The sequence below is a fragment of the Diorhabda carinulata genome, chromosome 4 (genome assembly GCF_026250575.1).
Source record: "Diorhabda carinulata isolate Delta chromosome 4, icDioCari1.1, whole genome shotgun sequence".
Lineage (NCBI taxonomy): Eukaryota > Metazoa > Arthropoda > Insecta > Coleoptera > Chrysomelidae > Diorhabda > Diorhabda carinulata.
The window spans coordinates 11,747,739-11,806,327 of record NC_079463.1 but is presented as its reverse complement, the minus strand read 5'-3'; the positions used below and the strand labels follow the sequence as shown (position 1 = coordinate 11,806,327).

General features: G+C 32.5%; 2 protein-coding genes across 2 annotated transcripts; one reads left to right on the top strand and one right to left on the bottom strand.

Moving 5' to 3' along the window:
- The first annotated feature begins 583 nt into the window (after positions 1-583).
- On the top strand, positions 584-10,003 carry LOC130893354 (lysyl oxidase homolog 3). The gene is made up of 7 exons (XM_057799369.1): positions 584-997; positions 4,774-4,923; positions 5,106-5,277; positions 5,361-5,518; positions 8,077-8,256; positions 8,576-8,828; positions 9,417-10,003. Exons 1-7 carry the CDS (start codon positions 817-819, stop codon positions 9,790-9,792), a joined length of 1,470 nt encoding a protein of 489 aa, XP_057655352.1. The 5' UTR covers positions 584-816; the 3' UTR covers positions 9,793-10,003.
- Positions 10,004-11,743: 1,740 nt separating this feature from the next.
- Positions 11,744-47,708, bottom strand: LOC130893353 (G protein-coupled receptor kinase 2). The gene is made up of 9 exons (XM_057799368.1): positions 47,246-47,708; positions 47,096-47,191; positions 32,875-33,098; positions 27,464-27,706; positions 20,960-21,265; positions 19,293-19,434; positions 17,157-17,512; positions 15,741-16,004; positions 11,744-15,129 (listed from the first exon to the last, which is right to left on the bottom strand). Exons 1-9 carry the CDS (start codon positions 47,295-47,297, stop codon positions 15,055-15,057), a joined length of 1,758 nt encoding a protein of 585 aa, XP_057655351.1. The 5' UTR covers positions 47,298-47,708; the 3' UTR covers positions 11,744-15,054.
- Positions 47,709-58,589: the final 10,881 nt, after the last annotated feature.

Here is a 58,589-nt window from a genome sequence, read left to right as displayed (position 1 = left end):
ATGTAAATCAGTATTCGTCTTGGCATATAGACAGAAAACTAGTTGTTTTTGCTTTAATTAGAAAAAAAATTAGTAGGTTTCTACAGCATCAAATTTAGGTTTATTTTCAATTTCCATTCTATAATATTTAATTGTGACTGCCAGTTTAATAACACACTAGTACTAGCAGTAGTGCTGACTGTTTGTTTTTGTTGGGTTTTCATGGAAGTTCCTCACTCTGAAGAGATCTAACTTAATCGAAACCGGTCGTAGTAAATGCGAGTCACGACAAAAAAAATCGTTTTTTGAGAGATGTAATTCACTATTCGTCATGGCCTATAGACAGAAAAGTAATTGTTTTTTTTTTGGTTATAGTTTTTGTTGATTTGGGACTGGACCGAGGAACAAAACCTATTTTTCAATAGACAAAACATTTTTATGGATCTATAGTGTTTTGAAATATGTTTTGTAGAGATAGAAGAATGAATTTTTCTAGTTTACAAATATCGATATAGTGCACTCGAAATAATTAATATTCACTTCATAATATCAATAAATATTCCACGAGGACCTTGATATATTTAAATAGAGAACAAATGATGACATAATATTATTCATTTAACAGATAATAACATCGAATTTCATTACATAAGTTCCTAATTACTTACCAAACCCCTATAAATAATTAGTATTAAAGGTCATCAAGATGATCTTATAATGATTTAAGAAACAAAAAATTAGTTTCACACATGTTTTAGTGAACTAGTTCACGATTTATCTACAAACTGTATGCAATAGATAATTTAATTTTTATTAAACAGCATTCCAATTACCAGTATGTGGTTACAAAAATTGGTAATTTGTTTTTTGATAATAAGCATTGTTGAAATAATTGTTTTGTGTGATACACCGCCAGAGATAAAACTCCAACGGGCACAACTAATCAAAAAACATCTCAAGAGGCTTAAAAAAGTCGACGGTGCTATTAAATTAGTAGGAGGTGCCGGGGAATTTGAAGGTATGGTACCAAGTACATCGTATTTTAATGTAAATACAAAAATCATAATAATAATCACAAATAATGTATTCTGTGTGATTAAAACGTAATATATTAAAATAGTTGCATGTTCCAAAAAAGTTACAAACATGTATATAAATTTTTCATTTTGGTAAATTGTTTTCATTTTAGGTCTCTTTTATTAGAAAATTAGTGGTGAAAATTGACTTTTCGACCTAAATATATTTGGAAAAAGACCGAAATAAGTCGAATAGTTAATTTTCACAACTACTTTCCTGATAAAAGAGACCTAACATCATCATTTATCAAGAGAACTAAGTAAAAAGGTTTGCTAGAAGAAAAAGGTTAAAGAAAGTTAGAAATGTTCTTCAAAATACTTTTAAATGTTTGGAAACCACCATTTTACAACTTAAAAATCATTTTAAATGAATAACTGTGATAAAAAATCAGTTTTTGGAAATACAGTGATTTGGATTTCAAGATGTATTGAATTCAGAAACTATATTTCTGTGCTATTGGTCAAAATATATTTTGGTGAAGACCAAAATAAGTCGAAAAGTTAATTTTCACCACTAATTTTCTATTAAAAGAAACCTAAAATCATCATTTATCAAGAGAACTATATAAAAAGGTCTATAAGAAAAATGTTAAAGAAACTTAGAAATGTTCTTCAAGATACTTTTAAACTGTTTCAAAGCTACCATTTTACATTCATTAAAAAACTAGTTGTGGTCATTATAATAATAAATTTACATTATATCGAGAAAATTAAGGCTGTATTCCATTGGTAAAGCAACAAAAAAAATAAATAAATAAAAAGGAAAAACACCAAATAAATTGACTATAGCAAATTATGTATCATTTTCAATTCGATCACAAGAATATGCCGGGACATATTGCTCTCAACCTCAGCATATAACAAGCGAATTTGCGGTAATGGTAATATTTTCTGTCCTGACAAGACCAAATCCAGAGCTGTAGTGCGTGCCTTCTTTGTAAAAATAGCAGCCTAGCTCTTTTCTGCATTACACTCAATCAGATTGAGTCTACCTCACTACAGACTCCATGACAATGGCTGCGACTGAAGCAATCGGTCAGTAGTTGTTAGGAACTGTCTTTTTATTCTTTTATTTTTATGTGGATTGAACCTGAGCAAGTTTCTAATCTACAAGGAGCAGATCTCTTTTATATGTTTGGGAGAAGAGTCTGTCTAGCGGACTTGTTACTTCAGCTGCACATTTCATTGATATGATTGGAGGGGGCCAGTGGCTTTAATGATGTCCAAGCCTAGAAGGCATCGATAAACCAAATCTAGGTGGCAGTTTTCCCAGCGAATCAAGAGTTTAATTTGAAGCAAATATGCGACCAGTCCTCTTTTTCTTTTGCGGTTAAATTTTCTCCAGGCCATGGTGAAATTTTCGACTTACAAAAGTTTCTGCTGACCGCTTTTGTTCCAGACCAAAAATACCTTTATCCGTTAGGGCAATTGAGAAGTTTGTTTTTCACACTCTCATTATATCGTTCTTTGCTAGCATCTTGCAGGTATTTTTCGAGACAAGAAAGTTTGTACGATTTTCGGTACTAGGAGCGCCATTTGGGATAAGCAGTATTTTCCTAATTGACTGCTTTAGTGCAGTTTCTATCAAGTTATGGATTGTTGTCTGCGAAGCCCATGAAGGAGTAAGGAATATAGGCTTCCATACCTGTCAAGATTACTTCGGAAAGGTCATTGGAATTGAAGCAAACATAAAAAGAAGTGCTTTAGATGTTTCGATTTGGTTGATCTATGAAAAACTTTACGTGGTCTAGGTGGACCCTAGTTTCACACGTTGATGTAATTAGTTTGTGATCTGATGTTCCGAGTGATGCAAATCAGGATCTGTTAGAAACAGGTCTAAGAAGCTAGCAAAGTAATTATCTCGATCGGGGACTCTGGTGGATTTTTGTTAAGTTGGGACAGTTCATGACTATTGGCAAAATCTTCAGTTTCCCGCCCTCCATCGCCAGTTCTGTTGAAAAATTTCAACCAACCGACATGATGAACATTTATATTATGAAACTCTCTGCGTGTGGATGGTTTCATTGCAGGTAATCGATTTTACGGGCAAGATTTGAAAATAACTGCCTGTAAAGGATATAGCTAATAAACAAACGTGGTCAGGAGTATTTGGGTAGAAAAGCAGACAGCCTTGTCAAAAAACGACTCCATATCTTGGACTGGAACCCTACTATGGCATAAGAATCGGATGGAGTCTTACTGGAAAATACTCAAGTTCTAAGAGTATCCAAAAGATTCAAACCACAAATCATGGGTCAATAAAAATCTACCAAGGCTCGAAATACATCTATCTAGTATGCAGATGTCTCTAAGTTAGCACGGGGAGCTAAATTGGGATCATACCACTAAAAAAATTACTATTTTTTCAAGCAGAGTTGATAACAATAAACATATGTGCTCATTAGATAGTACATTTACATTCTCTCCTATAGCCAAGCGGCCATAAAGTTTCTCAAAGTTATTGAGTGCACTTCTAAGCTATCCTGAGAGAAAAAAACAAACTATAGAGCGTACCTGACAATTAGAAAGCAGGTAGCCTTACCAAAAAGGGGTAACGACTTCATATTTTAGACTAGAATCCTATTGTGGTCTCATTAGAAGTTACATCAATAACGAAGGAAAGGATTGTTAAAGAACTAGATGGAGAAACACTTCAGGTCTAAGAGAATCCAAAGGATTCAGAACAACATCAGCTAGAAATTCAAGGAACTACTAGAGTCAGGTTCATATGGAGCCTTACTGGAAAACACTCCAAGCCAAAGAGAATCCAAAAGATTCATAACCACATCAGCTAGAAGTTCAAAGAAATTCTGAAAATGTTCAGAAACGACATTAAATTGGTGGCTGTTCATCTGAAAGGTCAGGATCAGTTGCAGTTTTACTGGTGAAAATACTCCAGACCTAAGAGAATCCAAAATATTGATAACCATACTTGGTAAGAAGATCAAGGAACCTCTGGAGATCTTGGATGATTACAGAAGATTCTACTAGCAAGTCATGGAAAATGCGCGAATCCTCTACCCATTTCGCTAAAGGCTTAAGTACTAACACCTAGGAAGGTAGGACACAAGAGCCCCCAAAAAAAAATAGCCTCCTTCGGGACGAGTGTATGTAGTTTGGAAGCAGTACAATAAGATGTAGAGTCTTGTACAAAATATCTTCCAGGTTTAAGTGCAGAGTGGATGTAAAGCCAAAATGACACCTCAAAACAATCTCCAACGGGTATCGCTGAAAGGTCTGTATAGTAAGCAAAATAATTTTTTGTTTTATTCAAATTCTGAGGTCTCAAAATTTTGAATGAAGACGTCGAGTCCTGAATTGCGTGTTTACGTTGTATCCAGAGTATACAAGGTGAACCTTTGAGGTTGTAGAGTAGTTCCATTTTGTTTTTGCTAGAGCCGGAATACGAGGTTTCTTCAACTGCAGATGTACAGCATTTATATTCGTGTTAAGATCTGATATATTGCAGAAAAGATATTTTTGCCTGATATACCCTCTAGATCAGCCTCGAACCTAAGATCCGAATGGGAGGCTATTTTCGTTCTAGATTATCTAGATCGTGCTATTAATATTATTATTATTATCATTCTGTAAAAAATTAAGTTTTAATAAGTTCAAAGTGGTTTATTCTATTGAAAGGCACTTAATGGATGTGTAGATATTCTAAATTACAGACCCATACTGTATAAATATGTATTTAAATAATATAATTGTATAGGGAACGTGGAAATTCTTCATGACGGTACGTGGGGCGCGATATGTGACGATGAATGGGACGTAACCGAAGCGAAAATTATTTGTAAACAGCTTGGATATTCCGGAGAAAATGCTGTACCGACAGCAAATTCTTATTTTGGTCCAGCTAAAAGTAAGTAAAAAAATTTCTTCAAGCTTCTACTTTTTAAATTGATTAAAAAAACTTAATAACGAATCATATATTATTAATAATACATTATATATAGTGTGTCGCATTCAAATTATTTGAAAATATATGGAAACGGTACTTATATAAATAATAAATTTAGACCTTCGTTTTGATGTTAATTGAAGGAAAATTCTGGATGGACAATGTATATTGTGATAACACGGATACTGAAATAACCAATTGTCGATTTGATGGATGGGGACAGCACGATTGTACCCCTACTGAAGCCGCTGGTGTTATATGTGAGAAACCCGAAGATATATTGAAGAAACAAGCTCCAAGACATACAAGCAACATGTAAATATTCAGTTTACTTATTTTTTAAATACTGTGTGATTCTGGATATTTTGTTTTGGTTTGTTGAGTTTGGAACTTTGTAGGATCCGATTACCGAAAAATATGAAAGTGAGATTGACCAATGGTAGAGTGAAAACTGAAGGAAGGGTGGAAATTAAAATTCAAGATGAATGGGAGGTAGTTTGTGGAGACGGTTGGTCTTTACTTGAATCTTTAGTCGTTTGCAAGACTTTGGATATGGGTGAGTTTGTTATTTGGTATCCTCTACTGTATTTTAACTTTTTTTGTTATCTCTTCATTTATCTTTCTTCTGACTACATTATTTGTTATTATTATACATTGTATCCATAAAATAACTTTAATATTTTGATTTTTGTAAGATTTTCAAAAAAAATGTTGAATTAAAGTTTTTTAATCTGTATAAGTTGAGTACTGAATAATAACTTATTAATATATAGCTAAGGAAATTTATGTGGGAAAATCAAATATTTCAAAAGTTTTAAGGACATTTTTCAAGCTTTAGGGCCATTTTTTCAAAAAAGGAACGGAAATTGTTGACACAAATAAAAAAGAGCAACAAAAAATGATGAAATTTGAAGAAGATATGGGAAACTATATCAAAGAAATTTAATCAAAGACCTTCGAATGATTATGGTGTACTTCAACTGTTGTGAAAAAGGCTTTTGGAAGTTGATTAGAAGACAAGAACTCAGGAAATTATGGCAAAATTGTTAGCATCAATTGTTTCGAAAGTTTTGGGAAAATTTTGGAAGAAATGGGAAATTACTTTAAATAAACACAAGCAAAGACCTTCGATGGATTTTGGAGGACTATGGTATTCTTCAACTGTAGTGAAATGGCTTCTAGAAGTTGATTATAAGCCAATAACTCAGAAAATTTAATCACAAATAGAGAATAGCTACAAGAACGGATGGAATTTTAAGAAGAAATGAGAAACTAAATAAAAAAATACCAAGCAAAGACCTTTGACTGATTTTGAAGTATTATGGTGTACTTCAACTGTAGTGAACAGGCTTCTGGAAGTTGATTAGTTGCCAAGAACTTATGAAAAGATAGCAAAATGGTTAGCATCAATTGTTTTAAGAGCTTTGGGAAAATTTCAACCTTCAGGTCCATTGTTTCGTAAAAGAAAAAGGAAAATGTGAACACAAATAGAGAATAGCAACAACAACTGATCAAATTTCAAGAAGATTCCAGAAAGAAAAGCAAAGACCTTCGAAAGGTTTCGATGGATTATGGTGTTGAATTATTGACTGACTATGAATTAATATCGATTTTTAGCCATAAAACACATTTATTTGTACAGGGATAACAATAAAGTGTTGTTAGATAGAGTAAAAGTGATACTTTTGGAGTTTTTTGATAACAAATGTCACTGGGAGTTAAATTCCTTCTGAAAGCAATGTCAAATACATTGAAGTATTACACTTCAACATGACTTGACCCATGACTAAATTACACAGGGTGGTCACATCAATATGTTTATAGTAAATAATAAACAAAAGCTGAGCTTTATAAGGATGAAAACATTTGATGAAGTTGGATCGTTGTAATACAGTTTTTCTCGTGGATTTTCTAGAAAACTATGAGTAATTTTTTATCTTTTGTGTAACTGTCTTCATTCAGTCACTTTCAGGACCATTTTTCTTTGATTTTAGCGCGGATTCATGAAATATTGTTATGTTTATTTAAATATTTATTTGCTATTTTATTTATTTAATTTACATTTAAGATGTGGTATATTTACACCTCTTTTTGGCAATTTTATAGTATCACAGTCTCCTTGTTGTTTTCACTCCAGAAAACTGAAAGTTCATCCGATTTAATGAATTTTGTTGTTTAAAATTTTTGTTTTTATAGTGAAAAAAAATTACGGGGATAAAAAATTGATACTTATATTAGCTTTAATGATTAAAATATTCATGTAAAATCACTAAATCACATAAAATTGTTGATAACTTTTTTATAAGTAATTGAATAAAGTTTTAATATTTCTTTTTCTCAAAAAAAAATGAACAAATTAAACAAAAATGTTGAATATTGTTCAAGTTTGAGTTTATATTACTTTTAGTGTCTTAAATGTTCATGGAAATGTTATAAGTGATCAAATAGTTTTTATATGTTTTTTTCTTGATGTATACAAAAAAATGAAGATATTAAAAAAATTATACAAAAATGTTCATTTTTTTAAATTCTCTACATTTTAATCAAAGTAGAATTAAAAAAACATTCTTAAGTTTTTATTAGTTTTAGTGCCTTAAATGTTTATGGAAACTCGCTTATTCGTTATCAAATTAGATTTTTTCAATATTTCATCTTAATCTTTACAAAAAGAAAGAATATATTGAAAAAAATGTACAAAAATGTTGATTTTTCATTTTTTTAACCTCAAAATTAATTTTTTCTAATATTTGTAAATTTTCAGATTAGGTTTGCTTTTAGTATGATCTAATTATATTTATAAATGTTATTATATAAAATTATTTAAAAAAATGAATTTTCAAAAACTTTAGTCTACAAAAAATAAATAGATGAACCTTTTCGTACGATTTTTTTCAAATTTTCTTTTTTTTGTAGATTAAGAAAAAATAATTATATCAACGTTTAAAGGATTTTCAATAAAATTATAAACGATTATAAATGCTTTTACGATAACATTTAACTCATAAAATCAAACGAAAGTTTCATATTTCACAAACCCATAAAGAGTTTGATAAAAAAATCGAAATCTAGTGCAAAAAACGAGGGGACAACGATAGTTTTGTTTTTAATTTCTAGGTTTTGCAAGTGACGCTATGCAAACCAATTACTTTGGAGGAAATCTAACCAAACAAAGTTTAGCTAACATAAAATGTATAGGAAATGAAAAATCCTTGAAGGAATGTATGTATGACGAGCATTCCGTTGGACAATGTGAAAGTACTGATGTCGCAGCTGTTTCTTGTACCCAAACATTAGGTAAGAAATATTTCCGTACACTGTAACCTGTTTTTTCTTCCTCTAGGTTGTCACTAAACCTCTTTCGTGGTCAATTTTTACTCTAACCCTTGCTGCTTTTTTGACATTTTTTAGTAAATTCTATTTCCCAACTTTCCTCTGGGATTGCGTTTATAACCAACCAATTCGTTTTTGAATATTTTTGTCTCCAAATACATTCCGAACATTCTAGAATACCCTAGAACGTTCGCAAACTGCGTAAACATAAAAGTAAAAATCAATTATTGGTGAAAGAAGATCTAACTAACTTCGTTACAATATAAAATATCCCTTATTTCAGCGGATTTATCTATCGACCACTATGAGCTCATGAGATCTGCCCATTTAGAAGACAGGCAAATGTTTTATCTCCAATGCGCCATGGAAGAAAATTGTGTCGCTACAACTGCTTACGAAATTCAAAAGGAAAACCCAGCTTGGCATTTGGATTCTAGGAGGTTATTGAAATTCACTGCTAAAATATTTAACGCTGGTAATGCCGATTTCAGGCCGGCCATTCCTAAACATTTGTGGGAATGGCATATGTGTCATATGTGAGTATATTGTTTTATTCGATTGCTAAAAAGAAACTGGAGTCGCTTTAAACTTTTAAAACCATCGTTTATCTGTCACTCACTGCCCTTTTTTTGTCCTGGATATGATTAAAGAAGGTTGTAAAGAGTAATTATAAACAACGATACAAACATAGTTAAAATAAATCATTTATAAAGTATTTTGAAAAAAAAGTGGATGTTAGATAAATATACAACTAACGAATGTACAAAAACAACTGAGAAGAGATCGGTGACATTGTGAAAAATGTTGAAATACAAAAATTTTGTGCTACAAGATATTTAAACAATTAAATCATCGTTTATCTGTCACTCAATGTCCTTTTTTGTCCTGGATATGATTATAGAAGGTAACCGTAAAGAGTAATTATTGAAAAAGATTCCAACATAGGTAAAATAAGTCATTTATAATGTATTTTGAAAAGAACGTGGATGTTATAATAATATACTATCGAATGTACAAAAACAACTGAGAAGACATTTGTGACATTAATTTTGAGTGAAACATGTAGAAATAAAAAAAAAAGTTATGATACAAGACATTTTAATTTTTTTATTTTTTGTCGTTAGGCACTATCACAGTATGGAAGTTTTTGCAACATTTGATATATACGATGGAAAAGGGCAACGAGTAGCAGAAGGTCACAAAGCTTCTTTCTGTTTGGAAGATAATCAGTGTCTCCCTGGAGTGGCTCCGAAATATGCTTGTGCTAATTATGGGGATCAAGGAATATCAGTAAACTGTTCGGATATTTATAAATATACAGTGGACTGTCAATGGGTAGATATTACTGATCTGAAACCGGGGGTGTATACCATGAAAGTGGCAGTTAACCCGGAATTTAAGGTGGCGGAGATGACTTTTGAAAATAATGCTGCGGTTTGTGATTTTCATTATACGGAATATTACGGTACGGTTACTAATTGTAGTGTACAAAGGCCTTAGGTTGATGGGATTAGTTTTTTTGTAAAAATATGGATTTTCAACGTTTCATTCCTGGGGGGAATTCTGTGTTTTCATCCTCAGGGTACTGTATTTTTCAAGATTTAATAATTGGAAGTAATTTTGGACATATAGTTTTTTCCAACAAATATTCATTGCTTTTAGTTTTAGAATGTTTTTTTTAATATTTAATAAAATCTAAAACTACCTATCATTTTATTATGCACTATTAAATATGGATTATCGACGACAACGTGTAAAAAAAGGAGAAATAAAGGAAACTGTAACCAGTACAACATACATCCCTAATTTTTTTAATTAATAGAGATTGAAAAACGAATTCTTTCCTATAAAATTGTACAAATTTTCTCCTAAAATGAATTCATTTGATCAAATATATAGAGAGTGGACCAAAATAAAAGGTTTGAAAACAATTAGACTCATTAAAATACAAAGTCATAGAAATCTTTCATTTTCTCAACTCGTTTACAAAAGTATCACCTCATGCACTTGTATCATAAATAACTATTTCAAATTCTTTATTAACAAATTACTGAAAAAAACGCCATTAATAAAATAATAGGTGCAGCACTGGGCCCAGTGGAAATTATCCAATGGTTCTGGTTGGATTTGGCCATAAAAATATGGGATTTCAATTCTTTCTATTTTATTTCACAAAATGGAGTGAATTTTATGGAACCATCTTTCGTCATGTAAAAAACATCTTATATTCCAACTGGTTCCTCTTCTTTGCTTAGATTTGACCACGAGTTTATGGGATTTTCAAATTTTATTTCATGATCTGCATTGATTGATACCTTACTTAACAATTTGATTGATCAGTTGGATTAGACAGCTTCTGAAACCGTCTTCTTTATATCAAGAACACCCCATATAACAATTGGTTCCTTTACTTTGTTTCTGTTAATTGGATTTGGTCATGAGTTTATGATGTTTTGAACTGTTTTAGTTTTATTTAATGATCTGGAGTGAGTTTCATGGGTACTGCTTCTGGAACCATCTTCTTCATGTAGAAAACATTTTCAATTTTTCTAGTTTCATTTTATGATCTGGAGTTCATTTTATAGGTATAGCTTCTAAAACAGTCATCTTTGTATAGAGGATACCTCATATAACAATTGGTTCGTTTACTTGGGTTCTATTGGTTGGATTAGACTATGAGTTCATGGAATTTTCAACTTTTCCCTATTTATTTCATGAACTGGGTTGAATTCCATGGGTACAGCTTCTGAAACCGCCTTCTTTGTAAAGAGGACACCTTATGTAACAATTGGTTCCTTTACTTTGGTTCTATTGGTTGGATGAGTTCATGGGTTTTTCACTTTATCTTAATCGATTGGTTCTTCATTTAAGTTAGAATTTCTGGTACTGGAACAGATAATAAAGCAGTACTAGCTCCAGTTGACATTTTTCAATGGTTCTATTGAACCATGAGTTTATGAGATTTTGAACTTTTATAGTTTTATTTCATCATAATTTGAAAAAATTAATTGTAAGTGTTGGTGTAGTGGTAATACGAAATATTGTATTCGATTTCTCAGTTAGCAAGTCGCTGGTTGATTGGATCCATTGATTTTGGACTTTAATACGAGGGTTGATGCTTTTATTTCTCCACCAAGCTAAAAAAGTTATTTTTAATTATACTTCCCACTAAAATCATTTTTTTTTCTTCAACATAATAGTTGGTCAAGTTATTATTCTTATCCTTTGTTTATATGTCTAAGCAGACACTAAATATTTTGAAACTGTTCTAAGAAGTGAAAAAAGCCTTGAAATTTCAATTATAACGTGAAAAATCTTGATTTTCATTATATTCGGGTGATTTACAGGGTGTTTTCTTGATAATCCAATAACAATTTGTCTAAAATACTCCTTAGGGATCAAGATAGGAATCGAAGTTTGGTATTCACACTTGAAAAAGAAAACACTTGACTAAATTAAACAATATAATGATCTTTTTTCAATGACATCAATTTTAGACACTTTTTTTTACACAAAATTGTGATTGTGGAATGAAATATCGACATTCGTAACAAGAATTTTACTTTAAACAAAATCAATTAGGTCTTAAGTATAAAAAGAAAATTTGAGCAATAAATTTAAATACATAGAAACGTATATGTAAAAATAAAGACAAGATTTTGATATTTTGTACTTAACCAGCATTAAAAACAAATAATAAAAAATACTTTGTCAATATACTAAAATTTGAGCTAAAATCAAATGTTAATGCCACGAATTTTGATGATAATTATGCATTTACAGTCGATACAAAATGAGCCAAGTGTTACAAAAATTACATTCCGTTTATTCTTCAAAGTTTCATCGAAATACACAAACCTGCAAGGTACCTTAATTTGTATACTCCCCCGGTACATATTTAATGTCATAAGTGGAGAAATACTTATATTTTTTTCAATTATTATTTATTGTGATGTAAACGTTTTCCAATAATTCATATTCAATGCTATTTATTTTTGTATTCTTTTTTTGTTAAATCAAATATTTTCTTTGGGACATTTCCAAAAATATAATATTAATTTTATCTATTGAATTATTCAACCACTATATCCCTATTAAACATATTTTTGTCTTTCCCATAAAGTATTTTGTAAAATAAAAAAAAAATAAATCAACTATGAATTAATCATTGTTTTCCAATTGTTGAGCCAAAAGTATGGATAGAAAAGTATTATGGTGACTTTTCTTCAACAAAATCAACCCCCTATTAACTGGTACGGAGTTCAAAGTACAAGCATCGATGAAGTTCCAACGATCAGAACGACTAAAAAATATAAAAAAGACTTGAACATGAAAATGAGGAATAAGTATCATTTGGAATTGTTTGACAACAATTCAAATCAGCATTTGAGTACCAAAAAATGACGGTGTTTGCGAATTTTTGCGTTGATATGTCACCACTACACACCTGAATCAAAACGTCAATCACCTGAGTGGACTAGACTGGGATAAAAAACGTAAAAATCGCCTGGAAAGTTTATGGTTTCCGTATTTTTTATACACACGACTTATTTCGGCAAAAAATACATCGGTTCAAAATTCGATGAAAGTACCCATTGGAAAAAATAGCAAATGAATGGAAATTTATACAAATCGTTTCATAAAAATTGCATAGAAAAGACTAAAAACCATTGGACTGATTGTAACGAAGAAAAAACTCTTCTTTATTAGATCGAAAATTAATTGATTTTCCATCTGATACAATTTTTATTGTAGTTTTCTATTTCCATTAGCGTCCATTCTATATTTTCAATTTTCTTTTTGAAATTTTTATTATTTGACTCCATTTTATCCCAGATAATAAATTTTTCTATTTCATTTATCAATTATTATTGATTCTTGTAATTTAGATTTGGCATCATATTTCCTTTCTATTACTTTTTCCTTGTGTTCTCTTTACATAAAAGCTTTTCCAACAGTAAAACACTCCTTTTTTGATACAATTCCACTATGTGGCAATGCTGTAATGAAAATTTTCCTTCTTAATATTATTGAAAATGTCTATCAATAATAACTAGGGAGACTTAATTAATCAACAAGGATTAGTTAGAATTGAAAAAAAAAAACGACAAAAATAAAGTAAAAATAGAAAAGGTTCAAGAAATAATGGAGTATAGTTAAAGAAGATGAGGAAAAATCTTGTTTTTAGGTAGAAAAATTTTCAAATGGGAAAAATACGACGTAATGTACCTGGTGATGTAGAAAATTTTTTTAACAAAAAAAGATACAAAAATAATCAAAAAGTTAATTGTAAATGAAAAATAGATTTTTTCAACTTATTATAAACTTAAAACTTCTGGTAAAATTGAAATTTGTCCAATTTTTTTTTGAGAAATAGGTTATAATAAAAAAACGATATTTTTTGTGCATTTTGAAAATTGTGCATTGTCAAAAGTAAAAATTGTACGTATTCTCCAAAATTTTTGCTTTTATAAAATGCATTTTTACAATCAGATACTAATAATTAACAAAAATGGGTCACATAATTTCAAAATAATTTTGCTCTAATTGCAACCATGGAGATAAATAGGATTTTTCTACAATTAGAGTACTTTCAAGTAGAAATTAAATCCAGGAATTTTACAAATTCAGTTTCGAAATTGAATTTTTGTAATCAGTGTAGTTTTGATTGACTAGAATAGAGAATATTGGACTTAATAAAAGTATTTACTAGAGATAGAAAATTATGGAGAAAATGCGTTGAAAAAGGACACAAAGGGTCTAAATTCGAAGCCCAAAGGTATAAGAAGATAAAACAAGAAATAGAACATAAGAGTGATGTAGTACCATAATTTATGGTATGCTTTGGATTTTATAATTAAAATTCTCTATCCCACGTTCTTTATCAACTTTTCCATCACGGTAAATGTTGGGAAATGGGTAACAACAATAAAAAAGCAAAGAGAAACAACAGGAAGACAATGGATTGACCAGAATAGAGGAAATTTGACGAAATAAAGGAAAAACTCTAAATAAAAAGAAAATATTTACTAGAGATAGAAAATTATGGAGACAATGGGTTAAAAGAGGACACAAAGAGTCTCAATTCGAAGCCCAAAAGAAATAAGAAAATAAAATAAGAAGAAACAGGACATAAGAGTGATGTATTATCATAAATTATGGCGGGTTTCGAATTTTATAGTGATAATTAAATACATCCACACTAGCACTCACTATTATCAGTCTAGTCCTTCGACAATTGTATAAGTCGGTGGTTCATACCCGGCTCAAAGGACCAAATTATGAGAATTGGTAAAGTGGTTGTGTTCAGGGAGTAAAAAAAAGATATATTTAGTTAACTAATAAATTCAAAAATTCAAGTTCAATACTGAAATTTTTGGTATTGAATTAATTTTTTTCAGATAGTAAAAAATACTCAATATATTAATGAATGGATGGTGGTTCACCCCATCTCCACGACTAGTATCATAGGTAGTTTGGAGTAGCAAAATTGTACTGACCCTTTCTCACATCTTGAACATGAAAAGAAAATTTTACTCTTCGATCTAAATTCATTAACAAACAATTTTGTTCAAATGACCTTAGACTAAAGGTATTTTTTATAAAAATTTAATAAATTTAACAGTAATTTTCTTCCATAGTCGTCTCAACTATACGTTTTTTTCAAACTTCCTTGCAGTCGAACATCAACCGTTAAATAGGGCTCCGAAGTCCAAAAAAGAGAGATATAGATGGTTTGTGAGATTTAACTCATTCTGGCTATCATCTCTCACTATCAGTTTGAGGTAACAATGTAGGGTTGATGGGTATCGGTTGAGTTCTAGGTAGCTGTTTTTTCTGAAACAGAAAATTGTAAAATTCAAAAACTTTACTACCAAACCACATACTAATGAATTTCTGGAACACTAACAATCATAGTCACACTTTTATGGTCCTTCGTTCCTGCCACAAGTCGCTATATTGAGTAAAGTGTTACAAAAAAACCCTAAATGTAAAAATCATGAACAAAAACCAGATCCAAAGGAATTTCTGCAACATTAACCATAGTCACACTTTATGGTCCTTCAAGCCTTTCACTGCCCCTTCATTGATAAAAGTGTTATGACAAAGCTTAAAACAAAACAAAATTATAAACAAAAATCAGGTTCTAAGGAATTTTCTGGAACATCAACAATCATAGTTACACTTTATAGTCCTTCGAGACTGCCATAAGTCTATCAGGCTCAAAGGACTATAGTGTACTGATATTATACAGTGTGTTTAGTAACATAACATTTACAGTATAAACAAATGTACAAGAAATAATATAAGAAGAAAACACTAAAGAATAATAAAAAGTTTGTAATGAATGAGAATCTAATTCACATCAAGTATCATCAGATTTCTGTTATTCTAGATCCAAAAAGACCTAAATTTGTTTTATATTGATAAATAAAAATGTTTTATACCTTCCGCCTAAAAGGGAAACAGCCCTCATTTTCCGAAACAGCCACTGGTTGTAGAACTAGATCAGGCGTTCTCGAACTGTTGGGTCCGAATATATTCAACTGTCTGAAACAATCGGTTTCGATCATTTCGGTTTGCCACGGTATCGAAACACAACCCGTATTGAATTTACTGTAAAAACTAGCGTCACTTTCGTCTATATTCACACCTTTCACTGTAGAAAACTGTTCAATGTCTAAAACATCTTTGGCGTACACCGCATGAGGCTGAAAGAAAATTTTAATTTTGAATAAAACACAATTATTCGTTATTTGGATGAAAAAATGGCGAAGGCACCGAAAATGGGCGTTAAATTTAAATCTACAAGAAGTAATTTTATGACCGTAAATAGAAAAACCAAGTGGGTTATATTTAGAACTTCTTGGTGACCAATTACTGGTATATCATCTGGAATGTTACTAAAATTATTATGGAAACCATGTTTGTGAAAAATCTTGTCTTTAGTTTTTTCTTTCCATTTACTGCTTCCTTTTATATTTAAATCCTCATATACTTTTCTGAGACACTAGATCTGGGTCTTCCTGTCTTCTTCTATATCTAAACCAACATTTTCTCTCGGTATTTCAACTTTTGTTGGTACTAGATATCAACTTTTGTTGGTACTAGATATCAACTTTTGTTGGTACTAGATATCCACTTTTCTTGGTTCCTCTTGCTTTCTTTTTGTTATTGTCATAGGAAATTATAATTAAACAATTCAGTTACCTTAACACCAGTTTTCAGTAACTTCTGAAATAAGACAACAGTTTGAATAATTTCAGAATAGTTGAGATAAAAAAAAATACACAATTTTTGTGATAACTTTTGGAAGCACATCTTTAACACTAGTTGCAACTTATCAGTACATCAAAATCTTACAGAATTAGTTTTAAAGTAAAAAAATTAGTTTAGTTACTTTGTACGAATACTGTTTGCGTTTAAAAATAAATTAAATAGTAGTAAAGTGACAAAGGAACTACTGGGAATACCATCCACCTTACAGTCTTGATCTAGGACCTAGTGACTATAATTTACTTCAATGTACGACTTGTTCGGTAGCAACTCATCGGTACAGCAAAAATTTACAGAATCAAATTTTAACAGAAAAAAAATTAGTTTAGTTACTTTGTACAAGGACTGTTTGTGTCTAAAATTAAAGTATATAGTGGCAAAGTGACAAAAGGGCTACTGGGAATACCATCCACCTTACAATCTTGATCTAGACCCTAGTGATTATAATTTACTAAAAAAATGAACGGCTTGGTACAGTAGCAACGAAGAGCTTCAAGTGAGTATACAGGGGGTATAGGAAAGTTAGTTAATGTTATAAAAACCATCCCTCGTAAATAAATTAGAACAGTTGTAAATATTGAACTTACGTCTGGAACAAATGGCGGATCGATCATGCCGGCCTCCAATCGTCTCCAATTGATGTGCGAATTGAAAAACTGATGTTGTTTAACCGAACAAGCACCGCTCCTTCCGGCTTTACCTCCTAGTCTCTGCTGTGGATTCTTCGCTAATAGTTGTTGGCACAGTGATTTGGCATCTTCGCTGAATTTATTCGAGTATTTTTCTTGATCGTTTTTCACTCGTCTATCGACCTCTTCTCGTTTTACTTTTTCTTTTCGAGCCCTAAATGGTGCCTGACCCTCGATCATCTCGTAGAGGAGGCATCCGAAACTGAACCAGTCAGGGCTGTAGGTGTACCTTTCATTATCTATAACTTCTGGTGCTAAATAAACGATTATTAATTAATTTATTAATAATAAAAAAATTTATTATATAAATTATATGATCACCATTTTGGTGAGATTTTTTAGAGGACTATAAATGAAAAAACGTTAAATTGCAACCAATAAAATAGAAATTCAACTTGAACATTAGAAAAAAATAGCATTTAAAACACGTTAACTGCCATGATACACAGTTAGTCGATCCATTTTCTGTATCAACACTGTATTTATAATTATTTTTTTTGATCTTTATTGATTTTCCAATAGTCCAAAAGCATTTTTGAGAATTATCTATCGTTTTAAGTGCATATAATAAATCATAATCAAATGGTTTTCGGAAAATATCCCATTATTTAAGTGAGATTAAAATGTTTCAATTAAACCGTTACAGTATTGGGTTAAACAAAAGTAAATCAGTTTAAAATCCTTATCAGAGTAGTAGTTAACACATACGAGTGGTTAAAACATCGGTTATAGTGCGGAAAGAAGCATCTGATGATCCTCAACCTATTTTTTATGGGTAAAATCGACGTGCTGGTAATTTTGAGGTTATGTTGATGACAATTAAAAAATTCTAACCAATATTGAAGTAAAAACCAACAAAATGATAACCACATTTATGTTAAAGCAAAATTTGTTCCTAAAATCGTTTTTATTCAACCAGATTTGCTAATAAAATAATTCATAATCAAGATATCAAAAATATAGGTTAGATTTTCAACCGTTTTACGTATAGAAAACATTATAGATCTTCTAAACGACTCTAGACTGGTGATTTTACAAGCTATAATCGTCCTCTGGAAACTAGCAGTCACTTTATTAGTCGTTTAAAAGGTCTATAATGTTTGCTATACTTAAAACCTTTAAAATCTAGCTTTTATCTTTGTTATCTTGGTTCTGAATTATTTTATCTCGCAAATGTGGTTAAATAAAAATGATTTTAGGAAAAAATTTTGCTTAAATATAAATTTGGTTATCATTTTGTTGGTTTTTACTATACTATTGGATAGAATTTTTTATTTTCATCAGCATAACCTCAAAATTACCAGCACGTCGATTCTACTCATAAAAAATGAAGTCAATACCATTAAATGCTTCTTCTCACTATATTCAACAAACAAACCCTCGTATGTGATAACTACTGTCCTGATACGGATTGTAAACTGATTTGCTTTAGATTGTAATATTTTAATATCATCTAAATAGGATATTTTTCGAAAACTTGAAAAATATACTCAAAATTAAGTCTATGGAATCCGAAATCATTTAAGTGCTAAATCAATCGCACTTAAATGATTAAATATTCTCCTATTTAAATTATATTAAAATATTATTAAGTCGTTATACAAGTGGTAATCAAAAGTAAATCAGTTTATAATCCGTATGAGAACATTAGTTATAATATACGAGGGTTAGTTTGATTGTTTAATTTTGTTTAATAATTCTTATGGGCTTTACTGCATTATTCTACTTGAAATTATTCGAACGGACGAATTTAAATATCAATCAAATAATAAGTTTATTTTGCTTAGTTGTTCAGAGTCTAAAAATATGTAACGGATTAAAAATTTTCACGACGCCATTGATATATCTAATTATATTCGCGTGCTATGGATATACATATAAACAGAAACCGATGGGCTGGAAACGAAGATATCAAAAGGAAATTTGAAAAGTGTCACCAAGAAAAGAAAAAACTGTATACATTATAATACTGAAATAATAAAAAAAATTAGATACGTGGTTTATTCATGGCGATTTATAAATATATATATTTACCCATATAGCCAACGGTTCCAACTCTCCCTCTAACGGATTCCCCTTCTGGTATATCTACTGCTAAGCCTAAATCTGAGATCCTCACGTGACCAGCATCGTCGAGGAGTATATTTTCTGGTTTACAATCTCTATATACAATGCCCTACAATAAAAATATAATAATATTTTAATGATGATTTATATTTAGGTCTATTTCATTTAAAATCAGTTTAAAATGACAGGTAAATATTTTCGACGTTTCGATACAAATCGATGTAGGTCGAAACGTCTAAAAAATAAAATAAAGATAAATAATCATTAAAACGAATAAGGGATCTAAGAAGTAGAAAGTTGAAAAAAATTATTGTTTCGATGTATAGATGAAAAAACATTTTTTTAAAATTTATTTTGAAAATAAAAGTGAACACTGTGTATATAATTAGGTTATTAGTAGTCTAGGTAGGAAATATATCGATCCTCAAGAATTTTATTGAACTTTTTAAGGAACTTCACTTTGGGTATTCAAAATTTGAACCTTTCACTTTGATTTTTCTCACATTTTTGCTTGTACAAAAAAAATAAAAATATAGATATCAAAATTGTAGGAAATTTTATGCTCTATAACATGATAAAACTAGATTTAGAAAAAAACTCTTAATTTTTCAAAAAATAATGAAAATTTTGAGAATATGTAAATTTATGTGGTAAATATACTAAAAATAATTAAATCAAATTTATATTATATGAAAATGTAGTAGAAAAGTTTATGAAAAAGTTGGTGTTTTTAAATTTTGGTAATTCAAAATGGCAGCCGCGTAAAGTGGATTTATATATGTACATTTTATGATATTAACAATTTTAAAATGTGATTTACTACTATTGACATAGGAAACGTATAAATAACATGAAATAACACTTTTTCACACAGTTTTAAAAAAATTAAATATTTTTTCATTTTAAACTTCAATTTTAACCTACAAGTCCAATTTTAAAAATTGGGCATTCCAAAAACTACACATTTTGAAAATTCAAAAATATATGGATTCCCTTTATGTAGCAGTCATAATGGATTTACAAAATATGGAGAAACAAAATTTTTTGAGTATTTTATTTGGTATTTATTGTTCAAAATTCAATTTCCACTTCCAGGTCAAATCATAAAAGTACAGGTCTTCAAAAACTACACATTTTGAAAATTGGAATAATATTGAAATTCAGTTTACGCGGCAGCCATTTTGAAATTTCAATATTTGAGAACACCAACTTTTTCATAAACATTTCCTCTACATTTACGTGTAATATCAATTTTATTTTATAATTTTCACTTTATTTACTACATTAATGAAATTTTTTTTTAAATTGAGGGCTGAAATATATTTTTTTGAAATCTAGCGTGTTATAAAGCATGAAATTCCCTACAATTTTAATAGATGAAATTTTTTTGTGCGATCAAAAATGAAAAAGATATCATCCATTTTGAATATTAAAAATTTTTTTTTTCGATATTTATTCTTAGAAATTAAATTTCAATTTTATAGTGCAAATAAAAAAAAAACAAACAATTTTGAAGAATGATTGTAATATTCTAGAGACATCTGTGTATTTTTTGGCACTAGATCCCCTTAAATATGTATATAACTGTAAAAAGAATATTAAACTATATAAAAAAAATTGAGATATAGACATACCTGCTGATGGAGATGATCTAAACCGCACACGACTTCGGCAGCATAAAACCTGGACCTAGTTAAATCGAGTCCGGGTTCACCTCCCATATTATAAATATGGAATTTCAAATCGCCCCCATTCATAATGGTTAAAACAAGACATAAAGCATCTTTTGTTTCATAAGCGTAAGCCAAACTAACTACGAAACGAGAATTAATCTTTTGTAAAATTTGTTTTTCAATGAGTACCATCGCCTCCCCCTTTCGTTTCTTTATCCTTTTCTTTTCCAATTTTTTACAAGCGTACATTTTGCCCGTTGCCCTGACCTGCAATAAAACGTTATTTTAAAACCTCTAGTATACGAGGATAAGCATCCAAAAATCAAATATCTGATTTCTTTGACACACTTCGTATATTCCTATGAAGAAAACACCATAACTTAGTGCAGTGGTGTTAAATATGACGATATGTACAGATCTGCGAATTGGAAAAAAATTCATTCATATGCTCAACAAATATAATTTAAATCCTGTTTAAATATTCCTGATATAATAAAAAAATGTGAATACAACTTTCGGATTCTTAATTTATGGTAGAAATCGTACCGTGCAGAGGAAAAGAATACTATATCAGGTCTATACACATACAAATCTTATTTAAATATTCCTGATATAATGAAAAATGTGATTACAACTTTCAGATCCCGAATTTATGGTAGAAACCGTGCCGAGCAGAGGAAAAGAATACTATATCAGGACTATACACATATAAATCCTATTTAAATATTCCTGATATAATAAAAAATAAGGATATAATTTTCGGATCTCAATGTATGGTCAAAAATTGGAGAATAAACATAAATAATAAATCCAGAAAATGGATTACTGGGGAAAATACACCATCAAAGTGAAATGAGTAATTTTTCTATTACAAAAAAATGTCTTTTTCTACCCACTGCGTCTTCTATAGAAAACAAATAATCATGAAAAGCGTTGGAAGGATGTTATTTTCATTATATTACAAATTACAAGTTATGAAGTTTATCAAATTACTTTGAGCTGAATAATATTATGAAAATGAAGTTACGTAAACAAGCAACATAATGAATATATATGATAATATGTTTTTGTTATATTTATGTATATTTAGTACGAGAAAATTGTTCAAAAATGCGTATACTGGGGTATATAGCATTACTGGAACGAACCTGGCCAGAATAAAAAGAAGTTGTGAATATCAAGACGGCTTTAGGAAGGAACAAAGCGCGGTGGACCAGATTTTTACCTTAAAAACAATAGTCAAGACCAAACTTTAGAGCTACATCTACTGTTCATAGATTACGATACAACAGAGAGGATAAAGTTGTATGAGGAAGGTGATGTTCCATAAATGGTGAAACTGAGTATGAATAGAACTGAGATTAAAGTATTGTCTAAAGGAAGGCCACCAGGCCAATGTTTTCAAAGAAAAAGAAGAACGGAGTAGAGGGATCCTTTATCCATTTTACTTTTTAAACTCGCCTTCGAAGTAATCCCAAATACAGACTCAAGGTGGGACTTAGAAAAAGTAGATTGGAGAAGGTATCAAAAAGAATCGGTCTCAGGGTGAATGCCTAAAAGACTAAATACATGGGAAAGCATCAGGAAAGGAAAAAATCAGGTGGAGAACAGAACTTTCAAGACGAGAATTGAGGAATACCATTTTGGAAAAGTTGAGTCCTTCGAACATCTAGTAGTGCTGACAAGATGAAAGAACAAGAAAATCGGTTGGTCAAGGGTGGTAGAGCAATCGGGTCTTTGAATAATATTCTGAAAGCAAAAGAAATCCCAGCGAAAATAAGATTGTACCGACGTATGAGTATCTACTGATTAGTAACCTAGAGGAAGAAATTATTCCGAAGCATACTGGGGGCGTGAAAATGAACAATGAGTCATGAAGAAGAGGAACAAATGATGATTTGAAAGAAATGTACATCAAGTCTAACTTTACGCAACTAGTTAGAGCTCGAAGAGTTATATAGTTGGGGTATATGTCGAATGAATACAATCAGAATTGTCAAGAGAGCACAAATGGAGGAAAAGGGGATAAGGAGGGCAGGCCGAAAAAAAAAAGAATAGGAGAGATAACATTAGACGTGAGAAGAGTGGGAATAACTGAGTGGAGAGAAAGAACGGATGGAGAGGTATAGTAAACAGAGTTAAGGAAGAAGAACAAAACAGATTCAGAAGAACTGGCCTTTTTGGAAAGGTGGAAATGAAGAAACCTCCAAATAAAATTAAGAGGTTACAGTGGGCTAAAGAACATGAAAAATTGGCGCGTGAAGAGTGGGAGAGAGTTTTTTGGCGTTATGAATCAAAGAGTGTTTGTGTGCAGGTCAAAGGATGAATTAATGTTAGATCCATGTATAATACCGACTGATGGTGATGGTTTGGGTTTTTTTGAAGGAAGGGCGACTGAAGACCAAGTAAAAATTGGAGGAATTCCGAGGAAAGAATGCTATAAAAGATATTAAAGGAAAGTAGTACGTTCTGATCGACAGAAAATTTATCTTTCAGCATGACAACGATCCCAAGCATTCCCCGAAGCTGTGTGAAGAATTGGGAAGGAAGAATGTACTGAGAGTAATGATTCGGCCGCCACAGTAATCCAATCTCAACCCGATTGATTTTTTGTGGGAAAAATTGGACAAGGAAGTCACATCTTTAAAACCAAATAGACGACGATTATTTGTTGAAATAGTTACGGAGAATGTCAAATTTGTGCACCGGAATAATAAAAAGGGATGTGATAATTATAGATTAATCAATCTATAATTATCATCCCTTAAGCTATAGCCAACCTAGGTGTGTAAATATAAATAAAATAAAGGCATATTTGTGGGTAAAATTGACAGATTAACAACTTTGATATGAAATTTTTAGTGCTTCAAAAATTAAAAAAAAAAAAACGATTCTTAAAATCATCTTTTTTACCCCTAAGTAAGTGAATAATTCCAAATAAATCAATTTCGAACAATTCAATAACGTATTTTGAAAATCCATCGTAGAATTCGAATTTTTTTTGGACTAACTTAGGAATATTAACTAGATGGATTATCAGAGTCGTAGATAAAATATTGTTCTCACAACAAACAACTTTTTTTTACCTCATAATGTGAACTGTAACTAACGACTTTGATTCTAATTGTTCCTTATAATATTTTCGCCGTATTTAAACAGAATAACATATACATGGTGTCATTTAAAAAACGTACCACCTTGTATATTTATCTTCCATTAGATTACAAGCTATCCAAAGGACCTACAAGCCCTATATGTGATTCGTAATATGACGCCTTTTTTAAAAACACCCTTGGACTATAAGACGACCCTTTTCTTCAAAATCCGAGAGAAAATTTCCTTTGGGCAGTGGAAAAATTTTCCTAGTCTTCCTAGACGATTTTTGTATGGCTATCACCATCCCTTCACTCGTCGGTTTCCTAGCGAAGTAAAATGGCCGACTCGTTACCTCCAAAAGAAACCTTACCAACCCTCGTCCTGCCATATATTAAATCCATCCTCAGAATAAAATCATATTTTATATAATTTTTTTATCCACCCCAAAACCCAACGACATTATAGATGGTATATATATTATTCACTTGTGATTAATGGTTATTATTATGCAAGTTCGTTGGAAAATTTTGATTAGAAAAAATATCTATTCTCTTTTCTTTATCGGGATATATAAAATCCTTCAAGAGGCCTTGTCCTTCGACGAATTTTATCTATCTGAAGGACCAGCATCGTGTATCCGTTTCATCTTTTAATCAATATGTTCTCTGCGTGTATCTCTTTCTCTCTATTTTCATCCGGGTGGTTCGTCAACTTAACAAATTAAGCTTTAGTTATATCCGAAGTTCAAGGATTTATGAAATGACAATTTTATGTCCATTTATATCCATATCCTTAATAAGCGAATATTACGACAAAAAATTTCGTAAATATCCATATTTTGAAAAAAATTGAAATCGTACAGAGTGTTATATAAATCCGTTACGAATGAAACAGTTTTTTTAAATAAGAAAATGTAATACGGGTAACTAAATAAACTTTGGGTAAAGGGAATGTTTAATTTTTTATCTACCCCTCATACGAAAAAGCAAATAATAAGTGAGTTAGTTAGAGTTATTTAAAGTCAAATTCCAAGAATTATGTAAAGAAAACGAAAATTCTTAAAATGCCAATGAAGAAAAATTTTTTATCATAAATAAATAGCGTCATATTGTAGTTCAGTCAAATTAGACTAAAAAACTGTGATCAAATAACAAAAGGTCATTTAAAACTCAATCTTAATGGAGATCTTGGGTTTATCATTTCATTTCATTGACCTCCTGTATTATTAAAGATCAAAGTCAAAGAATTAAGTACAGAAGACGAAAATTCATATAAGGTCAATTCGGCATGATATGAACAAAAAAATTCGCAACAAGAAGAAAAAAAATAACAAATTAATTGCGTTATATTATAGTTCAGGCAAATTAGATTAAGCAAATAGTGATCAAATAACAAAACGTCCTTTAAAATTCAATTTTAGTGGAGATCTTGGGTTTAGCATTAGGTTTCATTAACCCTAAGTGAGTTAAAATAGTTATTCAAAGTCAAACTCAAAGAATTAGGTGTAGAAAACGAAAATTCTTAAAATGTCGATGAAGAAGAAAAAATGTAATCACAAATTAATAGTGTCAAGCTTAAGTCCAGTCAAATTAGACTAAAAAAATTGTGATCAAATAACAAAAGGTCCTTTAAAACTCAATTTTATTGAAAATCTTGGGTATATCATTAGGTTTCATTAAGCCCAAGTGAATTAAAAAAGTTATTTAAAGTCAAATTTGAAGAATTATATATAGAAAACGAAAATTCTTAAAATGCCAGTGAAGAAAAAATTTTTATCATAAATAAATAGCGTCATATTGTAGTTCAGTCAAATTAGACTAAAAAGCTGTGATCAAATAACAAAAACTTAATCTTAATGGAGATCTTGGGTTTACCATTTCATTTCATTGACCTCATGTGGGTTAGAAAAGTTATTAAAGGTCAAAGTCAAAGAATTAAGTACAGAAGACGAAAATTCATATAAGGTCGATTCGGTATAATATGAACAAAAAACTTCGCAGCAAGAAGAAAAAAAATAATAAATTAATAGAGTTATATTATAGTTCAGCCAAATTAGATTAAGCAAATAGTGATCAAATAACAAAAGGTCCTTTAAAACTCAATTTTAGAGGAGATCTTGGGTTTATCATTGGGTTTCATCGACTCCACGCGAGTTAAAAAAGTTAATCAAGGTCGAAAATTGAAATTATTTATAAAAAAAATAGACCAGGCAAGAATTGTGAATATTAAAATTGTTTACAAAAAATGTCTTTTACTATTTTCTTTGCTACGGAATTGCAAAAAAGGTTATTTTAGTAAATATAGTTGTAAACTTTGTTCACCAGATTGTATTAATCACCTAGGCCAGTCTTTAAGTCGATATTACAGAAGACATCATCATTTGAACAAATAAAAGTATAAGAAAAAGAAAAAAAATGGGAGAAAAATGATTGTCAATGCGAATTCCGAGATAATTCTATAAAATTGTCATGTAAAAATCGATGTAAACATTTATCTCAAAATCGATGTCAAAAACTTTCAAAGTACTCTGTATAGGTATAGGTAACAAAACGGATTCGGTTTAATATACAGGAGTTCGCATAAACGTGTTAATTATTTTTGAAAGACTCTGTATGAAGTGATAAAACAAACCCGATATAGTGGTTAACAGAAACTTGTTCATAACATAACCTAACCTAACCCTGTATAATATAAAGGGATTCAAATAAACTCCGTTCCATTCAAAGGACTTCTTTTTCTTTATAACCTAATAAAACAAATTCCATTTAATATACGAGGGTTTACATTTGTAGAATCGTACTTTTGGGTAGTTATACAACACTCAGTAGAGTTCGAGATTATTTCAAAATTAATTTGTAGTATTTATAACACGTACATAGTTAGAACAAAATCACACCACGCTACAACAGAAATAGAATTCTTGGTGTCCGTCTTGGGCTCTCGTGGTTGTTCGTCGAAAACTATAACCGTGAAATGTTTAAAAAAAACCATCGACTTTAACAGAAACAACCTACATTACTTTAATGAACCCTTGTGGACTAAAAATTAAAAAAAAACATCGGCGACTGGAAGTTTTGTGAAGAACAGGTTCTGGTTTAATCTAACCTCCCTGGAGTTTCGATAATTCGCGTCTATCCACGCTCCAACGTACACGTTCAGTTTAGCTCTGGTAAAAGGGGGATAAAATGAATCTCGAAGAGTAACAATCTGTGCCAAAGTTGAGTCAAACAGTTTTTTAACACCTATGATGCGGACTCCTAATATTTACTACCTAATTCGTATTAAAATAAAAAAAATTGAAATATTATGTTAATAAATAGTTCTCTGTCTGCCACTTTCCTGTAATCAAAAGACGAATTGAAATCTTACCTGGCACGCACAAACTTCTCCGAATCCTCCTTTTCCGAGCACCCTATACATCCGGAAAGTCTTGTAGGTGATTGGTTGGGATTCCAACCATTTCCATTGCAAATACCTATGGAAATACATGGAGGTTGTAAACTCTCGAAACGGCTCTCCGGCGAGGCTGTCTTTGACGGCTTTAACGCACGATGCAAACAAATCTTTATGGCCGTTGGTGAGTTTGTCGCTGGCTGGGAAGATGACGCCCAGCTGTAACAAGGAATTGAAAATTTTTCGATAGATATTTTCGAAAACGCATACGATTCGTTCCAAAACAAATATACAATCAAATTTTATTTTCTTAACGAGCTATTACGAATAAAGTGGACTTAACCTTACTTTTTGAGACCGTAGCTATTCTATTGAATATGTCGAAATGCCTTAAATAGGCATAAGGCTTGGAGTCGTTCTATTGCTCTCCTTAATCTATTTTTGTCCAATTATTCATGCCTTCTCTTTCTATATATTCTCTACACGCTTGTATCCATTCTTTCCGCGACCGCCCTCTTTTTCATTTAACACGAATCTTTTCACTCAATTATCTTCGTCCAATTTGGCTATATGCCTCATCCAATGAAGTCTTTGTGTTCTGACCATTTATACCAATTCAGCTTTACTCCACTTCTCCACCGAAAATCTTTTTCTATCACATGTTTATTCTCTTTTCTCCTTTTTTGTTCACATCTTTTGATTTTTATAGTCTTCTTAGTGCGTTTTGTTTCTTCTCCCCAGTCTTTAGTTGATTTTCTTGGTTTCACATCATTCGTTTAGCACTGACACTTTATCGGTAAAGGAATAGGTAACGTAAAGTAGAGAGTATAGACAGAAAGATATTTTCAAAATGTATTGTCAAAATTCTTCTTTATCATGTTTTCATCCCTTATTCAATCCCTTTAGTGGTGAAACATTCAAAAATGTATTAATCGCAATGCCTCAATTTGTCAATACTCGACCCTTATACATCAATACCCTTTTCAGATACCTCATCGTAACAGCTCTAATGTTGTCTGTGGTCTTCAAATGTTGTCCTTCCAGTGATTCATTGAACCGAGGCAACAAAAAGAATTTGCACATCTTCATTGACATTCGACTCTCTTGCAGCTATGCACTTTTGCCATTGAAGTTTCCTCGAAGGCTTCAACGAGAAATTCCTTCAGCTACCTCATCGGAACGGCTCTAATGGCTTCCGGCTTCCAGGGTCTCCAAATGTGGTCTTTTCAGTGATATCTTGAGCCGAGGGAACAAAAATAAAACCGGTATTGCTGTAGGTCGAATTTGTCAATCATCTTTGGAATACAACCTTCCTGCAGCTATACACTTTTGTCATTGAGATTTCCGGGAAGTTTTCGACGAGAGTTTCCTTCAGACGCCTTATCGTCGAGCCGAGGGAATAAAAACAAGACTGGCGAGGCTGTAGGTCGGTAGGTGTGTGACGCTGATTTCTGGAATGCTTCAAGAGGAATATTCTTCAACGAGCTCGTCCGTAACGGCTCCAATGTTGTCCAAAGAAGACTGGCGATGCTGTAGGTCGGTTGGAGTATGACGATTCAGTGGTTTAAATTTTCAATGTAAAACTTGTACAGTAAAGGTTCCTCCAAGTTGTCTTCGAGCTTTTCCTGGCTATTTCTAAACGTCTTGTGCCACTTGTCCGACTGAAATTTCGAAAAACAACCATCATCCCAGTTTCAGTTGACGTTTTCTTAAGTCTCACGCAAATCTTAATCGTTTTTTCTAATTCAACTTCGATTGCGCACTAATTCAAGCATACTTACACTGAATTCGAAAAAAAAATACGATGTATTATTTTCCGAATGTACTCGGTAAAAGGAACCTAATTTCTCGATCTGCAGATAAATACAAAAATACGAATCGTTAGTTATTTTTTGATAATTTTTCAATAAATATTCAACTAGAGAATGTAGGAGATCGTGATATGCATGTCCATTATAATAATTTGTAACGTTTGTTCAATGTTTTTACCTTTTTTATTAAGGCGTTTCTGGTTCGATTCATACGTATAAGTTGTAAAATAAAATAATTTTTTGCTTAAAAAAATGTACGGATGTTAGATAATGAAGATTGAAAATAAATCAAACCGTTTAAGACCGAAAGCTATAAAATTGCTTATACGAATAATAAACATTAATCTATTCACGCCTGAAACTACTGGGTGGTCTTGGTATTTATATAAACCACAATTTTGTGTATGTATAAATACGTATTATGAATTTAAAAAATTTTCGAATCGCCATTGGATTCGTTGTTAAAATGACACGATAATTTTCGTGTATGTAAATTTTCCTGTAAATATTAGAGTTTTTTCATATACGAGGATTGTTTGAAATTGTGTGACCCAACAAAGTAACAAGAAATTATTTCCCTTCATATTTTTTTAATGAAACCCTTTCATTGCGACGTCCTCGTATATAGTCGAGACAGGTTTGTTCTACTTCTTTTCAAAACGGCATAGGGCTGAGAAGGAAATTATTGAAAAATTTTTTAAGATATCGCGATTCTGGCTGTTCCAAGTTTGCTCTATATTTTTCCAAAATATAGCGAGTGGTTTCAAGTATGTTTTCAACTGTTCTAGAATCTTTCTTCCGAAAGAAAACTTTATAATATTGAATAAATTACTTAATTAACTATCGCCATAATTTCGAGAAATAGTTATGAGTTGTTCTAGGTTTTTTCTACTTTATTCTAGAACGATTTAGGGCAGGGAACGAAACTTTTAGAGAAAATTGAAACAAAATCCGATTTTTGTGTTGGAATTACATCTTTAAAGTATTGCATTTTCGACAGCTCGCCATTTTAAGTGTTCTAACTTTTTCCTGAATTTTAGAAGTTGTTATAGGTTTGTTCTACTTTGTTACAGAGCTGTATAGCGTTGAGAACGTAGCATTTAGATAAAATTGACAAAAAATCCGATTTTTGGACTGGAATCGTATTTTCAAAGTTCTAATTTTTAGAAAAGACGCTATATTATGAGATGTTCTAGCGTTTTCCTAGAATTTAGAATTAGTTCTAGGTTTCTTCTACTTTTTTTGCAGAGCATTAGGAACGAAAGTTTTAGAGAAAATCGAGAAAAAATCGGATTTTTCAGCTGGAATCGTATCTTAAAGATCTCAATTTCGAGAAATCGCTATTTTATGAGATGTTCTAGCTTTTTCCTTCATTTTTGAGGTAGTATTAAGTGTTTTCTACTTTTTTCCAGAGCTACATAGCGTTGAGAACGAAACATAGAATTAACAAAAAAATCCGATTTTTGCAATGGCATCTTCAAAGTATAGCATTGTTGAGAACTCGCCAATTTATGAGTTGTTCTAGCTTTTTGTTAAATTTTGGAAGTTCTAGGTTTCTTCTACTTTGTTCCAAAATGACTGAGAACTTAGAACGAAACTTTTAGGGAAATTGAGAAAAAAATCCGAGTGTTATTTTAGCTTTTTCCTAAATTTTGGAAGTTGTTCCAGGTTTGTTCTACATTGATCCAGAGCAACAAAAAAATCCAACATTTCAGCTGGAAGTTGCTATTTTATGAGATGTTCTAGCTTAGAAGTAGTTCTAGGTTTCTTCTACTTAGTTCCAGAACGGCATAGCGTTGGGAACGAAAATTCTAGAGAATTTCTAGAAAGTTGCTCAGGTTGTTCTATCTTTTAATTTTATTTAGGAAATACTTCGTTTTTTCTACTTTGTTCCAGAACGGCATAACATTAAGAAGGATACTTTTAGAGAAAAAGAAGAAAAAATATCTATTTTTTGAGCTGGGACCGCATTTTCGAAGTTTCAAGATTGTAGCTATTCTAAGTTGTTCTACATTTTTCTGGTTCGAAAAAAATATTTTTTCATAAGTTGTCACTTATCACTTTACCACTTATGAAGGTTACTATTGAAAATATCCATAGTAAGATTTTTTAACATGGAAAAAAGCCGCACGCCTGCAAGTATTTTCACCCTTCTTTATTCTTTCAGATTAACTCGTTACCCATCGAGGACTGGCTCTTTCAATGCTATTTTTGATGACAAAGCAAAGCATCGAAATTTTTATAACTTCATAGCGGAGGTGCCAACTTCATGGAGGTTCTTTCCCGACGTGTTACACCATATGAATGTTCTATGCTAGCGGACTACCCCTAAAGTCGTGCGCAAGATTTTCATTATTTAACTGATGCCACCGACTAAAATAGGCCGTTGAAAGCATTCTAATGGTATAGTCAACTCCCACCTCGTAACAGTGAAAAGGTTAAGTATTTTTATAATGATTCTCCAATTTTTTTAACCCTTCCGAATCGTATTTCTTTCAACATAAGCGATAACCTCCTAGTTAGATTAACATCTCTTTCCGGGAAGGGAAACTTCGAGGTATGCATAATGCCTCAGTCAATATATGTCTATGGCCTCTTCTATCTCTAATCTTAATAATCCAAGGGTTGTACAATACTCAATATTTTTGGCCGTTGTTAGCCGCAAATGATGATGCAAAGTCTCCTAACACTCCTCTTTCATTTACATTCTATTCACACCATCGAATCAAACAATTTCACTGTCACAGACACTGTTCTAATCTCCTGAATCACCACTAGATTATCTAAAACCAAGAGGAAGCTTCCTTGCTTTGACTGCTAACGAAACGAAGATTTCCGAGAAAATTATCTCGCCATTAGATGAAAGCCGTTCCTAAATCCCTCGTTCAACGTCGATATTTCCTGTAACTTGGTGAAACGGTTCCCCAGCCAAATAGTCAATGAATAATACAGCCGTAGGTGTAACCAAATTTACTTACAATAAAAACAAAATCTATCACATTCTCCAAACAAAGCTGTCTGGTTCTTTGAGCCACTTTTTGCCCTTATTACTTTCAGTTTTTTCACATCCCTCACGCGATTACATCAAAAGAAACCACCAACAATCCCAGCCATGCAGAGGAAAGGCTTTCCTATATCGGGGCCATTTCAGTGCCTAACCAACTTCCTCGCGAAATTGATCATACTTATCGGATAAAGATGTTCCCAAGGGTGTTTTTGTTATCCTGTCTGGAGCGATTGCTTAAGTTGGCGGGTTATGACGACACAGATTCACACAACTTCACCAGAGCGGTTTTCTTTTACAGCGTCACGTAATTTGGGAACCAAATTGGCACTACAGCAACCAAAAACACCTCAATTCCAACTGGACCGGACCGTGCTTCAAGTATTAAGCTGGCAGAATAATAATCAAATAGTTCGACAAGAGATTAAGCTCTAAAGTTAATTTGAGTAGAGAAAAACGAAGCATATGAAAATAGATTGTTCAAAGAGGGTGATATGTAACAAAAGTTGCCTAAATCAAGTAGATTTAAATGCGAATACATTAACAAAGAATTAAAGATAACCGATGCTTACCTCTGGTAGGGAAATACTCTGTTGTCCTTCTTGTTCGACCATGAATTCTTTTTTGATGGCCTTGGCCAATTCGAAGCGCTGTTCGTCCGTTTCGACTTCATATCGTTTAGCGGCATCTAAAAATCTAAGACAACGGTGATAAGTGGGACCTTTTTGCTCGCAAAATTGATCGAATAAAAGTTTTCCGATCGGTTGTTGATCTACGATGTATTCGTACCGAACATCTGTAATTAGAAAAAAATATTTTTCCTTCATTTTTTTTTCGATTGCACGGTATTTATACCTAGATTTGTCATCAAGCATTCAAAGTCACTCAACTTGCGCTCTCTTTAAGTTATACTCAAACGTGACCGATGTTGTTATAGGCTTCTTCTTTCATATCTCGAGTTCTAACTGAGGTAAGTTGTTTATTTTGGTCTAAGAAGACTCAGTAAATGAAGGCCTTCAATTTGAGATATGATACGAGTGAATTAAGTCTCGGAAGATGTGATAGCAGACTTTCAATATGATGGCTGATTTTTTGTCTGTGCCCCGATACTTTTTTTATCCCTTTGACGACAAATGTTTAAACAGGAATTTATGTTCAGTAATAGTCTAGTGAAAGACGGTTTTCACCTCAGATTTTCATCAAGACGCATCGATTTTCTTGAAATTTTAAGAGTAGATAGTAAATACCTTGAAAAGCATGCCTACAAGTGCTTTTACTCTGGTGGTGAATACTATCCCAACTAGAGGGATTTTATAGAAAAAACCGTAAGGAGGTCGAATGTAGCTTTTAAAAAAGTAAAAAAAAATGTTTTTTTTTATAGACCTAATATAAACCGAGCTGTGATTTATTAAAGGTGGAACTTATTTAGGGAACCGAAGATTTTGAAAAATTGAAAATTGATTTAGTGGAAAACGGTTAATGTTACGAAAAAATATATTAAATCTGTTACAGAGAAATTTAAAAAACCATTCAAATGAGACTTTATAAGTCTTTGTAACTCATAAAATAAGGGAGTTATGACGAAAATGAGATAGAATCCCTTCATTTCATGGAAAAACGTCATTTCTTCCCTGATATTGCCACCCTAATTTAAATGAAATTCGCAAATCACTTTAAATGAATACAAATAAAAAGATAAAAAGAAGAAGTTTGAATGGTTCAGAGAGCTTGATTCTGAAAAAAATTATGGTTTCAAAGGAGAAAGCATTTTCCATTTTTTTTTTAAATTGTTCGTCAAAAATAAAATATGAAGATAAGTTTTTTTTATGAAAATTTTGTTTTTTTGAATTTTTTCGTATCTTCAGAATTAAGCGAGATATAACCTTTCAAAGTTCACAGTAACGTGTTACTGGTACCGTTTTGGAGCCCTTTGAACGTTTCTCTTTTAAAAATAAAGTGTTCAATGTATTTCAAACTTTTTAGCCCAATAGATTATGAATTTTCCTACAAAATAGTTTATTAATCCATTCCCTAGCATATTTTGATAAAGACCGCAACAGGTAGAACCGTCAAATTTTTAACTGTCTTTCAAGAATTATAAAAAAACTAATTTTAAATCAGAATAGACTTAAGATCAAGACGATTTAGAAACGTAAACATATCAAAAGGTGTAAGAAATAAAAAATTAAAGTGGTTTCTAACCAACGAGTAGTTTTGACGTTATCACGTCTCATCAGAATGGTATAACAACTCTCGTTCGAGCTTGAGACCCGAACTTAAGACAAAGCGAAAGAGTGTCGCTTTTTGGTCCATGCGTTCATTCAGCGAACGCCTTTCCTGGGCAGAATACAATTTTCAAATATTTGATTTTGAAATTATTTCAGAGGTGAATAGTAGAAATAATTTATTTTGATATATTTCACACACCTCATTTACCAACAGAATCTATATTATCGGCGACTACGCCAGATTTCGACCTAACCAGTGGTTTGCAGTTGGAAGTGAGGATGGCGCCAGTTAGGGTTCGCCGCTATGGCACTGGCAACATCCGCTTTGGTGAAAGGATACTTTCTATATATAAATGGATAAGAGATCTACGAGGTACTTGGTGCCCAGGGTGGCCGACGTCTACGTCGTTACTGGAAACACGTTGAAATTCGTTATGAAGTTGGCCGAATACATATATCTTATGGGTTTAAAGGGATAAATACTGCTTGAATGCCACTGTTAAAAACAGCATTTAGTCATCATAAATATAAGACAATTAATATGAAATGAATAAGAAAATTTTTATGCCAAACAAACGTGCAGACGAAGAAAATTGAATGGAAGACGACGAAGATGAAGAAACATAATTATAAAGCAGTGGAAAAAAAAGTTAACATCGAGTAATTTTTTCATTTTTTAACCATGCACTTCTCAAAATACACGGTTTTCTGCACAAATGCAATTTCCATTTCTTATTCATAATTTTTGTACAGTTAGTTGCATCTTGATACGTCTTACTGCTCAGAAATTCCTGGTTTTTGTTAGTCAATTCCTTGACTAAATGCAATTAAACAGGAAGTGAATTTTTGGTGTGCCATGTCATAAGAACTAGGAATTATCGGATCTTTCTTTATCGAAAAATATTATATTACATAATGTTGCTTCCACGTCGTTCTGTTTTCGAATGGTAGCTCCTAAAATTGTCGGCAAGCGTGATCAACGCATATTCAAAATATATAAACGGTTTTCTGTTTTTAAAAATATCATGATGTTGGAACATATAAGTGTCTCTCGAAACCAACTCATCCTAAAAAATATCTAATTTGACTTCTCGTTTTAATTGACTAGTACATAAAACTTCCCGATGAAAATAACTTCCTAAAATTTCGATGAAATTCAGCGTAAAACGACCTTGTAATAATCGTTCTATGAGAAAATGACTTATTCACTGTGATGTAACCACTTCAAACCCTTACTGAATTCCAAGGATTAACAGCAGGAGTTTTTTACGGTCTGGCTCTACGATTCCGACCCGAAATACTTCAATGTAATTACCCGGAGTTTCAGTGAGAATTAGAGAGCCTCGATATTAGCTCTTTGTTTCTAATTCAGTCGCCCGAGGGGATTTTCCATACATCATATTGGAAAATAATGAACAGAATATAAAATATACAATATTTTTGGGTTACTGATGTATTAACGATAACTAAAGCGTTCGTTTTTTCTTATGAAGTCTTGAAACTGGTAGTATTTGTTAAATATAATCCACAAATTTGCTTTTGAACCATAGTGTAAATTTTTTTGTATTTATTTACACTCTTCGTATTCGTAGTGTCTTTTACGTTCTTAATTTATTTACACACTAAACAATACACTTAACTTATAATAATTTATTTATAAATATAACTTAAATAAATTCTGCCATTACTTTCAATTCAAGTCGTTCTTTAACTAAACTAACAAAGTTTTAGAACAAAAAGAAACACAACAAATAAAAAAATAGTTTTTTCTAAAAATTATGTCAAAGAATTACTGTAAATAAACCGTCTGTTATAATAAAAAGTTCTAAAAGGAAACATCAAAGACGCGTTCGCCATTTATAAAAAAACAGAAGGAAAGCGCCGCGCGAATTCTCCGAATTTTAAAATTCCATTGTAGCTAGAGAGCGTCCGCCTAAGGACCCATTTCGCGAACTTGTTTTTAGCAATAGCATCTTAGTGGGGAAGTTTATCGCACGAAAATGCCGATTTTAATGACCTACATTGTCTTAAATAATATCTTAATCATTCAAAATTATTTCCAAGATTTTGATCTTCTCCGATTGCCTTTACTTTAAAAACATTCCGAATGGCAAAAAACGTATTTGAAAAAACCAGTAGAATCATCCAGTTCATGATTTTCAGTTAGCTTCATCACCGTGACTCAATTTGGGGAGGAACATTTCATCCATTCATTAAGTAATGAACTTCCAACGTCCAAATCCGTATAAACAGTCATCAGAAATTATTTTTATCTCTTTTATTCGTTTCCACAATAAATATTCAAACCTGCATGACATATTCCGTTAAAATATAACCACAGTAGGTGTATAAAATAGCAGATTTGGGAAGTTAATCACAAAATTCCTCGAAGGTATTAAAATATGCATAGTTTGGAGACGAAGCGCGCAGTCCCCAATGATTTATATCCCAACGGGTGTCGGTATTCTAGCCACAACCGAATATGTAAAAAAACGCGGCTTCACACTCTGTCACTATACGGCATTGTGTATCTCAACTTTATTACATTTTCCATGCATTTAGGATGTAAAACGGTTGACATATGAGAGATACGGCGGTTTTTGTCCGCTGGGAAGTTTATGGCAAAGTGGAAAATATGAAATTCGATGCGAAACACGTATTGGAGACGAATATAAAATATTTTTGTTATTCATTCAACCCTGATCGCTTATAATATAGACAATAAAGCAAAGTGGGCGATAAAGAAACATGTTACGTAGAAGTTTTTAATTTTAATTCAAATTCAGCTTGGTTTGAGTAGGTTTTGAAATATCTTTCAAGGCGTACTAGAATCGCCAAAAAGGATACACGTTTTCCTGGCACTCAGTAAGGCCACTTTTTTCATGGATAGATTATGTAGAAATTGTAGAAACTCCGTGAGGTGGCGATTAGATATTGGTGCGAGTGAGATTGATTTGGAGTCACCATTAATTGTGAAGCATTTTAAATTGCCTGGGAATAATTGTGCAGCAATATCGTTAAGAGATTAAAGTCCCTATTTTGGATATCCTAATAAGAAAATCAACAATGAGAAGAAGAACGTTGATTTCAATAAGATAGATGATTGACAGTCATAAACACCAGAAGACACGACACTATCTCTATTACGAAGATTGAGCACTACTAAATTGCTATTTCTTTCTTCTCCAAATACCAACGACATTCTTGGAGCAGGTCTTAGCTTGTCTTCTACCAGGTATTAGCAATCAACTCTGAAGAGACTGTTTTACGAACAGACTACTCACACATGTGATAGCTATTCTCATTGGGTTCTAGACCAAGTGATCTCAATTCGACGAAAGAACCAGCCCCCGCCCAAACGAATAGATACCAAAATTGTAGGCGCTTTATGAGAGGATAGAATAAAACATATAATATTCTTGGAAGAGATCAAATTTACAACAAAATTACAACTTTGTAGAGCAGGTTGAACAATGAATCTCTATCCAACATTTTTTTTTGACCTCTTAGGGGTATTACCAATAATATTTTATTATCGAAACGACAATCGCAAAAGTTAATCTCTTCCTCTTGTTTAATACTATAGTTGTTGATTTATAAACGAAAACTGTGATAAGAAAACTTATCCACAATAATCGGCGGCAGTTCCTCTGATATCGAAAAGAAATTTTTCGAGGTTATTATACCTGATAATAATAAAGATTATAAACAATTTAGAGTTTTTATAGTTGTTGCTGAGCAATAAGAATGGGAAAGTAATAATGGATGAGACCGAAATGATCCGAAGATATGTAGAGCACTTCACAGAAATATTAAATGCAGGAAAGGAATAGCTTTAATAACAAATAACAAAACACAGAATTTATTTGTAGTACAACTAAGCAAAATAATAAGATCTAAAAGAATAGATTGGTTGGGTGACATACAGAAAATGCCAAATTTTAGAGCAACAAAATTATGGGCAAAGAACAAGGAAACAATACCAAGATGGTACGCTGAGAAGATGGAAGACTTAAGAGAGAAAAAGAGATGAATTCAAAACGAAAGAAAAAAATAGGGAAGATTGGAAGGGAATCACTTCCAAGCTATGGGCTTCAAAGGTGTAGTTGTCGTTGAATCCATACAGGGATACGAGGACTGTTTTTTTGTGGTTGTTTATTCCATCCCTGAATCGTCGTCGAGCTATGGGCGAATGAGCATGACTTCTAAGAGCGATAATCTCTTCATACTTAATACACTACACCAACACTCACGATTACACAGTCTGACGCGCATTTCGACAACCAAGATAGCGAAGTTTACCTTCAGACACTGAAGACGATAACTTGGTTATCGAAACGCGCGTCAGACAGTGTAATCGTGAGTATTGGTATAAATTCAGTATGAATATCGCCAACGGATCTAGAAATTTCAACAATTGTTTCCTAAAATCTTAAGGATGCGGTGTTGATGACAATCATCGCAGCTTGAATGTAATATACTGGGAATTTTGTTTGGATGATACTGTTGTATTCGAAGATATTCAGGCTACACGTCAGCAAATTTGTCCTGATCCAGAAAACACGAAGAATTACGATTAGTAAATTCCCGTAGAATTTCTAGACATTTTACGGTCTTTAAATTGTGATCACATGAGATATCGAAAATTATGTGTAGGTATTGGAGTGAAATAAAATTGATAAAGAGCGAGATAGAGGCATTCGTCATATCTGTGGACAAGTCAAGTTGTTTCAGTTTGTTTGAGTTCAATGTGTGGAAGAAGAGAATATTTGGGCGCTTATATGGTTGATGTAATGATTGTACTACAAAATATTTCCTATAGACTTTATAATCATAAAGTGCGAGTAATTTGTAAGGAGTATATGTCGTTAATAATCGCTTATGGACCTCAAGGTTAAATTTATATCTGTAGGAAACGTATAAATGTCGATTCGGAAAAGGAAATTAGATTTGATACTACATTAATTTATGAAACTCTAATTTAGATTATTGCAATATCGTTAAAACGTTTCATAGTTAAAATTCAATAGAATCATCGATTTAACAATTATATACCGAAAAGATGTTAAGTAAACACTTTTTGACCTACAATTTGAAGCCTTATCGATCATTGTTTGATTCGACCAGTTATTTTACAAAACCAACTAACTAGCGAAGCTTATTTAGAGTTTTTCCAAAATTACCTTCCGGATTTTTTTGACGTTTTGTCATTATGAATAAGATTGGAACATTGGTTTATGCATAATGGAGTACTACCTTATTTCAATGTCAAAATATTTTATTACTCAACATATTCTCCTCTTAATTGGATACATTTATTATAGCGAACCTGCAACAAAAAAATGTTTCTTCTTGATCTGAACTTTTACTAGTGCTCAAAGAGGAACATCTGGCAGTTGATGAATAGATAAATCCTACAAAAGTACGTCATGACTTGAAACAAACATTTTTGCTGGTAATCAAAGTACTCGACCTGAAGGTGCACTAGACTTGGGTGTTAGCGGTAATGTCGTGATTCCTCTTACTGAAACCGAACCAAGACATGTTAATCATAAGATTTTTTTTGATAATTGGTTCAATAGCCCTAAGCTCTAGGTAAATCTTACGAAGATCGAATTTTTACCTCTAGGTACAGTGCGCCTGAACAGTGTTCCTAATATAGATATTTCACCAGAAAAGGATTTGAAAAAACAACAACAAGAAAATGTATATATCGTTATTTAGTTTGATAACAAACCGGTTAATATACTTTCGACTTATGTAGGTACTGAACTAACGACTACAAAACGAAGGTTAGGTTAGGTTCTGTCTGCTCTCAAGCAGTTGAAGTATATAACCGGCATATTGGGGGCGTTGATTTATAGGTCTCTATGATTGGTTTGTATAGAATTCATTCGAGATCCAAGAAATGGTGTAAACGAATATTTTTTTATATGATAGACATGTGTGTTGTGAATTCTTGGATTCTTTGACGCAGAAACAATTCAGACGTTTACATGTCTCTATTTGATTTCCAGCAAGCTGTTTCAGAACATTTGCGCCAGAGGGCGTCCTTCAAATTACAATAGAGTGGAACACCCATTTCTGGACACGGAAGTCTTGCTCCATCTAATCCAGGCATACCAACTATAGCAAAGAAAATGAAGAAAGTTCCTGCTAGACATCAAGATGTACCTTAAAACTCCATGATAACTGACAAAATAGGTATGGTAACAACGAAATTGTTTATCGGCATTTCATGATTAAAATTATTGTATTTTTTATTTTATACTAAACTCTCAAATTCATATCTGTTTCTTTATTTTTCATACGTACCCATATACGAGGGCCGTTTTTTTAACCTCTGATTATAAATAAAAGACAAGTTCATATAAAACAATAATTTTATTACCAAAAGATTGGTTACTTTTCGACATAATCACCGAAGAGATTGAGACATTTCTTATATCTGTGAACAAGCTTTTCAATACCCTCTTCAAAGAAAGTTGCCATCAATGAATTCAAGTAGAGTACAAAACAGACCTTTAAACTTTTGGAAATTCCGTAGACAAAGTAGTAATAGTGAACTTGCAGTTTTCTTTAACCTTTCTGTCAACTCTTTGAACTAGGTCATCTGAAACGACAGATTTGTACATCGTTTTGGCCATCTTTAAACTTTCGACACCATTCACGCACAACACCATCACTCATGAAGTTTTCCCCATATACGCGACTCATTATCCGATGGATTTCTGCAGCTCTATGGCCTTCAGCCTGTAGAAAACGAATCACCCTTGGCTGAAGGATCAATAATAGCGGACATGTTAAGGTGGCTGTAGCGCGACGCCGACTGACTCCTGAATGTCAACAATGGCGGAGTATGTAGTGCGAGAGCTTCTCAGTCGCCTACAGTGCATGTCCGCTTTCTTCGACCCGCGTATTTATGTTTTTTTCTCAGTTTATGTAAGTAAATTTTCTCAATTTTCTTTTTTGTAGTAACTTTTATCTCCAAATAAAACCTAAACAACCAAATTTATTTCATAACTCATACAGTAGAATGTTATGATTTCACTATGAAAAATACACTTTCGTGTTTAGTTTAGTTTTTCCCGGCAATTGCAGGGTTGTCACCCTAGTTGATTTTTTTGCTCGGGAGTGTATATTATGAGATCTACACTATCTTCGTTTTATAATGAGAGAAATACGATGTTAAGCCGGCAATCTAGTTACTTAATATTTTTGTAGAATCGAACATTAACTTTTATTATCGAATAAATATTATTATTATATCATTCTAAAAAAATTACGATCTTCTTTTTATTTTCATTTCATTTCTTCACCTCAAACATACAAACGAAATGGAATTATGATGACCTTGTTATGTTTTGTTCATTTGCGTCATGACTATTACTTAATAGGTAATATATTAGTTATTGTATATTATATTCCCTTTCAAATTTAAAATATACCGTTCGAAAATTAAAAAATACAAAATTCGCTGATGTATATTTAAATTTTTGGATAATCAAGGGACTTCAGGTAATACGAGAATCGTTTCAACAGTTTCCGAAAAACCAAAAATGAAGACATTTTTTAACTTGTTATATTGAGCAACTAAGAAAGGCCCCGAGAAATATGTGGCAATTATTTTCAGAATTTTATCATTAAGTGGCACTTTATATATGAAACTCGAATTCTACAATAAATTCTGCGCTTTTTTCATTCCACTAGTTTTAGGCTATCTCTTCAAATAAAAGATGGGGGAGAGTGGGAGCCTTGTTACGAAAAAATGCCTGTAAGTCCGCTTCTGCTTAGCCGATTTTTATAAACTTTATGTTATTAGGAAGAGCTTTTATTCGGCAATATAAAATATATAAAGTCTAAGCAATTTAATTAGCAGCTTAAATGCTAGAAGGCGGTTGCTTCATGACAATGCTCCAGTCCACACTGCTTCGATTTCCAATGCTACTATAAACGATTGTGGGTTCACAGAGAATAAAAACCCACCACATAGTCCTGGTCTGGTCCCGTCTGACTATTTTTTGGTTGCAGAGCTGAAGGTTCAGTTGAGGAGTAAATACTTAACAGTGACGATGGAAATGAACAGAAATTAAAGAAGTGTACGAATAATTTGACTCTAAAGATACTTTTTATTTTTATAGCGGCATAGAAGCTTTAGTCAGAGGTTCTGAAAAGTGCGGGAAATCGTATTGAGAAATAATATTTATGACGTTTCTTTCTATGTTAGGCTAAGACCTCATTGAGTACAAGAAGGTGCTAATGATTATAATCGTTATTATACTGATTTTTTGCTATAAGGATGTGAGGGCAAAAAATCCGTTGTCAAATGTCCCAAGTATAAACATTATGTATCTGTTAGAAGTTTAGTTTTAAGTAAAGGAAATCTAAATAACTGCAAGTTTTATCTATATCTGAAGAAATGGGAAAGGTAATCAGCAGACAAACAATTTACGATATTGGTCGAGAGGTATTTCGATTGAGGAGTAAACAGAAAGGCAAAAAAATACCAAAAAATAAGAAAGAAACTTTGGTTTAAGCGGTTCTGGAGAAACTGGGAAGCAGTTTGCGAAAATTGGGCAGAAAATCAAGAAAGTCGGCACCCAGATATTCAGAGAAGCAACAAATGAAAAAAAAAAATTAAAACTTAGAAGTCACGGTGACGAATTTTCGCCTGCTAAAATTTTGAAATCAGTATCGATGACAATTCAGAAGTGTATTTCGAATGTGTTGGAAATTCAGTAACCACCAAAATATATGAAAAAAAGATCTAGATTAATGCAGTACATGAAGAACAAACATATTGAGGGAAATTTTATGTTTTTGCCAGATATGGAAACTACTCAGTCTAGGAATGTTCATAATGTGCCTAAACTGATGCCAATTAAATGTTTTTGGCGAAATTCGAAACGTGCTGTGCGCAAAATCGCCATGTACCATACCGGGAGATTGAGGCATACTACATTAGTTCCACTCGCATACATTCAATATTCAAAAAATCGACTGTATGATTTTTTCAAGACGAGCCAAATCCAACAAAAGTTGATCAGGCACGAAGAACTTCGATGCAAATAGTCGCCTATTTATTCGGAATAACTGGGTATGTGTGCGTGAAAAGTGTTGGAAAAAATCAGGGAAACCAATGGCAGAAGACGATGCGACAATGCGAGCTCTCAAACAACAGTCAAACAAAAACATTTTTGAACAGTCAAAACATCGAATTGATGGGTCATCAGCCATACAGTCTTTGTTTGGCACCCAATGATTTCTTCTTATTACCGCAGATTGAAAATAAATTGCGAGATCAACGTTTTTCTACACCTGATGAAGCGGCTGATGCATTCAAATCACATGTTTTGGAGGTACCTCAATCGGAATGAAAAAAATGCTTCGACAATTGGTTCAAACGCATGCAAAAGTGTATTGATCTTAAGCCCTATCGAATTATAAATCTTTATTTTTGTTTGTATATCTGAAAACTTAAGTATAAGTCCTCGTAACGTGGTGTTTTAAACTACATCGTTAATTTCTTCATCAATTATTTTTTCTATAATATTGAAACAACGTATGAATATTATAAATAAGGACCTTTCTAAAATGTTACATCATATTTTAAATGAAATAATTAGGACCAAAGATTAGATCTACACCATTCGCGTTATTTTCTACAAATTATAATATTCAACTTGCCCAATTTAATTTGCTAATAAATATAATTTAACAGCGGATCATCTGACAGAGATTGATAAGTTACAACAAAAATTGTTTGAAATATAAGTATAATTAACACCTACATACATATTTTAGATACATATACGTTATTACTATGCATATCGAAAATCGTGACATAATATTTGGTAATGTGGTTCAAGGTACGACTATCTAAACTTTTATTTTATGCGAAATATATAAATCTTCACTAGTGAAAAAATAGTATCAAGAATATTAACGATACAAAGATTGTACGAGGTTCGTGTCGAAAGAATCGAGCCTAAGTTCACACCTCTGCTTTGATTTCATACTTTACCGTATCCAAAATCTCTTTAGTCGATCAATATAGGATGTTGAGAGCCTCTACTATCTTTCGACACCTCAATTTTTCAATGTTATCGTCGTTAACAGAGGTATAAAGTAAATTTTCGACAAATTCACGACCTTCTCTAAACGCTTTGTGCCACACAAAATAAAGGCTTACATCCAAGGTTTTTTATGGCATTAGCTTTCATTTATGGGGCAAAGCAAACTCGAGATTTGAATTTTTTTTAAATTTAGGGGTTCACAGCTATGTTTTTAGCAAAAATCTATAAAAAAAATAGCAATTTCTTGAGGATATACTATCCCATAAGATTCTAGTACAAAAATTAGTGTCTAGCTATAATTACAAAGGTTGTTTGAAAAGTTTCGGACCCAAAAAAGTAAAAAGATATTTTTTTCCTCAAAAATTTCAATGTTTTAACTTAGTCTCCTTTTAAGTTTATACTATAATGATGCTCTAACCTTATTAGCCCTTTAAAATATTCTTATTCCTCAATATAGTCGTTTTCGTTCAGGTCTGATGGAAATCTCCCTTCTATAAGTGAAATTTGGCAAAGGGAAAAGTCGCTGGGAATTAGATCTGGTCATTATATACATCTAGACATTTTTTTATATGGACATTCTCTTCTTTTTACGCATACTCTACTTGTTAAGGCTCTTTTCACTCACCTGTTTTCTTCAATTCTGGCTATATGTCCCAACCAACGCCCTTACTATAAAGCTGATCTCTGCCTGACCATATAGCCTTTTAATCTCTTCATTCATTTTCTTAACCCTCCTCTTTCTCATGCATTTATCCTGTTTTCCTCTTTCTTATTCAAACCCCAACATTCAATACCATACAACACCGGTTGTATAACTGTCCTGTAAATTTTTAGCTTCATTATCCTTTATCTTTGGACCTTAATAGGTTTCCTAGAGCCTCTTGCCAATCTTTTGTCGATTTCTTTAATTTTGTCTCTTTTATTTATTATAGTCATCCCAGGTATTCAAACTCTTGTACTCTATCAACTAACTCCTTGTTTTGCTCTGAAGTAATTTTCAATTGGTTGTCACTTAAAAAGTCTTTACCCATTTCTATATACTTGGTCTTATGTTCCTTGACACATAGGTCATATCTTTTTGCTGTTTTTTCAAATAGTGAAAACATTTTCTGTAGTTCCTGTTTTGTTCTGATTATGAGCACTACGACATCTGCATAATCTGCATATGCCTGGACTTGCCTTTTGCTACTATAAATCATTACTTAGAATCGTAGTTCTTTATCTCTGAAAATCACCTCTAATAGGAAATTAAACAAAACTGTTGATAACAGGTCGCCTTGTTTTAAGCCTTTTTTTATTTGGTATTTTTATGATAATATTCCATCTATGGCTACTATGTTTTCGGTTTCTTTAATGTCCTTTTCACCAATCGTATTAATTTCCCAGGTATTCCAAGTTTTACTATAGCTTGGTACAGGTGTTTTCTTAATACTAAATCATATGCCTGTTTAAAGTTGCAGAGCATACTGGTTAAAAATCATCCTAAGAGGCGAAAGCTAAGGAACTTGAGTTTTGCGGTTCCAAAAAGAAAAATGTGAGGTAAAACCTTTTGTAGAAATGATGTATGATGGCTACAACCATACACCAATCATGGTTTGAAAAAAAAAAGAAAATTCATGATGCAAAATTCATCTGTGTTCAATGAAAGGGGAGAATTGTTTACCCGAATTTCATTCGAAGTAGTTCATATTTTTCTTTTTTATATATTTCTATTTCCAATTCTATTTAGTACTTTCGAAAGTGCTATATATTTTGCAAATAACTCTGTTGATAAATTTTTCCGACTTATTTTTTTATTACTCTTAGACATAAAGTCCCCGATGAGGGATATAACAATAAACCAAGATATACAAATATGATTTTTATACAATAGTTATTTTCAAAAGCATGGTAAATAGAGTGAATAATAAAATAAAATAATTTTGCATATCAAAAATAACTGGAGGGACAAATACACTTAAAGGGTTAAATGAACTTGTTGGTAAATATTAGATACCAACAACCAAATCCCATATGGAATTTCAATTTATTTTAGTTATGACCTATATTATACATATTTTTAAAATCATTTCCTCCTCTACTACTAATACCACATATATAAAAATAGGACGTTAATTTGTATAATGTTAAAAGCAGATGTAATATTTTTTTCTAATTTACGTTATATAAATATTTATATCTTAAAATCGATGTAAAAATTAAAAAAAAAAACATATAATTATTTAATTTATAATCTAATAGCGTAAAAAAATTAGTCGAAACTGAAGTATGTTCAATAAAAGAACGTATTCTTTACTTAAGTGTTAAGTAAGTACCTAATTATATATAATCAGCTGATTAGTATTTAATAAAAGCAAATATTGTAAAAAGAAAAATTAAATTTATCCAATTTGTTTACTAAACTTTCTATCTATGCCTTGTAAATAAATATATACGAAATCTAACCTCAATTACAGTGAAATAAATTTTCGAAAACAAGTGATAAATACCTATTTTGTTGATAAGGTCAATACACTGTGAGATATGTGGAAACTGTAGTATTTTCCTCCACTTTTTACTTTTGCCCTTATTAGTATCGGATCCACCTATAAAACACAAAAACTCTTATCGCCATCGAAGTGGTTGTACGAAAAACCTACCCTCTCTTGCTTTTAAATAAACGGTATTTGCAACTATGTTTTCTAATTCCATTAGTTCCAGTTTGAATACTTGTTATACCCGGCAGGTCGGGTCTATAACGACCCGTTTCCATTAATCTTTTATCTAAAAGTGATAAATTACCAAATCGAAGGCTTTTAATCACTTTTTTATTTTAAATATCATACACTTCTGGGAACTGTCAAATTTTGTTTCACCCTCACATCGAAGAGTCGACAACGACAGATAAACGCACGCTATCGTAGATCAAAATACGCGTTGAAATGAAGTACTACGTGTGGGGTGTGTCCTAAATTCCACCCCGTGTTAAAATTTCCACCCTTGGTAGAAATACTAACTAAACACTACTTTCTCTGCGGATTTTACACAGCCGATCGGCACCATAGCACACGCGTTCTCCTTACTCATGAGTTTTCATCGTATGCGCCAGACTTGACGATGACTGACAGGGAAAGAGCAGGTTGAAAAGAGACGAAATGTGCTGTATACACTGGATACTGAGTTACGTACTGCATAATTCACTAGAACCGATTTTACGTTAAATTAACACAGACATTAGAACGTGAATTTATAAAATTTTAATTTAATAATATAAGTAATAATCTAATTTTATATAAAATTGTTGAGCTACTTCTTCACTCATTCATGAAATACAGAGCTATCATGAAGTAATACGCCAAATTCATAAAACATACGACGTTATTTTGAATCGATAAAAAATAAAAAAGGTGTATTTTAACTTTAACAAAACCCCTAAATCTTCATGATATTTTTTTGAACTTTAAAACCAACATCCTCAAAGCATCCTTTTGAAGAAAATAAGAATAATAATTTTAAAATTTGTGATTGTTTTTTACGAAGGCTAGTTCTTAAGTTTTGATATATGGCAACACTGATGTGAATAAGTCAAATCTGACATTTCAAAAAATGGACTTATATCGCGAACATTTACGTGTGATGATTTTCCATGACTTTCGATTCTGTGCATAAACTGATATTGTAAGATTTTCATGTGACATTTTGGTCTTCATGTTCAAAAGTTTCTAAATAAGTAGTTTGAAGGAAGGTGCTTTCAAAGACATTGCTTAATAGAGTACCCACCTAGGTCACCTCATCTTATCCACGTTGGTTTTTTCTGAGGGGACATTTAAAAAATCGAGTGCACGTTAACCGGTTAACCCTAATGGAACGTATTAGATATAAAATGATTCATATAACTCTATAAATCATCATTTTGGCATTTGTCAGACAGTAAATGGGACATTATTTGATAATTGTGAGGATTTTTTATTAATAATATTGATAGTAATAATAAATCGGTCGATTAGCGTTTTTCTTTTTGGGAAAATGGAAAATAATTAATCCATCAGTAAAACTTTATCTTTTTATTTCAATTTATTATATATACTTGTATTTTAGATTTAGATTTCGGTGCAGAATTTGGGCAAGATTTTGAGCCAAGATCTTGTTGTAAGTTTGTAACTTTTGTTCAGTTAATATTTTATTATATTTTTATGTTAATAAAGTTGTTATTTGTTTAAAAATTTTCCAATTTGTGACATTCATTTTGAGCGTGAAAGCGTACAAATCAATTGGTTGTATGTCGTAAAATCTGAAGACACTTCATATAATACGGACTATCGAGGCTATCTTAACTGTAAGGCTGCGGGCGTAGGTCCATATTAAGAGCAAAAAAATCGACTCAGGTGACACTCCTGCAATCGTAGGTCATTGGCAAAAAAGCTGAATATGTTTCAATGACTGCTAACTTTCATTGAAGACGCAGTTCCAAAAGAAAAAGGTGCACATCCGAGAGAGATATCCGTACATCGCTGAGAAATCAGGCGCCCACTGGTTTTTTTAAGTCCAACAAGGGCTCAGAGAAATGCAAGGGGTGGCTGTAAGTGACTGGACAGGTAGAAGACTTAAATCAGCTAACCTTGGGCCAAAACGACCAACTACTGGTCCCAATTTAATCCCAGCCCACCGAGCCGACTGTCTACGATTTGCCAGAGATCACGATAATTGGACTGAAAATCGGGAGACAGATTAGCGTTGTAAAGCAAAAACTGAGTTGGTTTTTAATGAAACTGGCAGTGGAGCTGAGGGATTAATGGCGAACCAATGTATAGAAGACATTTTAGGAGCTCACGGCGTTCCCTACGACAGTTTAATCTGCGAAAACTTCATACTAATTCAGGACAATGCCCGCCCACATATCATGACTTTGAGATGTTAAAATCAGAGAAAGACCGGAAGCTACAGATTTATTACTAGAAACTCTTAAACGCGACGTTCGAATTAATTCGATTTTTTTGTTCACGAGTGTTTTATATAAGACATAATCCCATTATAACAAAATCTAAATCGAACTATATACAGTTTTCTAGTTCTCACCGCAATAATGAAACGACTGCATATAGATAAAATTTTAAATTGGTTCATTATAATAGTGTAACTTTGATATCATTATTTCCGTTTTTTTTTCTTTCTATATCTAAGAAATAAAAAAAAAATACAATTAACCAAACCGGAGATATGTAGTTCTTACCTATTACGTCAATGAGGTTTATTATCAAGAATCATATTCATAGGAAACCACTGAACCTGATGTTAATTAAGCCAACCAAATACGATTAAACACTTCTTTATCTTTTTTCTCTTATTTTGGTAACGTGTAAACCTGATTCGCAGTAAAAATAACGATGTTTTTGGTATTTACATGTAAAGCGAACAGAAAAGAAATTTGTACAATCCATCATCTTTGAGAATTATATATTGATTAAAAGTGTGTGGATCTTTGCATAGCCACAAAACAAAAACAGACAGTTTGAAGAAAAGCATTTACTGACTCGGTTTTGTCTTGAATATCTCATTATGGATATTTTTTCCATTCTAGATTTGGATGCGAACGTTCGGCAATATCTAGTATTGAAATATCTTCTGATTTAATCGCACAAGCTTGATTCGTCTTTTGAAGTCATCTAAGCTGAGGAGTTTGGTTTTGTATAAATGTAGACATATACTCACAAAAAGAAGTGTAATGGCGTCAGATCAGGAGATTGTGCTGGCCATTCTATCAGTCCGCGCTTCCTTCTCAACCGATTTAAAATGTTTTTTTGATGGGACGGTGTTCCATCTTGCTGAAATCATGTTATATTCTCAGGAACTTGCGGGATTGCTGTATCAAGATATGTGAGGATGGTCCCAGAAGTACCTGGCCTGACCTAGAGATGGCGGTAGTTGTTTGAAAAATACTAGAAAGTACACAATCTATACAGTATATGTTACAAGTTTGAAGACGCCACCTTTTTTAGTATTTGTTCGGAAGCCATCAATAGTGAACGTTGTCATCATTATCTGATACAATACTTTTATTTGAAAGGCGTTAGCCCAACCAATATAAAATCTGAACTAGATTCTACTGTGGTTGAGACTGCTCCTTCGTTATCAACTGTAAAATATTGGGTAGTGGAGTTTAAACGAGACTGTACAATCTGCAAGGACCAGGATAATCGTCGACTGAAAGTGCGCGAGCTACCAGACATAGTAGGAATTTCAAAAAATGCGGTACATCACATACTAACCGAAAATTTGGAGATGAGAAAGCTGTGCGCAAAATGGGTGCCGCGTTTCCTCACAATAGAACAAAAACAGCGTCGTGAACATGTTTACATGGAGTGTTTGGTAATGTTCCACGGAAATAAAGCCGAATTTCTGCGCACTATCATAAATATGGATGAAACGTGGGTTCGTAACTCCACACCCGAAACAAAAAACAATGGACTGAAAAGGGAGAACCAGCAAAGACCATTCCATTTGCTGGCAAGGTTATGGCGTCGGTTTTAAGTATGCACGTGAGATAATTTGACTTCTTGAAAACGTAAAAATTATCAATGGCGAGTATTATGCGAACTTATTACAACGTTTGAGCAAGGGAATCAAGAAAAAATAAGAAAAAATGGACGCATTTGGCTAAAAAGAAAGTGTTGTTTCATCAAGACAACACACCAGCTCAAACATCCGTTATTGCAATGGCCAAAATAAATTAATTAAATTTTGAAATGCTACCTCACGCATCCTATTTGCCAGATTTAGCCCCTTTGGATTATTTTCTGTTCCCAGACTTGAAAAAATGGCTCGGTCTAAGATTTTTGAACAATAAAGAGGTGAGTTAATGGAAATTTTGAGGAGGTTGGCGATTCTTATTATAAAAAGGGTAAAAATCGTATTGAGCATCGCAAATTTATTGAGGTTAACTGTCGGGAGGTGTTCCTGCTAAATATTGGGGTTAATAACTGGTTTTTGATAAAAAAACTGTGATATCTGCAAGTACATAAGTTTATCAAAGTTGGCACGACATTATTTTGGGGCTCCAATCAAGTCGACAGCAATAAAATAGGAACCCACAATTCCTATCCAAATATTAACTTTTTCAGGGTATTTCGTAAGTTCTTCTCTCATCCAGTGAGGATGCTCATTATACCAATAGCGGCAATTTTGATGATTAACATGATAGTGGAGTGTAAATGTGTTCTCATCAGAAAATAAAACATATTCTAATTGGATCACATTAGCTTTGTACGCGGTAGATAATTTGAATACATTCCTAATCAATTCTGAATATTTCAACTGCGCAAGTTCTGTTCACAATATGTTTATGCATTCGTCCACGAACCATCTATGAATGTTAGACTGACATTCTTATACTGTATGTTATTTACAAGTGATTTTCTTACTGAATTATAACAATTACATAGAAAAACATTAATTAGAAGTTACTTCGTGTTAAATATCACTAAAATGACACGAATGTACTAGCGCTGGATTACAAATCTTCACTCAGATTCGAGGATACGTTGGACATATCCAGTACACGTTCAGAAATAGAAAACGGTGCTCCACGAAAACAGGATTTTAAATATTGAGCGTGTTTTATTAGGTTCGTTCCAATTTATCGAAGAACCGTTCTTGGTACGGTGACGATTCTGCGCAATAGAGATTACGTGTTCCGATAGAACAATATCAATTGTAGAAGACAGTTAAGCGGGGAACAATCAATATTTCATAAATACGCACGGTACTCATACCAAATTAAGGACTGAAAAATAATGTTTACTTCTCATATAAAATACGGTAAACATCTAACAAACCGTCAGTCCACGTGGACTCATCATCTCCACTGTTTACCAATGAAAACAATGCTTTGGAAAGCGGATAATATAATTGTTGATAAAAAATGAAAATTATTTATAATTATATATTTAGCAATAATTCATAAACTTTATAAGAGATTATTTTGATCGAGACTATCAGTTGATTTCAAATGGGACTCTAACCGCGCGCGCTCTGCCATCTATCTCAGAAACGATTCACTGTATGAAAAAATTTTTTAAACAAAAGTTTAATGCTCTAAAATATTGATAAGGAATACAAATAGTGTAAAACCCATAGGATACGAGTTATTTGCAAAAGTTGTGTAAAAAATCGATTTTTTTGACTTTTGGCCCCCGATTTTTAAAGTTGCTTACATCGAATTTTATATTAGTTTTGAGAGGAGTTTTAGGATTTTAAATGAATAAATTTAAACGACTTTATAGTTGAGTATCCCGATTTTCCGAAATTCTTGCTTACATCTACCTAAATTGACTGGACTATACCGCTAACTAAGCTATTGTAATCTAATATTTGCAACATTAATTTAGAAAAATACTTTCTTCTATCGAAATCGTCTTCTTTTAGTCCACGAGCTGTTATCATTTCATAGAGATGCATTTTATTTTCTCTAGTATTCAAAATAAAATTGTTGTGATTAACGTTGAACAGCTTTTCGATCAGAATTTTGTGTATACTCTTGAAACTCAAGCGTAAATCCCACATAACCAATAGTTGAGTAAGTATAAGAATGATAATACAAAAATATATAAACTTTTGTTTGATACCATTGAGTGGGCGAGTATAGAAAGGAAATTTATTGATTAAAGTACAATAATATAACAATAACAACATTTATTTTTTATTGTTACAACGATAATAAATAAAATAAAGGTATACGTATCAATAATGAAAAGATTGATAAAGAAAAAATACATTTTCCGGGGTCGTGGACCACGAGAACATGTCAAGGTGAAAAGAAACAAATACAAAAATCGTTTCTGAAAGTTTTTGAAGGATTATGAGGTAAAAAATATAACCAAATTCAGGACTATTCCACGGGTGATCTCTTTGCTACGATCCTGACCCATTTATAAATCAAAGTATACAATTCGGTCTATATGTATAGAATAAATTCAATTTTAGCATTATTATATACTATATGAAATATGAATCAGGTCGATTTTTATTTTTAAATTGACACTTTACAGTATGAAAATATTATCCCTCTCCAGCACACCCTCGAAAATTTTAAATAAGGAAGGGGTTCGTGTGGCACCTTGTTGGACAACACGCTTCTTAGTCACAGCAAAATTGAAAAAATGTTTCATAAAACTGGACATGTAAAAAATATTGAAAAACTAGATGAAAATATTCATCTTACTGATGAAAAAAGTTAGATGTACTTGTAGAATTTGAGGAAAATCCGCATAAGATAACTTGAGAACTTGCCGCCGACAATTATGTAAGTGAATAATCTATTTTAAGAGTTTTACATAAAGAAAAATTCCATCCTTACAAAGTTTAGTTGGTTCACAAGTTAGATGAAGATAATCCTGACAGATGGCAAGAATTCTGTGAATTGATTATGGATAGAATAAACGCAGATTTGCAGTTCATAAACAAAATAGTTTTTTCTGATGAAGCGACGTTTCATTTAAATTGAACGGTTAACAAACAGAACTGTAGATATTGGAGCAGAGAAAATCCTCACTGGATGTGTGAGACTCACACTCAATACGAGGTCTGGCTATTAAATAACGAGACTGCACGACTAGAGGGCGGCACACGAGTAGTGTGTTGGGTCTGTCTGTCTGTCTGGGTAGTAGCGGTTTGAAACTAACATGTCATTTTCTCGTGCTGAAAACCATGTGTGACGAAAGTCAGGAACAACGTATCAATCTCAAATTTCTCGTTAAATTGAACAAAACTCCCACTGAGTGCTATAAATTGTTGCAAGAGCCCTATAGGGGCAATTCTTTATCACGTGCGAGTGTTTTTGAGTGGTGTAAGCCCTTTAGTGATTGCCGAGAGAGCCCTGAAGATGACCAGCGTCCAGGTCGCCCTGTGACTGTTTCAACTCCGGAAACAGTGACCAAAATCAACCAAATTGTAAGTGCAGATCGTCGACGGCATCCGGATGATTGCCGAGGCTGTAAACACCGATAAAGAAACGGTTAGAAACATTTTACACGAGGTATTACACATGGCAAAAGTCTGTGCGAAGTTGGTGTCAAAAAATCTGACTCCTGACCAAAATTCTTGCGTGAACGGGTCTGCTCAGATTTCCTTGAAAGATTAGAAGAAGATATGCTTTGAAAGGTACCCGATTTGAGACGATGGACGCAGTAAAGCAAAAAACAGCAGAGCTCCTAAAGGCACTCACCAAAGAAGACTTTCAGATCTACTTCGATCAATGGAAAAAACGTATGGAAAGGTATGTGGCGATGGAAGTGGAAGTATATTGAAGGGAAGCATTCAAATGTAGAATACTTTTTATAATAAAACCCTTTTTCGTAACCAGTCTCGTTATTTAATAGCCAGACCTCATATCCTAAAAAAGTGAACGTTTGACCTGGTATAATTAATAATAAATTTATTGCCCTTATTTTTTTGAGGGCACAGTTAATAGATTTTTTGATCTACATTACAAAGACTTTTTCCTGATGTTAATCATCCAAATGAGGTAGATCGATCTATCCACAACAAGACGAAGCTCCACTGTATTTTGCACGTACAGCTAGAAATTATTTAAATGAGGTTTTTCCCAATAGGTGGATTAGAAGACGTGGAACGATCAAATGGCCGGCTAGATCCCCCGATTTGACTCCTCTCGATTAATTTTAATGGGGTTATTCAAAATCTAAAGTATATTTTAATAGAGCAGACAATATTGCTGATTCCAAAGTTAGGACAAAGGGAGAAATAAACAAAATAATCCCTGAAACGAAAATAACAAAGCTAGGTAAAATAAACAATAAAAAAAGTGCTTTTGGAGACTGATAGACAGAAGGGATTACCCAATCGAAGGTGGCTAGATAGAACAAGGGGAAATATGAGTTTAGCTATAGAATTAAACATTAAAACATACAAAAATTAATTAAGAATGGATACAAAAACATTGGAAAATAAAACATAAGAACTAAGAACCCGTTGGCGAGAGACGTAATATCTGCAAACCAGAAACTCATTTCTCTCTAAAATTGCAACTGGCACGCAATAAAAATGGCGAGTGCGAAATCTTGCATGAAACAATCAGCTGAACTTCATACGTATACTTTTCATCGAGAAATATTGCGTCTTGCATTGCATTGCACGTTGTCTTGCGTCATGTCAAGCGGCCTTAAAGTGTTGTTGTGTTGTTAAATTCAAAAAACTTTATATTGCTGAGCAGAGGACTAAAATCCCTTTCCTACAAGCTGCCACACGACCCCCTTTTTCATTTAAAATATTCGAATAAAGCTAAAATGTTTTAGTTTAGCACAAATTTAATAAAAAAGATCGAACTAGCAATATAAGCGGAAGCTATGCACCTACTCGGCCTTTTTGAGCTGAAACTGTAAACTTGAACTAAATCTATGGTTACTTCAGTCAAAGTTTAAAAGTTATTTGCATGGTTTCATTCGTCACCTGACCTCTTCTTTCTTTAAAGCCTTTTGTACCATTTTTTCCCATGAGCCTGTTGTTGAACTTCCAATCAACAGGCTGGTAGAGGTCTTTCATCACTTTATCCTGGTGAAACATCTCACCCCAACGCTCTTTATAATACAGGCGATTTCATTGTTAAAATCAAATGTCATTTAAAAAAATCGAAGAATATTGGATTGTTTTTGTGCTTGGTATCAAATTTCAACACTTATGCTAAAAATATATAATCGTGAAGCACTGACTTCAAGAAGGGCACAACAATCTAATGCTCAAGCCTAGACGGCAAACTCCTTGGTTGGTTTTCACGATTGTGTTCATGTGGATGATGCATTTCCACACTCAAACATTTACATATTTTTTGCGTATAATCATACCGTCAGTTTAATACCTGTCGAGGTCTTGGACAGTGATGTTTTAACTCCAAGTAGCTGTTGACGAGTCATAGAAAGTAACTATTCTCATTTTTAGCGTAGGAATACAGCAGAAATGGCTACTGTGACTGGAAGGGGTCTTAATGTCGATTCCTGCATCTTTAGATGGGCTGGTTGAATTTATGAACAAGCCATCGCCAAATACTAGGTGCTATGTACCAAGGATGGATCCAGGGTCTTGACAAAGAGGGGTCATTAGTATTAGGACGAGTCCTCCTCCAAAGACATGGCATTTTAAGCCAATTCATCAAATGAAAAATCCAGGTGGTACAAGCTGACACGACTCACAGAATCAGATAACAGAGGGAGGGACCAGAGGTGGGCAAGTGATTCGAAAATCGATTCTTTTCAATCGTTCGCTCTTTCGAACGATTCCAAAAGAACTGCGACTTTTCTTATCTTCCCTCACTAATTCAATTTTCTCGTCTGTCCCGTAAACCGACCGACTATTCGAGTGAGGCGATTCTTAAGTTTACTAGTTCTTTTACGGACTAGACTCTTTGGACTAGACCAACTCCTAAGTCGTTTATCCATAGAGCCCTAGATCGACTCCCGGTTCTTTTTTCGATTAGTTTGATTTGATTCATATTAATTAGTTTATGTCAGATTCTTCTACTTAGTCTTGAATTTTCTGAGCTTTTTATTTTTGTTTTATTAGGTATTGCTTTGATTTTCGAAATATTTGGGGGTATTGGCTCCCTTTATCCACGGTGTAGAATAGTTCGTACTTTTACATATTCCTATTTACGCCCTTTTATAAGAAACAAAAAACCAAGTTAATTGATAGTCCAAGAGCCGCAACCAAAAAAGTAGGTTCTGAAAAAAACGTACGGGAACAAGCATTTTTTTTAATATGTTCCGGGGTATCCCCTGAATGTGAATCCAAGTGGGCGTCATGGGGGGGGCTTCACTTTAGCCGCCATATTGAGAAACACGTTTTATTAACTCCGGAGGCATTATACGGCCTCAATTGTTTCGATAGCCGTTACACTAAAAGTGTTAGGGACAACATTTTGTTCCTTCACGCTTTCAGTGGTTGCGACACGACAGCAGCTGCATATAAAGTAGGGAAATCCAAAGTTCTTACAACGTTACAAAAGAACAAATCTCTATTAAAAGCCGTGCAGTTGTTCACAGAAAATAACGTCGATCCTAACATAATTGCTCACGCCGGAGAAATTGGCGAGTAAAACAAAGTTGAATCTGTCTCTTCTACCTCCAGCACGAGATAGGGCACGCTACCATTTTTTCAGAGTCTACCACCAGGTTCTAACTTGGCTTGGATTTTATCACGACGCTGAAAATGGGGTTGGAAGCGAGCTGCACAAGGACTTGAACCAATTCGAATTGCTATGGCTCCCGCACCGTCGAGTTTGTTGCAAATAATATCGTGCAAATGCACCAAAAAGCAAACATCCGGAGCTGTCTGCGGATGCTGAAAAGCTGGCTTGAAATGTTCCATTATTTGCTCCAATTGCAGTGGCCAAACATGCGACAACGTGCCAGATATATCAGATGCCATCGGAAACGAAATCGAAGAAGACCCAACCTTCGATTCGTCTCCTTCGGATATGGCGGATGCAGAAGAGACAGATTCACAAGTGGGTGACTCGCCCCTTAAAATAATGCGCCACTTTTTATATTATAATAAATGTCTGAGTCTGTTTTTTTTTTTGAAGTAACATTCGCAATTTTATTTCTTTTAGTGATTTCGACAACAATTTTAGACAGAGAAAATGAAGTGCAGACGAATATACACAGTATTTTACAAAATTTGCAAGAATTGAAACGGTTTGGCGATTTCTCGGAAAACTCAGATTCACGTTAAATTTAAAAAAATAAAAAATTCAAATTGAATACCAGCCTTCATATTCTTCTATTAAAAAAGAAATAATTTTTAATATTACAATATATTATAATATACAATATAAAATAGCATAATACAAGCATAACGTTAATTAATAATAATAATATTATGTATAACAATAATAATACTTAACTAAATATTTAGCAAAAACCATATTAAAAAAAGTTTGGAGCACTATAATTACAAACTTATGCGTTATACAAAAAAAAGTTTCAAATAAAAAAG

What these genes read in the sequence shown, in the direction of transcription:
- LOC130893354 (XM_057799369.1), top strand. Translation starts at nt 817, where the DNA reads ATGTGGTTACAAAAATTGGTAATTTGTTTTTTGATAATAAGCATTGTT. An exon ending in TTGCAAGACTTTGGATATGG is followed by an intron (nt 5,519 to 8,076) that starts GTGAGTTTGTTA and finishes TTTAATTTCTAG; the next exon opens with GTTTTGCAAGTGACGCTATG. An exon ending in TTCTTGTACCCAAACATTAG is followed by an intron (nt 8,257 to 8,575) that starts GTAAGAAATATT and finishes CCCTTATTTCAG; the next exon opens with CGGATTTATCTATCGACCAC.
- LOC130893353 (XM_057799368.1), bottom strand. Translation starts at nt 47,297, where the DNA reads ATGGAATTAGAAAACATAGTTGCAAATACCGTTTATTTAAAAGCAAGA. An exon ending in AGAGTATTTCCCTACCAGAG is followed by an intron (nt 27,707 to 32,874) that starts GTAAGCATCGGT and finishes TCCTTGTTACAG; the next exon opens with CTGGGCGTCATCTTCCCAGC. An exon ending in TGGAACCGTTGGCTATATGG is followed by an intron (nt 17,513 to 19,292) that starts GTAAATATATAT and finishes TCGTTTATTTAG; the next exon opens with CACCAGAAGTTATAGATAAT.